We start from the raw sequence: 72,089 nt of genomic DNA on the forward strand, positions 1-72,089 counted from the left end.
GTGCGTGTGTGTGTATGTATACATATATACATTTATACGCATGAATCCGATTTTGATAATGAATTTTTTACATATTTTTACAGTTGTTTAAAAGTCAATTTCTTTACAGTATATCTCAGTAATATTTTTTCCTCGCTTCTAAAAAAAATATATTTTATCTTATTTCTCTGTTACTTTTTAGCTTTAGCGGTTAAATAACAATCTTGTTTGTTAAACTGATAATAATTGCAGCAAATCTTTTTTCAGACTTTAGTAACATTTGTTTCTTTCAGTGCAGCATCGTCACAAAATATGTTACCTTCAATATTTTTCAGTGTAAATTATGTCACGCCTTTTATGTTTTCGCATCGAACAGTTTACATCGATTCGTAACAGTGAAATTTATATGTCGCTATACCATGAAATTTGCGCCTTAAACGTGATACGGCTGTTTTTAGTGAAACTAAGACAATCTAAAACTTATTCTTCGACTACATTTAATTTTATAGGTAAATTCTAATGCCGTGTGTAGTTACAATCTTATGAACCCCCTTATGATAGAAGATCTACAATCATCTGACAGTTTATATTTTATATTCATTATTATATAAGCTTAAGTAGTCAGAGAAATTTCAATTGAGAAAACTGGAAGTAAAATTAATCAACTTTGTTAAATAAAAGTGCTTCTTCTGTGAAGTGTGTTACAGATATCGCTGCATAAAATAAAAAAAGGATCTTTAGTCATAAATTCTCCACCTAACTCCGGATTTCATTTTAATAGAAAAAAGTGCGTAAGAAAAGTTAAATTCATACGGAAATTGTAGAGGATAACTTGCTTCTTAATTAAATTATTACGTAAAAAACTTAAACATTTACATTACCGATTGGTTGTAAAACACAATCAAACGAAGGCAGGTTGTTCATAAAAAAATGCAATAAAATGAAGTGGATGGAAGTCTGAACATTTATGAAGGATATTTACATAGGTTTTTTTACTGGAATACTCCGTTTTTATTGCCGCTTTTACTCTCTAAAACGTTATGTAAAACAAGACAATATTAAACATCATAAATTACAGCTTTCGGGCTCGTTTTAGTTTTTATTGCAGAATATTTATTTTCTATTAAGAATATATATTTCCTATATCGATGTTATCTTTTACAGCTTCTTTACAATTAATTTGTTAAATACATGGCAGAGAAATCGTAGGTAAGAGATAAATTAATAAATTAAAACACTTCCTTACACTCCTACTTCGTATCCTTCAGTCAGTTTATATGTTCGAATTTTATCATTTGTGTGATTAGATTACTAGTAACATTCCTAAAGCTATATAATAAAATAAAATATGTAATAAAATAAGAAATTTGAATTTCATTTTGCTAAATAATTATACACAGAGTACCAGAAGTTTATTTGTGTTTATTCTACTTAAAACAGCATAAAAGTTTCGTTTATTTTAAAATCATCTACTTTTTTTAATCCAACTACAAAAATAGTTTTTTAACAAAGTTTTTAATTTTTATTAATGTATATCTCTGAATAGCATAAGAAATTGAAATTTTTTATTTTTCTTATAATAAATGTCACTATGTCAATTATCTTATCAAAGCCAAACCGCATCAAATATGTGGCTTGTATTTAACAATACAGTTTATAGTCGAACGTGTTGCTGATGACGCTGACAACAAATTCAGATACGGATCATTTAACATAAAAACAAAATGGTAACAAGGATCAAGGCTTCTAAAAGTGGTTTCAAAGTTTAAAAATAACTTTTAAAAATACCTTTGATATCAATGGCAACGAGCTTTCCGGTATGTGTGGTACTACTACTCGCCTTCATTATTTTTAGTTTTCAAAAGATTATAATTAATTTATAGTACATGATCAGAATAAAACAATTAATTATATGTAAATAGCACACTCTTACAGATATTTTCCACTTCTCTCTTAGGTAATTCATTTGCGCACTTCCCATTACCAAGTCGTATCCTGAGACTTCGTTAGGACTTATTTCCTTTATTTTATTGTATTAGCTTTATTATAAAAAGTATGTTAGATAATGAAAGTTAGAAAGAGCTTCTAAATATTCTGGTACTTCATTTTCTTCAGAAATTCATTCTAGAAAAATCAGAAATTCAATCTAAAAGGAAATTCATTCAGTTTAGAGGAAAAATTCAGTAAATTTTTTGAGAATATTCAGAAATTGTCCGTGGAACCGCAGTATACTTTAATAACATTAGTTAATCTTCAGTACTATAAACCTATTGCACATAGAAAACTTATAAAAATTCAAGTATTTCTTAGTCTGAAGTTCAGGCAATTGGCTAGTTTAAGTATTAAATATTGGGTAGTATTGTCTTATTGTTTCTTAAGGCTGTGCATCCGTATTCGAATGTTTAATAATTACTGTAAACTGTTTTTTAGGGTTTTATGATTTTACTATTTCGCCTATGATACTGTAATTTTTCATTGTTAATTTTATTTGTTTTATATTAGTGTTATTTAGTTTATATTTCCGTGATACTTAGAGTCTGTTGTTCAACTAGTTTATTTATTGTAAAAGCATTGCTTCTGGGTGCACCCCCTCAAAAAAATTAATTCAAAAAAAAACTTAGAAGTATTGTTTAAGACAATACACTGCTTGACTAATCATTATTATCATCATTACTTTTTATGAAAATTCTAGAGCCAAACGTTTTGTTAGTTTTTCTATTCTATTTCTTCACAAATTGAGTAAAGGAACGATCCACAAATTAATGGGACTTAAACAATCTAAGTTGTAAGAATACATTAATAATTATTACAAAATTAACTGAGAGCGTGATGGATGTACACAAACTGAACTAACTGAATGAGAGTTTTCCTTGTTTCTTAATTTTTCAAAAGAAACATCAAGAAGGATTTCAAAGTACTAGGGAGTAGAGAAAGATCGAAATTACTTTCCGTATTCTTTCAGGTTTTGGAAAGGGCTATTTATCATATTTCTCTGTTAAAAACAATCAATACTTCATTACAAGTACACTCATCTTCAGTTTTAGAGGAAAAAATTATTCAAATCTTAATGTTTTTGTGTTGTTTAACGTTTTATTTTTCATTAATTTTTTTTTGCCTTAAACTTTTGCCCATGATTTGAAGCAATTAATATTCATACCTAATTCCGTAATTTCAAAAAATTTAAACAGGCGCAACTTTTTAAAAATTTCCAAAATTCAATTATTTCTCTTTAATTCCGGTTGTATTTTTATACATCTGCTCAAAAAGGAGTGTAATGTACAGGATTATCATAAAAGAATGGTGTGGTTTCAGTAATTCATAGGAAGATTGTAGAGAAATTTCTAGATGTTATATTGCTATCCCTGAAAGCCTCCAACCCAAAAGTTTGTTTATCAGCAGTTGTAACCACAACGTCAGTTCTTGTATTGTTGTTGTGGTGAGTTTAGTGAGTTACTATGTTCTCGGATAAAGACAAAGCAAAGTGTGTTTTATTGATGGCTGAATTAAAATCGGTAATTTTAGTTCAACGTGCATTTCGACGTGAATTCGGAAGAGATCCACCACACAAAAATAACATATCACGTTGGTTCAAACGATCCGAAGAAACCGAATCGGTTAAGAAACAGAAATCAACCGGCAGACCAAGTGTACCAGACGAAACGGTTGAACTAATTAGACGATCGCCAATTAGAAGTCCTGGGAAGTCCATCCCCCGTCGAAGCGTCGAATTAGGTATTCCAAAATCAACAGTTCACAAAGTTTTACATAAAAAACTGAAATTACACGCTTATAAAATCCAGATACTGCAGGAATTGAAACCCGATGATGGTGTAAAACGTTACAATTTCGCCCTTGAAATGTTGGACAAAATAAGTGAAAACGAATCATTTTTAGACGATATAATTTTTACAGCCAAAGCTACATTCCACATGCATGGATATGTTAACAGACACAATTCACGAATATGAGGCTTTGAAAACCCTCACGCAATTCTCGAGAAACAACGCGTTTCGTCTAAAGTTAATGTTTGGTGTGGCGTGATGAAAAATCGTGTAATAGGGCCTTTCTTCTTTGCTGAAAAAACAATTAATGGAATTAGTATCTTGACATGTAAACCGATTATTGATTTCCTCAGCCGGATGAACTCGAAAACATTCATCGACTTCATTTCCAACAAGATGGTGCTCCCCTGCAGTTCAATGCGTCGGTCAAGGACGCTTAGAACGAAAAATTTGGAGATCGATGGATAGGCCGGCAAGGACCCGTACTTTGGCCTCCAAGGAGTCCAGACCTGAAACCTTGCGATTTTTTCTTGTGCAGATACATCAAAAGCGTTGTTTATACACAAAAAATTCGCGACCTAAACCACTTAAAAAACAGGATTAATGAAGCAATGACAACCGTTAACGAAGAAATGTTAACTAATGTTTGGAGAGAAGTTGAGTATTGTTTGGATATTTTCGAGCGACTAAGGGCGCATATATTGAAATTTATTAATTATGTAAAAAAATGTTTGAGACGAAAAATTTGAAAAATAAAAAACATGAACTGTAAGTAATTCTGTTTTAATTTAAACCATGTTCAAAACCGCACCATTCTTTTATGATAACCCTGTAGTTAGGGTGTATGTGTGTGTGTTCCTCCGTAGCAGCTATCGGTTAACCGACGATTTAGCTGTATGACTCCGCGTTGGAATCCTTACGTTACCGGGTGTGTCATAGGCTCTATATATATATATATATATGATTAAATAAATTTTTAAAATTTGAAAAAATTGTACTGTGTACAAAATTCTCACCCACACGCTCTTTAATTATCCTATACTAAAGAGAAATAAATATCTGTAAGTAATGCTTTTTTTCGCAGTCATGGTTTTTAATCTTTTAATATTTATTTATTTCTTTTTCTTTTTTCAGTCTATTCCTAATACAATTTTTTTTATATATTATACAATTCAAAAACAATACCGCTTTTGGTAATAGTTTTTAATACGTAGTTTAACAAAAGATTTTTCGGTAGGGAACTAATCTAGAGCCCTTTGTAGGGAGAACACAGCATTAATTATTATCGGTGAATCATTTGAAATCGAGAAACAATATTTTTAGTAAATGGTTTGTAGTTAATTCAATAACTTAACTACTAAAATAGTTGATTTCTCATAGTTAATTGCTAAATAACTATCATTTTATAACGATAAAAATGAAAACGGCAAAATTTAACACTTGGTCAAAAATGCCTAACACTTGGCGTGCTGGGAAGCTGGGACCATCCAGTTTTCCTGAAGTTCTCTACCCACTGCAGGATTACCATCCGAGAGTAAACACGGCCTTGACCTTTAAAATTTCGACAAAATAATTTACGTAACAACAGAGTCGCCATTTAAAAAAACTCCATAAAGAAAATACTGCATTAGAAGTCCCACTGCTCCACTGCAGCTGAAATGGCTAAGGCCAAATTGTTAAAGGCTACATATCCCCTCTTATTTACTCAAGCCGTACTGCTTACAAAAATTTAGATTCCATTCGGATCCTGCAGCTTCTTAAATGTTTAAATTGTCGAGTAAAGGCAGCTTGTGTTTGAAATTATTTTTTAATTTAGAATTTGAATAAAAAATATAATATCAGCATGTAGTATAAATAATCTTACTGTTAGTGAAAGTTTTTTTAGTATTACATGTAACCTTACTGGTAATGTTACTGGAATATCATCAAAGGTAAGTCATACAATGATTTTATGCGAAAATACCTTACAGAGATACCGTTTGTAATGAAAAAGTCCAATAAATAAGGTGTTTTATTTAAATCCGTGTAATAAATAACATGCAAATTTTATTAATACTAATGATGTATGTAAATCGTTTGGTATTCTTTAACAAGTTATGTTAGTTTTACATAAATTTTAATTTAAAAAAATACATAAGTCAATTTGCATATCTGCCTTGCAGAATCTTAATGAATTTGAATAAATCAAAGTTACATCCACTATTTTAGTTTCTATTTCATGAAAATCTCCATTATTTTTCAATATATACGTGTGAACATATATTATTCATAAATAAATTATTGATTTTTAAAAATATTTGTTAGTTTCTAATTAAATATAACTTGAATTAATTTTTTTTTTAAATGTGTGTTTTTGGTTGTTTCAGCCTGTTTAAGTGAAATATTTAGGACATTTCAAATTACCGAAAAAAATAATAATTTCATTGTTAATTTGAAGAAACAATATTTAGAGTAAATAAAGTTTGGGGCTCCTAGCAGGCTAAATTTTTTATGTATATAGAAAGTTCTCAGTTGATGGAATAATCCACTAAAATATTACAAATTTTAATTGTAATTAGTGTTTTGCTGATAATCAAAAAATTATTTCAGAAACATAAAAAAGAATTTTTGACGATTAGGGCACCAATTTTCTTAGGTCACAGTAATATTATCATTACTTTCTATTATCCAGTACATATAACGGAGAATTTTGTAGAGTGTTTAAATAAATGAACTGAGAACTGATTTTTATACATAGAATACAAAAATATTTTTTTTTACGGTTTATAACACATTTTATTTTCATATTTTAGTTTTTAATAATTTGGAGAATACATTTTGTATTTTCATAGAAATAAATAAATGTTTTATGACAGAAATTGTATATTTGTTTATTTACGTGTGCTAAGTAACACATGTAAGAAATCCTTCATGAAGTTAACATTTTACCCACTATTACCGTCTGCTGAAGGTAACAACCCAAAATAAAACGCTGTCGTTTTATTCTCAAACTACTCTCAAACTACTCAAACTAGGGGAATTCTCAAACTAGGGGAATTCTCAAACTACTGAAGGAGTAAAAAATTTTCAAATACCTGTACATGATAAAAGTGTTAGTACTAAGATTTTTATTGATGTAAGCTAATCATTGCTGTATCTTTATATTTTTCATTGCAGCTATATTTCTTACTAGGAAATTGGGAAAATGTTCATTGTTCAACTTGAAACCCAAATCGACTGGTTGAAATTCCATCCAAAAAAAATAAGAAAAGCTAATTAGTTTTATTAATATTCAGGGTTATTACTAACCCTAAATAATAATAAAATTAAAAATGAATAAATAAAATTAAGCCTGATTATTAATAATCAGCTTATTACATACAATCCAGCCATAATTTATTACAGTACTTTTTTCAAATTTTTAATGATATTGTTATTTTACCTGAGAGTTGTAGAGCTATTATCTGAAGAAGACCCTATTTCTCTGGGGGTGAATAAATATCTGATGAAAGATAATATCAGAAGCGATTTCAAAGTGGAAGTCTTTTTATCATTATCACGTAATTTATATAAATTACTGTTAACCTTAACGGAAAATATACTAAAGTGAATCAAATTTTTCTAAATAATGAACTAAAAGTTACATGTGTTTCTCAAAAAGATTTTTATTATTAGAAAAATTATGAGGTTGGAGTAAAGAAAACCGTGATATCTTTGTAAAAATTTACTTATTTTAAGATTTTTTGAAGTATATTCATTTTACATACAGCTAAATTTCATAATGCCTTGTGGTACGTGACGGTTAACCGCACTCAATCTATTTAAAATAATGTGATTTATTTTATTTAATTCAAGCATAACCCTGTGTTTTATATTAATTCTGTCTCCTTTATAATCTCATAACCTCTTTTCCGAAGCAATTTCTCTAAAAAACGAATCTTTGGATTGGGTGAACCCCAAGTTTCCTGGTACAGTTGGCCTAACCCACCGGGTTGGTCTAGTGGTTAACGAGTCTTCCCAAATCAGCTGATTTGGAAGTCGAGAGTTACAGCGTTCAAGTCCTAGTAAAGCCCGATATTTTTACACAGATTTGAATACTAGATCGTGGATACCGGTGTTCTTTGGTGGGTGGTTGGGTTTCAATTAACCACACATCTCAGGAATGGTCGAACTGAGAATATACAAGACTACACTTCATTTACACTCATACATATCATCCTCATTCATCCTCTGAAGAATTATCTAAACGGTAGTTACCGGAGGCTGAACAGGAAAAAGAAAGAAAGAAGGTACAGTTGGCCTGTCTAAAAATGCTATCTTTGATTTTTTAACGAAGCGCTACCTCACAAATATAATCAAAAACGGAAAACTACAAGAAAGCCGGGTACCAATAATATGAAACCAGTATTAATTAGATGAAACGGAAAATATTAGATCAATTTAATAAAATAATAAATTTTTTTCTATTTTTTAAAGGAATGTTCATCAAGCAATAGTTACACTTTTAATGTTACGGAAAATGCTTAAAGAGGTAGTGTATGAAAACCAACTACTCGTTTGCAAATTTTTCAATCAAGAAAATTAGGAGAAAAGTCTATTCCCATCTTGTAATATTTTCATTTGCCTAACGAATACATAAAATATAATAACAACAGTGTGGTTTCCTTTTGACTGTGATGAGTAGATTATTTTGTTAGCTATTACGTCCTCAAAAATTGAATATAGCAAAGGGAAAAGCATGTTAGGATTACTTAGAGCGTATACAACCTGAATTTTCATTGCCTAATTAGAAGTCTCGTGATAAAAATCAAAGACATGAATCTTCACGACGTTGTAACTTCTTAGCTCTCTTTGATAATTGTGGATTTAGTATAAAAACATAAAAATGTAAGATTTATTCTCAGCGTTAATAAACGTAAAATTTAAATTCCATGAAAGCATTTTATAGTCTTTTGTTAATAATTTCTATTGTTTAACTTTCTACTACGCGATAGATTCTTCGTGCTCAGGTAGTACAATAGAAAAAATAACAAACTTCTTAACTTCTAATCAGCTGGAGCAAAATTTGGTGGAAGAAAAAAGATAATTTAATTTAAAATGAGCTTGAAAAACAAACAAGATTCTCTCTTAGTTTGAATATTATAAACCCTAAACATTTATGATCCTATTTGAATTTCTGAAAGATATTTATTGGAAAGTTTTTAAAAAAATGTTTCACTGAAAAATAACAAAAAAGCTCATAACGTAAGACAATATGTTAAAACAAATTCAGTTAATTTAATGAATAAGTTATATTCTGCATGTAATTTGGAAAGTTTGGAGCTGTTTGTTTGTTTGCAACTGCATTACTCGAAATCCAACCAATCGATTGCTTTCAAATTTTCAGGAAACATCATTGTTATCCCAAAAAAAGATTTTAAGCTATAAATAGAAGCCAAATATTAAATGAAAAATGTAATCGAATTATTCTCAAATTTTAGTTAAATTCTTAAAAACACGGTATGATTTCGATAAAATTAAAAAAAAAAACCTGTTATTTAAGTTTCACTTAGGAAATGGTAACTAGCAAGAACCCATTTTACGTGTATCTTTGCTACAAGTGATGATATATTGTAATACCACATCCTGTAAAAGATTTCTGATGGGATAACTAATATTTTCGACAGGAGTAATATAATTACAATAACATATTCTTCAAGACATACATCGTCATAAATTGAAAAATTGGGTTTGTATATATGGATTAACAGAAAATATACTCTGATAATTCTTTTTTCAAAGAATTATGAGAGTATATTTTCTTCTATTAAAAACATATTGCAAGTAATACTCCATCAAAAGTCAGAAAACTTAGATTGTTTTTTACCTTTTCTGATGAAATAACTCACAAAAATAGTGCACTAATACTTTTAAAGTCGTTATCGACTGTCTTCATAGAAGTGAAAAAGTAAAGTCGTTATTTTTAAATAACTGGGTTGTAATCAGAAATATAATTATCTCTACATTCAAAGCATTTATTAGATACAAAACAAACCGATAATTTATAATTCTTTATCGATCAAAACCAATGTGCACTAAACCTTTTGAATAGTATTCATTCCATGAACCTCACAACAGCTTTGGAAACTAACTCAAAATTCAGGTTTTTTCAAAGTCGATAAATAAACACAAGTAATCACACGATAATACTATGCTTTATAAATGTCTCTAACATTCCCAAAAATCTGTCTTAAATAGTTTCTACACCAGCTTTCTCATCAATATTCTGAAAACCTCATATCTTGAACCTCTGCAACAACATTTAGTTATTTATCTTGCTAACATATAAACTTAATTACAAAATGTTAGCTCACAACAAAAGCAAATATAGTCTCTTGATCGACTATCTCTTCTAAAATCTACATTCCTATTATATATTACCATGAATTTAACTAGTGAGACTATGTTTGAACACTCTTCAGTGAGTTGCGTAATAGAATTTTCGCAAATAAAAATGTTTGCGGAAGTTTCAAAATCTAAAGAAGTTTCTGTCAGTGCAGTAATTCTCCCGAATAAGATTATCTCACCGAGATAAGAAAATGTATTCTTACTTTTTGCGAAGCTTCTGAAGATAAAATAGATTCTTTTGATGATTATATACAATAATTCTGAGGAAAAAGTAGTAATTTGAGAGCTGACTCTAGAGCTTGAAGTAAGAAAAATAGTTCATGCAAACACAAATCCGAAAATGCTTTGTTATCGAGTTACAACTAGTAGAACATTTCGCTCTGATTTTAGTTCCCCCGGTGAAATGAGGTCATACAGAAATTTTTAAGGGTTTATACTTAATGCCTTATTTAAGGGGTAAAGGGTTATTTAAAGGAAGTTTTTAAGGGGGTTAACCTGCTGATTTGTTATATTTTTAACCTGAAACATCGAATAAATCAGGTCCCAGACCGTATCTCCCGTACTTTCGTGATGTCCAATGTAAAAGAAAAATTCAGTGATATATATTTTTAGGTTTGAAGTACAATAACTTTGTTAAATGACTAATGGATGCATAAATTTTATTATCACAACTTGTAGAGAATATATCAATAAGGAAATTGATGTAATAAAGTCTATGAAAAACAAAAAAAAAACTGGCTTTTGTTATGAAAAACAAAACTTAATAAAAAAAAATGTTATGAATATGAAAAAAATTAAAAACAGTTATTTTTAGTATTATAAATTTAGAAATTTTAAAAATTAAAATTACTTTAAAAAAAGAAAATACTTACTGTATTTTTATCTGGACGTCAACCGGTACATGGTGATGAAAGTGAAAACATTGTTCAGGTGGTACAGCATGCACGCAAAGAATTTCTCCACGACTCAACATTCCACTGAGTACGGTGGAACATAACATGCTCACGGACTGCGTCCTTATGCTCAAAAAGTTAAACCCCTCCTGCTTGGTGATCGTGCCAACAACTGAAGTTTTGTCAGTGAGTTAACAATAATGGCCAATAATACCGTTCATACTATTTTCGGACAAAGCTAATTTTACCCGTTATGCCATAGACAACACATGCACACGGAAAACACATGCACATGGTCTGAACAAAAACTTCATTCTATAGTTGAATAAAATTTCCAGCAACGATTTTCAGTGAACGTTTGACGTGGTATGATCGTCAACCAATTTATAAGCTCTTCCATACTAGCACAACGTATCACGGGAATAAATTGTCTGGAATATTTAAATAATTAATTTCTTGCAACGCTTGAAAATTTTTCATCGGCGAAACAAACTGAAATGTACTGTCAACTTACCGACACAATTTACTAATGAAGCAAGACAAATCTTAGATGAAAAGTTTACTGTTAAATAAACTGTACTGAATTTAAAGGGCCGATGAATTGGCCACCTAGATCATCAGACCTTACTCCCTTAGTTCAGGGGCGGCCAACAAGTCGATCGCGATCGACCGATCGATCGCGAGTTCAATTTTGGTCGATCGCAATGTCTCGGATGGAATTCCGTGTACCATGGACTTTGCAGCGATTGTAGAAGACAAAACTTTCTAGGATTTGTTTAATGCATTCTGGGAATTTGCCAGTCATAAATTCCTAGAATTCTGACAGCCTGAGATCGTTTTAAGTTAGTAAAGATTATCTAGAAAAAGTGTCGGAAAATCGATTTTTTAGGTACCGCATGTACGGAATGCTCCTATCAAAAGTTAGGTCTGGAAATTTATTTTCTTCATGAGCCTATATATCGAAAACTTAATAAGTGATTTAAAAAAGAATATATTTTACTTATTTACCCATACCTCGCTGGAATTATATTGAAACACAGTGTATAAACATATAATGCATTTCACACCCCTTCTTCCCGCTTAGACTACGCCTATGACTACGAGTCAATCGCAACGCACTTTTTAAGTCGATCTTATATACAGAAAAGTTTGCCACCCCTGCCTTAGATTATTGTTTATTGGGATGGATGAAATTCGAGGTATACAAACAAAATATAGATTCTTAAGATAAACTGATATCTCGGATATTAATGCTGCTGTCCTTATTAAGGAACGCAATGTTATCAATAAGATTGGCGACAAAAATTGTAAGGAAACGATTTGAAAAATGCATCGATGTCAATGTAGGCATTTTCAAATATTTATTGTAAATTAATACAAAATCTAAATGTATTGTTTAAAAATTATTGGTTTAAATTTATTGTTCTAGAAATATCTGTTTTTAATTTTTTACAAATTCATAACAGTCGACCTCCGTGGCTAAGTAGGTAGGGTATTGCAATTTCGTTTGGAGGTCTTGGGTTTGTATCTCAGTCAGACATGACATCTTTTTATACGCTACTAATTTCCACCCGGATAATGATCCTAGCTGTAGATGCCCGCTCTGCCATAAAAAAAATCCTTTATTACAACACTTTTATCAGAATTAAATTATATACAAGTTTTGATAATAAAATTTACAAATTTATTAGTCATTTAACCAAGTTATTGTACTTCAAAGGAAAAAAAAATCTGTTTGTCCTCATCAAATTTTTCTGTTTTACGATGGCTTTCAGCAAAAACTACGGGAGGTTCAGTTCTGGGATATCTTTTGTTTTTCCTGTTTAACCTCCGGGACCACCGTTAGATATTGCTTCAGAGGATGAGACGAATGATTTGTAGCGTGTGTGAAAAACGTCATGCCATGCCTGACCGGGATTTGAACGCGGGACCTCCGAATGAAAGGCGAGACGCTACCACTCGCGCCACAGAGGCCGGGTCAGTTCTAGGATCTGTTTTATTTGATTTTTTTTAGATCAAGAAACATAAGAAACCATCAAGTTTATCCCTTAAATAACTTCTTGAGACGATCAACTTTCAGATTCAGCTGTCATTCTTACCGCAAAATAGCCAGATTAAGTGTCATCATTGGTTTTTAGAAGATCACCATAGACTAACATAAGCCTAGAATCGCCAATAGAAATCTTTTTTTTCTTTAGGAAGGACAAACAGAAAGATTGTTACATTACTATTACTCATCTCAGAGACAAGGTCATCCTTACTTGTTTGCAAATGATCATTTTTCTTTTTCACATGGACATTGGTAACCAAACATCCAACAATATCATATCCACTCTGCAACTCAAAGGTTTACTACGAGTTATAAAAATGTTAAATGGCCCACTTAGTTATTTCTTTATAACAGGATTGTAACTGCATATAAGTTTAAAAAGTTAAAATTTTAAAGTGAAAATTTAAGTTCATTTTCAAGGATATAAATTTAAATATAAGTCTAACTCTTGAAAAACTTTTAACGTTTACCAGTGGTCTGAAGATATTTAAGATGATGTAAGATTATTCAAAATATATTACCGCGATTTGTAATTAAATTAAATTTGTAGAACGGATAATATTTTATTTCATCCTAGAATATCATTGTTTTCCTAGTTTTTAATATAGTACAGGGAAATGTAATTTCACTTTAAACATATTTATATTTTCGTTATATATTTATATTCGTTTATATTTTTCAGGCGTTTTTTCAGAAATTTCCAACTTTCTGTAAAATAACTTTTATTTTTTTTGTAAACAGCAACATCTTTTCTATCTTCTATTCTTAGTAGTTTTGTAACTTGAAGACTTTTATAACATTACATACACACGAGTATTTTAATATAGGATAGAATACTCGTATTTATGTTATATAATTATTACTACATAACATACCTGAATAATGCGTAATATGTATTCTCACACACGCACACACACGCACACACACATACACACATACATACATACACACACACACACACACACTCACACATACATACATACAAATACAAACACACACACATACAAATACAAACAAAAACAGACACACAACACTTGTATACATACACTTTCAAACGGGAACTGATTTTCGTAATAAGGAAACCAAAATATGGAGATAATATACTTTCAACAAATTCGCATCACCTTCATTTTCTAGTAAGTTTTTTCAGTAGATTTACCTGATAAAACATTGGCACAGTTATTGAAGTCAAAATAATTAATATTAACTCTAAAAACCTAATCTTCAATAACAGAAGAAATAAATGAATACAAAAACCTTATTTTCAATATAGACACATAGGAAATTTCATGTTATTGTTCCTTAGCCGTATATTTGTGACTGTTTAAGGTTCGTAAAATAACTTAAGTCAATGGCAAATTGATCTAACAATATATAACTTTTTTGGGTAATATTATATAAAGTTGAAACTTTTATTGCATTACAAAACTTTTTCACTTAACTACAAATTATTTTTTTGTTGTTCTCTGAAAAATTTAACTAGCGGAAATGTTTGGAGGGGAAACGTTTTCTGATGGCTGTCTATCAGAAGATTCTAGTAATGCATAATAACGTAAATGAATGGTCATCTATCAATCTGCTTATCGTATCCAGTTCTAATGTGTGCATGAAAAAAAATGGTGTATAAAAATTTTCATTACCTGAAATTGTAAACTTTGATTAATGAAATGAAAAAATAACCTTTTTCAATTTTTTCGAAGTTAATTTCTATAAACGTATTGCATTCGTCTTATGGCTTCAGCTTCTAAACGCCGAGAGACATCTAATCATGGACTTAGTTTTTAGCCTTCAAAAATGAATAACAAAAATCAATCTAATTTAATATGTATAAATTTATTGTTCTAAAACATTAAAGTGTCGTTTTGATAATCTTTTAGTTTTACTTTCCTACAAACATAGCCTTATGCTGCATGAAGGAAAGTATGGTAATCAGTCAAAAAATGGGGTACGGTATTTTTTGGGTTTCTCGACGTTTAATGACCCAGAGACGCCAAAAACCAAAAAAAGTTGGGAAACTAATGTTCGTACGTACGCACTTATTTATGTACGTACGTTTATTGGAGTTACTGAAGATTAAAAATAACTTTTGACTGAATAACCCGATTTTGATGAAATTTAGTATAGAGACTAAATGTTTGGAGGGGACTTCAGGATATTTATCTTGTAGTTAACGAGCTTTTCATTTATTTTCTTCATACATGACCAATTTCCCTATGTGTATATGGGGCAACTTGTTGGTTATAGGTTTGAGTCAATACCACCAAGGGGTAGAGCAGATAGTTTCTTTGGAGTAAATTTTCTCATAATTCTGTAAACATAACCCCCCTCTATATTAAGCTCAGTAAATGCGTATGCACGCATTTACTGAGCTTATCTTACCATTTTTTACTGAGCTTTTTACCTTTATTTACTGAGCTTATCTGAGGTTATCTTACCATTTTTAATAAGATTTTTTCCCAAAATTCCCCCTTCCCTAAAAATTGGCAAAACGCATTTTTTTATTTATTGCATATTTTAAGTGAATTTTCTTTTGTCTTCCTAGGTATAGTAATAATAATAAAAGTGATTCAAACAAAATACTTTGGAGACAATATTGTGGGGGAAGCCGATAAAAATTAAAAAAAATATCATTTTTTTAGTTTATTTAGACTTTTGTACATTATGACAAAATTTCATCACAATTCATCTACCCCCACCAAAAAAAAGAAATCTTAGGTAACTTTTTATTAGTTGTACATCTTCCTGTGGATTTTTTTTTAGTTTTTTCCATTCAACATAGCAAACGTATATAAATCAAAAACATTTCTTTGGAGGGGACTTTGGTGGTGGGGAGCATAAAAAGTTATAACAAACTATATAAAAAATAAATAAACAGTGCCAGGAAAAGATAACATCTTTGTTGTCACATTTATTTAATTATAAAGTAGTATTTTATGAAAGTTGAAAATAGACTTTTTGATGACTCAAAAAGTCATTGTGAAATTTGGTTATTATTTTAGAGTACACAGCTTACTAGGCACATATTTTTCATTAAGCAAAATTATCCGGTTTTCAAAAACACTTTCAATTAAATTAAAAATAGAGGCTTTTGAAATGCGTTATTACAAAAATGTCGAAAAGTAGGTTGTGGTAAATTTTGAATTGAATTAGGTTTTAAGAGGAAAAAAGAGATTTTTGGTAAAATCTAATAGCTAGAAATTAGTTGGCAGAGAGTATGTATATTACTATATTCAGTGTTAGTTAATTTGATAGTAAGAGGAAGAAGAAAAAGGAGAAAAGGGTGACAGAGGAAGGTAAATTCAATTTACCGGACATTTACAGGACAAACAATTGAAAAACAAATAGTGGAATATATTAGATAATTAATAACACAGGAAGCAGGAAATGCATTAAGGTTAAAATATTAAGATAACAGAAATGGCGAATAATCAAAACTGACTGACAAAAAAAAATTTTTAGTTTTTTTTTTACTTATATACAAAATACGATGAAAATATTTATATTATATTAATCTTTCACTCTTCTACTTCCATATACTCATATGAATTATATAATATTTTATTCTTTTTACGACAAAACAATGAATTCCTAACTCTCACCTGTGCATGGTGACATCACGTTCAAAATATTACTATTACACATAACACTAAAACATAAAAGCATTTGTTATATTACTTGTTAATCATTTACTACATATATATATATATATATATATATATATATATATATATATATATATATATATGTAAAATGATATCATTTAAGTAAATGTATTTCTTTATTGATGACCTAATTAGAAAATAGTGGGATCCGTTTACTTTTAAAATAAATAACACATTAAATTAATTTGGAGCTTTACGTAATAAAAAAATGTAACCTATAAATACATTAAACATGTGTAGTAGAAATCTTGGTTTTCTCATTTTAAGTGTTATTGTATCTTTGGTTACTTTACGAAAAAAAATAATAACTTCTACTGAGAAGTATTTTAAATCTGTATTTCTTTTGTTCTAATGATCAATTTCCTTAAGTATTTTTTTAAATATTTTTTTGTAAAGGATTTACAGGATCATAAATAAATTATTATTTATTTTTTATTTTTTTTTAAACCATAAGTAATAACAATAATTTAGACTTCAGGATATTTATTTTGTAGTTAACGAGCTTTTCATACATTTTGTTTATACATGACCAACTTGCCTATTCATACCTGAACAGTAATTGTTCAGAAAACAATTGAAAATATCGTAGGTTAATAGTTTTAGTGGTTATCTCAATTCTGCTATCTCTCTTTTGTCTTAGTTTCATCCTTTTGAGGAAAGCATATAATTTCCTTGTGTCTTTTTTTTATCTCAAACTTAAAGAAATAACTGTGTCCTTTATTATACTAGAAAAAAACAAATTCAAATATTTTAGCCAAGATTTAGACTGAAAAGTCTATTTTTATCTACACATATTTTAGTTGTAAATTCTGTATATATTTTTATTTTAAATCGATAAGTATATAAAGAAGTTAATTTTCTGCTATATGAAAGAAAATTCAAGTATCTGTATGAAAAATGCATGAATTGAACAGATTTTGAATTTGGGAATGAAAAAGTAATTATTACAAATTTCAAGAGTGCTTTATCTTCTGTCAGATTGCTGGTCGATTTCAACCTCAGGTGAACAAAATTTAACCATGTAGGAATGTTATATAAACTGGGTACGTTCTGAAAATTACTAATATTGTGATTACCTTATTGCTGCTTACTGAAAGTTCGGTTTATTTTTTGATTTTATCTTTATTTATATCAATCTTAACATTATCCTTTGCGTAGGAAAAAAGTCTATAATATTTTTAAAATAGCTGAGGCTAATACAAAATACAAAATAAATATAAGTAAAAATTTTAATAATTATTTAATACTTACGTCAAAAGTATTTTTGTTATGCAACACTGATTTCCGGGAATTCACTGTCGAAAGACAACTAGTTATTGAGTGGAATATTAAAGTATATAAGTATGCAATTAAAGAATTATGTAAAAAAAAAAATTCTATTCTTTGAGTAAAATTTTGAGCTTGGTGACCGTATCTCACCATCTATTTGATCAGTTATAACCAAAATTAAATGATATCAGTGATTCAGGAGTGATTATCTAAAATCAGTTAATCCAATCTGAAGATAGTTTTTCTAGCAAAGAAAAACTGCTGCAAAAAAGCAAAAAAATAAACAAAAGACATTCGGTAAATTATCCCCACACCTGAGCCTAATGGCCCTAATAAATAACCAAAGACCACACTAATATAATGGAATCATCTAATTAGTACAAAAATATGACTTTGAATCTTTGAGAAAAGACAAAAGAATAAAAGGGAGATGCAAAAGATGCAAAAGAGCCCTAAACATTATAAAATGTTTATCGAATTTAAATTGGGGCTCAGACAAAGAGACGTTATTGAGATTGTATAAAGCATTGGTTCAATCTAAACTAGACTACGGATGTATCGTATATTCATCCGCTAGAAAGTCGCACTTAAGAAAGTTAGACGTAGTTCATAATAGCGGAATAAGATATGCAACAGGCGCTTTCCGCACAAGTCCGGCGGCTAGTCTGATGTCTGAAGCCGGAATAATGCCACTACATTATAGAAGAGAGATCCTTTTGTTAAGATATGCAGCAAATGTATGGGCTTTCCCTGCTCATATAAATAATAATTTTTTTACGAATCATCCTATGGCTGCAGTATATGAACATCGTGCTACCTATTCCAGACCAACCGGAATTAGGTACCATGAATTAAGAAGAAAATATGAAATTGCTATACCAGAAACACTAGCAATTTCTACTAGAGAAATACCGCCATGGCTCTTGCCAGCGGTAAATACAAGTTTGGATCTCTCTCAAGGAGAAATAAAAAAGAAACCAGCAGTGATCATCCAGCAGAAATTTTAGCAACCGTCAGTAGTTACGAAGAACATATTAGAATTTATACTGACGGTTCTAAAACCGAACATGGTGTTGGATGCTCGATATATGTAAATGAAGAAGCCCACTTTTGGAGACTGCCAGATGTGGCCAGTGTCTACACGGCAGAACTCACTGCAATTCAGCAAGCTCTTCGCTACACTGAACACTATTGCGAAGAGAGAATCCTAATATGTTCCGATTCATTAAGTGCACTCGTCGCAATTCGGAACAAGAACATTAAGGATGTCCTAATTGCAAACATCCTGCCATTTTATAAGTACTAAAACAACGAGGACAGCGATGCGTATTTGTATGGACTCCAGGGCATGCTGGTATTACAGGTAATGAAATCGCAGACGAAGCTGCCAGAAAGGCAACAGTCTGCGATGACTTGGATGCATTTCCTGTAAGAGTGGCAGATGTTAAAAACCGTCTAACAAACATAGTAAGAAACAAGTGGAACGCTGAATGGAGGAGTTTAAATACAAAATTAAACTCAGTTGAAACTTCTCCTTATAAATGGAAAAGCGACTTTAAGTTGACTCGCCGTGAACAAGTAGCGGTGACCAGACTTAGAATCGGTCACACGCGATTAACAAATTTATATTTGTTAACCGGCGAAGTGAGACCAATGTGCGGTATTTGTAATAAAACACTGACAATCAAGCATCTAATAGAAGAGTGTACCATATATGAGGACCTCAGAAAGAGGTTCCGTCTTACAAATAATATTAGTGCTGATCTGGATAATGGAAATGAAGAAAATATAGTTGCATTTTTACACGCCAGTGGACTTCTTAAAAGTCTATAAAATGGAAGTTTAAAGCTGTGGTAAAAGATACTCTAAGCGGTAGTTTTATATATACATATAAGGTAGTCTCGAAGCGTGGCACGTATAGTGACGGGAGGTAGCCCTCTTGCCTAGGCCATTTTGGCTCACCTGCATTCAAGAGCAGTGAGTCGGGGTGTGTCCGATGATGGCATGGGGGACCCTCAAGGGTGGATTGAGGGCGCGAGGCTATGGGTGTACGCCGTGCATGCCTATGGCCTGATATAAGAAGGATTCAACTGCCACGGCACCCTGGCACGACTGATATACTGCTCAACGGCGGTTCTGGTCGCCCCGAGGGTGCTTAAACAAACTATAAATGAGACTTCGTAGAAGAAAGAAAGAAAGAAAGATATGGTATTGATAAGTTTAATTTTAATTTTAATTTCATGGTCTTTTGAGAACCTATCTCAAATTTTAATATTGGGGACCTTTACACCCTGTAAGTGTTTGTGATTGTCCTTGTCTTTAATGTTTTAATGTTTATTGTGAAGTTCGTGTTTTTAAATAAAATGTAAGGGTCCTTTACACCCTTACATATGACGATCCTGATGGAGATAATAATTTCTTTTAAAGAATGTGACGAGGGCTAATGACCTTAGCAGTCGATGCCCGTAAAACTTCAGTTAAAAAAAAAAAAAATAAATAAAAGGGGGTTTCGCCTTCACCCCTTTAGAGTGTCTGAACTCAAATATCATCAGAAAGCATTTTAATTACCTAACGAGCATTAATTATGTGAAAAAATTTGCCTTCCGTTTGAGTAAACGTTTAACATATGAGACTCATAAAGCCTTTCTGCCTCCTTAACCAGTTGTGACCAGATTTAACTAACATCAATCCCCTTATAAAAAAAGTCAGTCCATTCACTCTGTAGATATTAATGAGGAGTTTTTCAATTCTCCTTTTACCTTTTCGTCAGAGGGTGTCATAAAACATCAAGATTTGCCAAAAAACCTCAAACATGCAAAATTTGACTCGGTTAGCATGCTTCTTCGTATATTATATGCAATATAGTTATACAAATAAACTGCGTACCCGTAAATGCAAAAACACATATTTATTATTGAATATTCTAATTTTTTTTTTTTCAGTAACGAATGATTTACAAGTAATATTTGTTTGCTTTTACACGGTTACAGAATATTACAGAGCCAACGCAATTTTTTAAACTTTTTTTAACAGGCGAAATTCCAGTTAGCGAGAATAATATGTCACTGATATTTAATAAGCCAACAAAACAGAAATGATTTCCTCACCAGCAAAAAACAAAACCATTCACTGCCATTTCAAATTTTGTTTATAATTATAAAAATTAAAATAACAATAGTGTGAGCAAGTTTGAAACTAAAAACTGATTTTATGTAATCTTTTCTGTTAAAACTTAACTATAAGTAATTCTATTTTCCACAAAAAAAAAGAAAATAATAAAAGAAGTACAATATAAACATATATATTCTTAATTACTTTAGAATTCATAAAAAAATTCACTGGTTAATAATATTCGTGGTAATAGAAGGAAACTACGTAAAAAACTTCGAATAATTTCATTATTGCAAGATAGTTTTCTTATGATGTTAAGGTATTCGGATAAAACATTCTACTGATAAATTATATCTTTTTATCTTTTTATATACTCTACAGATCCAAAACAATAATGTCTTAATGATATACCGGGTTTAAAGTACTGTAATTGTGATTCGGATAAATAAAAACTTTTTACTAACAAGACTAGATATCATTAAGTGATTATAACACACTACTACATACCATTGATAAGATACTTCTACCTCTATTAATATAGGAAATGTATTCAACTAATTGCGACAGTTCCCCAGGATAATCGCATTACAACAGTAAGGTTACTTCTGCTTAGAGTACCCGTTTATAACCTCAATATTTACCAGTTAAAGAAGATATTTAAAAGAAATGCCAATTCTATTAAAAAAATATTCTATTTAAAAATCTATTTACAGCTTAGATCCTTCCAAAAATTACGCTTAATATATGGGAATTACTCACGTAAAAGTAGACTTTGTGTTGAGAAGATTCAGACAAAAATTAACTTATGATTTAAATTTGTCTGTGATTTTATTAGTTAGTTATTTTTTTTTAATTTTCAATAAGTCTTCAATTTGTATAATGTAAGGATTTTAGGCTATGTTACTAATTGTAACTTTATTAACCTACAATGTTAAATTTAAAAACTCAACTCTTACTTTATCTATGAAGAAAATTGATAACATTTTTAAAATACTATTAAAAATTAGCTATTCTATTTAATTTTACATTATTGAATTAAATAAAAAATACAAAAATATATATATTTTTTTTAATACCTATAAATTATTGTGAGTATTACAATATTATTATTTACCTTTGGAATATCAATGAATCAACACTGTTCTTAAACATTTTTTGTTCGTCAGCTCGAAAGGCACGTGCTGCCTTGATAGTACACGTGTTAGTCACGTGTTCCATTAATACGCTATCCTCTTGCATACTAAACAGTCAGCTAACCCTTTTCAGAAAAAAATCTGACTCCAACAAAAACTGTTGTAAGGGTAGTTTACATATCCTAATAACCCTTTATCATGGTTTATTCAAACTAGGGTTGTCGTAGGATGGTTTGTTTAATAGAGAATATAATGTAGGTAATAATGAAAGGTTAGAGTTGTAAATGGTAACATGATCCTCACTTAGTAGCCTAATTGTACGTAGTAAATAAATAATAAACAACAGTAAACATTTCAACAGTACGATAAAAATGTTTTTATCCAATCAAATTTATACAACCTATGTGGGCATATTATATATATATATATATATATATATATATATATATATATCTTGCTTTAAGTGCAGAATATGTATGTGTATATATATATATATATATGTGTGTGTGTGTGTGTGTGTGTGTGCGAACACATTCTGGTTTTGAAACATATTTGAACATAAAATTTCGTTTAAAAAGTTAATTACTTTTTAGCCTTTGCGTAACAAAAACGTCTGCTAAGATTTAGCGCTTTTATTGACCAATAATATCCAACAAAATTTTTGAAAGAAAGAAATTTTTCACATCCAGCCCTATACAAGAACAGAATTACATTACAATCCATTTTTATTAATATGAGCTTCCAATTTAAGTACAATTTTTATATCAAGGTGTTTATAATTTCGCATTTCATTAAGCATAGCAACCTATATTTTTAAGCGTAAAAATTTTATGTATTTTAATGATAAAGAATGCGCATCAAATATGATACTTTTGACAAGCTGTGTATAATTCTTAAATAACCTGTCGTTTTTGATGATTAAGAATCATTTAAACTACTTTTCTATGATTCTTATGTAGGTACATCAAAATAAATCCATATATCTGCATTTACAAATTTGGTAGATCTTGATAAAATTAAAAAATTTAATTGATTAAAAGCTTGACCTATCATGAAGTTCCTCCAGCCAGTAATTCCGCTTACGAACTGATGTGAACTGCTTTACTTTGAAAAAGTAACGTTACTTAGTTATATTTTTAAAAATATTTTCTTCAGTTGTCGATTTCGTTAGTAGAGTGCCTTTCATCCAGTAGTTCTGGATTCGAATTCCGGTCATGCATTTTTAACAAATTCTTTTTTTATTTTTTATTTTCTTAATCAAATTAGGTATGAAATATTTTTAACTTTGGATAATAAAAAAAATCGTTTTTGGAAAACATAAGCTTTTAAATTCTGATTTCAAATTTTAAATACCGATTTAAAAAGATTAAATCTTTTTATTCAAATATTACCTTTAAAAAAAATAATTTATTAGTTTTTTCTTACTTAAGAATTATTATTAAATAACTGATAATTTTTTCTTTCTTAACTGCATGAAAATTGAAAAAGTAGCTCAAATTCCTCATTTCTGTTACTGATAAACAAATGTTTTAAAATACGTAGGTCCTTTTACAAAGTCTGTGCATAATTTGAAATTAAATGCACCAAAAAATTTTAAATTACTTTTACCTAGCACCAAAAGAAAAACAGAAATATTATAGGTGAAAAATAAAATTCTTTTATGGATTTAGTCGTTTTGTTTTCGTTACTTTTTGTTCAAATATTCAATACCACATGAACCCCCTCCGACCACCAGTAGAAAATTTCTGTGTTTAGACTAAATAATTTCGATAAGGTTAAAAAACTGAACTTTCTCTACTTTAGAATTTTGGCGTTCATAGGTATTTAATGTAATTTTTTTAAATATTTCAAACACACGAAGTATTGTGTTTCTCTTCGTTTAGAAATTTTCCTAAATTGACTTTCATGATTCTTTATTTTTATATTGAATATTTAAAAAAGAAAATTATGAAGATCTAATTTTACATGTTTAAAGAAATAATAATAGTTTTTGGTTCTTTAAGAACCATTATGTAACTCATTTAGTCTACGCTCGCAAAACTGTATTTTAGCTTTGATTATTTTATACTTTATTTTATTTTCATTTTATACTTTGGAACGTTTTAGAATTATCAATAATTGATCGGTAGTGGGTCCATAATCATTCAAATTATCAAATTTATAAAATACATGGGGTCAGATCGGGTAACTTTGGAAGCCACAGCAAAGAAGCTTATTCATCGGGTCCATGCTGACCGATCCAACGGTTGAGAAAATCGTTATTCAACTAATCCTGTGCAGATTTATGCCATTGACGGGGTGCACAACTTTGTCGCAAATAAAATTTTCTGGACCATTTTGTAGTCGAGGAAATATCTATCTATACAGTATATCCAAATAAGCTATTCCTGTTACGTTTGGTTCAGTTAAAAAGAACTGACCGTAAACTTACCGTCGGGATATTCCACAGAAAACAATTAATTTTTGAGAGTCCCTTTCGCATTATAAGAATTCATGAGGATTTTTTGATCCCCAGATCCGGATTTTATGTGTATTAACTTTTCCACTAAGATGAAATGTTGACTAATCACTAAACAGATTCTGATCAAAAAAGTAGTCTTCATTCTGCAACACTTCGATTGTGAATTTGGAACGCACAACGCTGTCGGTAGGTTTCAAAGCCAAACCACTGTATGCGGTACGGACCCATATGTAAGCGTTTATTTAAAATATTCCACAATGTCATCACTGGCATTGCTAGTTCGCGTCTGGCTATTCTAACACATTTTTTAGGACTACACAGGAAAGACTATCTGATACGCTCAACATTTGCTATAGATACCCTGATCGTCCTGTACTCTTCTCTTTACACAAACCTGGTAGTTTAAAATTTATTATGCCATAGAAGAATATTATTTTCATTTGAAGGACCGCATTTAAATTTTGTTGGAACGCACGTCGAAGTGTAATTACACATTCGCATTTAGCAAACTCTAAAACTCAACATATATTAGTTAGAAGATGCTATCTTTCATAGAAGCACTGTCAAGCGGAATGATAAGGAAACAATCTACGGTCATGTGTGCAATTGTCGGTTTCCAACTTACTTTGCCCTTAAATCATATCTCATCCAAAAAATATTATAACAAATTAAAAGCCCCCAATATTGTTTGTTGTATACCTGGTATTAAAATAGTGATTTCTTCTGTTTAAAGGTTTTACTTCCGGGTAATTTTTAATTTTAACGTAAACATTTTTCAACCTTATTTTAGAAAAATGATTTTAAATTGGCATTCAGAGTTCCGGTTTAATTATTGTATCCCTTTGTATTAATGTACGATACAATACATTCTCAGTTTAAAACATATTTCATGGTGAAAAAAGTTAAACGAAAAAAGTTGAGCTGAATATTCTAAATGCCGGATAATACTAAATGTTATGTCTTAAGGAAAATCTAATTTATAATTTGATTTAAATAATGATTTGAATTATTAGTTAGTTTTATGAAATAAAATATGAATACTTATTATTTATTTAGTCTGAATGATAAAAATATAATTTATGAATGACAAAATAAATTGATTAAATTTTTATATTGTTTTATTATTACATTTTAAAAATAAACATAAAATATTCTGATCACAATTCGTAGTAGTATTTAATTACTTGTTCTTCCTACGCATTTATTTGTTTATTTTTCTTTTATAGAAAACTTGCAGTAGCTAGTATATCAATATTATTGACAAGTATTGTATTTGTTTTTATTTAGAGACACTCGCAACGTAATTTATATGAATTAATAGGTTATAGATAATTATTTTAATCGTATTCATATTTCTTTAAATATGGTTAAAGGAAAATAAGGATATTTAAAATAAAACGTATTTTTGTCGGTCTCATTAGCAATACCATGATAACGTTTCTATTTATATCATTACAATAATTTTAATGAATAAATTAAACATCTAATTTCAGTAAAGTACTTGTTTTTAGTATCTAAATCAAAATCTTTCTTATAAATATAGCTTTTTCAGTAACCGATAGAACTGCAAATCATTTCCTTCATAGTGTAAACAAACCAAAAGATTTAAGATTAGCTTAGTATGCTAATAAAGTGATAAATGTACTTTCTTATCTTAATGAAGGAAATAAAGTTCCGGTGATAAAATCATAGTTGTAACCACGACTTAAAAGGTTTTTAATTGTGGTCTGTTCGTAGTTTTATTTCATTGATATAGTAATTTTAATAATTTGTATACTTACTTCTATATCTACGGTTCTATCTGATATTGCTGCGAATCGGAGTTAAAAAATAATTTAAAAAATCTAATACAGGGTAGGGAAAATTAATACATTTAAGTTACGATACGAAAATAATAATTGCATTATCTACCAATAAATTTTAGTAAGAAATAAGTTCATTTTATATCAGCTGCTGTTATATTAAACATACCTCTTTACAATTTTGAATTATGTTACATTAAATCATTGATTCCCAAAGTGGTCCAGGTGGACCCCCAGGGGTAACGGGAGACTCGACGGGGGTCTACGTTGGCGTGACAAAAAAATGGGGCTTCACAATTCTTAAGCGGAGGTCCACGAAAATTCATCTGGTTTCGATAGTGAAGAACTAAAATGTCGGCTTGACTTTGCGTATCAATATCTAGCCAGATAATGTTTTGAGAAGCTCAGCGACTGTTACTTGTAAAAATTTACATATTCCATATTCAGTACAACGAACGTGTCCAGACTTGCAAAGCTAACATTTTACAAACTTGTCACAGGTAGAATGCCTTGATGAGGATATTCAGACATACGTTCAACATTTAATCGCCCTGCATGATGACTTCAAAATCAGATTTTAAGATAGAAATACCACCATGGATCATAAATCCATTTGATGAAACGGAAGTGGAGAATGTGATATTACAAGAGGAGATACTCGAGCTTATTACTAATGAGGAGCTGAAGGTGAAATTTAAAAGAGGGTATCAAACATTTTGGCTGCAGGCAGATATACCAGAAAAATATCCTGGACTGGGGAATTGCGAGAAAGCTTTTGATACCACTTCCCTCGTCTTATCTTGTCGAAAAAAGTTTTAGTGTCGTTACAAACCTTTTATCAAAAAAAAAGGAGCAGATTCAATATCACAGAACGGGGAGATTTGCGCTTATTCCTAACAAAACTGAAGCCAAATATTGATAATTTGCTGTCAATCCATCTAGTACCCATTAAAATTGTAACTATTTTGTGATTGTCATTGTAGAAGTTACGTTACGGTATTAATGTTTAATTTCAATTATATTACGACAATTTTATTATATTACATTGCAATATGATAACAGTAATATTTAATACCGTAATGATTACATATTTGAATAAATGCAACACAAAAAAATATACTATTTTTCTTTTGCTTTTTACCACTTTGAATGGGAAGTTTTCTAAATAAAATAAGTGAGAATAGATTGCTTTCTTGTGCTGTGAGTAGATGTCAAAAATGTAAAGTTGGATGGAAGAATTTTTTTTGATCGGCCAACTTTACTTTTTTGACTTCCACTCACAGCATAGTCAATCAAAAATTAACCGATCAATTCTCACTTTTTTTTCGGAAGCTGTTAGTTCGTGGAACTCAGCCGTAACGCAAATTTTCATAGTTAGATCTAATCTTTACATTTTCCGTTGACTGGAAATATGGTAGAAATGTAGCTGCAGGGGGTCCTGCAAATTTTGAAAGTGGTCTATGAGAAAAATAAGTTTGGGAACCTCTGTATTAAATCAATTAGATAAAAGAATGTTTTGCTAAATCATAAAACTCATAGAAAATACTACAAATCAAAGAAAAAACAAAAGCAGTTAAAAAAATTGCACTCTGCTGCTAAGATGCAATTTTCTAAACTGTTTATTAATCTTTATTTGAAAATAAATTTATGATTTAGGACGACATTGTCTGTTTTGAGAGGTTTGTTTAATTAAGCAAAGGATATTCCAGAAATATTTTTGAAATTATAAGTCAAGAAAGAAAATAGTATGAAAATAAATGTTACTAAAAGAGAGAACAAACGAACTTGCAAAAAATCAAGAGTAAAACAAAGATAATGAAAAGTGAATGAAAGAAAGAGGAATAAAATATTAAGGATAAGGAAACATAGTAAACGAAGTTATTGAATTTTGTTGTTTGGTAATAAAATTGTAAAGGATGAAATATATAATGCTGACATAAAAGAGCAGATTGCACAAGCAAGGAGATGTTTTATGAGAAAAGAAACCTTCAATAAAAAATAGATCTGAGAAGGAATCTCTGAAACTATATATGTGACATGTAATGCTTGTAACACTGTAACATCAATATAAAAAACAGAAAGGAAAGAGGTTGCAACTTTTGGTGGTGTTGTATGAAGAGCTGAGAATTAATTGAGCCGATATAATTAGAGGTCTTAAGACTAATAGAAGAGGAGAAAAGTTTTTGGTACCCTTGCAGTGACGAATCGACTAGTAAGCCTTGTATTAAGACATGAGAATTTAGTTAATTTAAAAATGGAGGGTGATGTAGAAGATAAAAACTGTACAGCAAGAAAATAACTGGAATATATAAAGCAGCTAATTTTGAAGTTGGAACGTAGTTAATGCTAGGTTAAAAGTTTATTAAAAAAACGGAGAATTGAATTTAACCGCAACTGACTGATGATTCCGAAATAAAAACTAAAACTTATTTGAGGAAATTTTATTTAATTTATCATGTAGAATTTTTTTATGTAACTGAAATTATTTTATAAATCTATTAAACATTAATTTGTAGAGTTGATTTTGCCTTAGATAAAAAGAAAGATTTCTTTATTACGACAAAAATGGTTTGTCACTAAAACGATAGTTTAGTTTCTGAATTCCTTAAAACATTGTTGACTAAGTATTATTTTCACTTTATTCATCAGTACCTTTTTTTGTACATAATGGAGGCAAAAATTTAGACTGTCAACGAGATCTGCTGAAGGCCGATCATACTGCCGTTTACATTAAAATCTATTAAGATGTTTAATACATCTTTTCGCCAAGGCACCAATTATTTTGTGTCTTAAAATCATAGAATGGAATGGATAAGGCGTTAGGGTGTCCTGTGCAACTTCTGCAGATTTTAGGCTCCTACACAGCTTCGAACAGAAGCTGTACAGTTTCGTTAAAAGTACCCTGTATAGCTTATTCGAAAACGATTAGGTTATTTTGAATTAACAACCCTCTCTTATTCCACACTGCTCCAGCGAAATAAGAGAGTTCTTCTCAAAATACCACACCAGTCTTTGATTCATCATTGTTTCTATCATTTTGGTCTAAACACTTGTGAGAAACATAAGGTAACAAAAAGAGGCTCAAAACTTATCTTTACCGGGCTTTAATACGGAAATTGCAATACACCACACCTTGGGAACACTATGGTGATCAAAAATGATTTTAATCAAAATTAACAGGTATTTTAAAACAAAATTTAGAACGAAGGCAGCTTAGATGGGCGAATGCTATCACTTCCGAGGAAAGTATCACACGAAAATCATAATCGTTGTTCTTGAAACAGAAACAGAACCTTCAAAGCACTTACGAATTTTTCAACTGAAAAAATTAATTAGTTTACTAGGCAATCAGTACTGAAAGTTTACTATTATAGCTAGTGTGGAAAACTGAAAAAGTATATTGGCTAAAATACACTACTACTAAGTGAAGTCGACTATAAAAAAAGCATTTTCACCTGAGGTTCTGTAAATGATGCTGTTCACCAGCAGTCAACAGATAGAGGATGACAGAGGGTGTAAAAAAAGGGTCCTATAAATGAACACGAAATTTCTCCACGTTATAAATGACGGTGTAATTTTGTAGAAAATTACAAAGAACTATTCCAAGCAAAATATTCTGAATTAAGAAATGATCGATTTTGGATTAAACTAAATTCCGAACCATTCAGATGTTGGTTATAACTAAAATTTTGTAAAGCATTCTGACGACCGCATCCAATTTCAATCTGTTCATGAAAACAAATTAATAAAATTGATTTTAAAATAAAATTTCTCCCTCAAAGAATAAAGATTATATTTCTTATTGAATTAGATATTCCTCGTTTGATATTAAAAAAAAAAAATCAATAAATAAATATGAAGCAATATTTTTCATACGCCAATATATCTTAAAAAAGGTATGTGCATAAATTGGTTTTGTGAAGACTTGGTGAGGCAAATAGAATTCAGAGAATGCATAAAAAGGATTGGCAAATGCAAGAAAAATGATAGTTTATCCTCTTCCTTAGGAGATAATTATAAAATATTGTCTTGAATAATTCTCTACGTTAGTCAGGTTTTAGATCTTTATATTGGTTTACTAAAAGACTGTCATCTGTCATGATTTTAAATATGATTTTCACAAAGAAACCTTGTCGAGATTAGTGCGGAAACATGTTGAAAAAACACTGATTTGCTTTTACACCAAAAATCTGTAAATCCGTCTTTTGAATGATTATGAATTATGATTTGAAATTTTAATAAAACGTGGTATCAATAAACCAATTCAATAAAGTTTATTTGTTTTTATGTCAATCACAAACTATATCCATATAATTATAAAAGTAATAATTATGTAAATGCATTTATAGAATTATATTGTATATAATTATATTATTCTATTAATTATATTATAATGACTTATATTAAATGTTATAATTATATATATTTTATACACATATATACACTTTGATATACTATAAATACATTTGTAATCTGTAATAGATAAATAATACATACATATAATCCATAATTAATACAGTGATACGTTATGCTAAACTCTATATAAATATATTTAATATAGATGCAATAAAACTCCTTAGTTAGAAGCCTTTTGTTCCCTATAAATACACTACGTGGAACAGAGGTATGTAGACCTACACTTATTTTTGAACACATGAATTTTTACGTAGCATAAAGAACCTTAAATTGTTCAAATATTTATTTCCGAAAAAATACATTTAATAGTTAATAATTATTTTGCAGTTTAGTAATGAAAATTTTCATTAAATGTTTTTCTAACGTTAGTTGCAATCTGATCATTAGTAAACAATAAGCAACCCCATGGTCAAAGGAGGTAAAAGTGATAAGTATAACATAAATGAGGTGCAATCTTGAACAGACCCAGGCCAACCATTCTTGAGATGTGTGGTTTATTGAACCCCGACCATCAATGACATTGGTATCCACAGTCTAGTACTCAAATCCGTTTAAAAGTAACTTGCCTTTAGTAGGATTGAACCCAAGAACCTTCTAATTAAAAAATAAGCTGTTAAACAACTGATTTTACAACTAGACCAACCCAGTGGATCAAGTTTTAAAATTATATTTTTAACGAACGAACAGTATTGTATTCAAAATCTGTGTGTGTATGAGTAGGTGTGTGAGCATTTTTTCCTCGGATTTTGACATTGATTACGGATTCGGATTAACTACATCATGAGAGGATTACTAAACCACACAAATGGCTGCGATCGGTCGCCGGTTTCCCCATAAAATGGCAGCCATAATTAAAATTTGTAATCATCATTATGCAATAACCTTAAAGCTATCAAGTTGATTCAACACTAATGTAAACTTTACATTAGTTGAGATCCGCCAAATAGGGTAAAAATAATTTTGGAAACAATGGCGGAAAACCAAATAAAAACTGAAAAAGAATGTGATAAAATTGCCAAAACAAGTTATAAAAAATGTAGGACCCCTACAGAGATTTATTAAAATCATAACAAACTCATCTGCGCCAACTGCTGATTAAAAAAAAAAAAAAAATCTAATTTAAAATTAGGTAAATGTAAATTCTATTTACAACAGATACTGACAAAAACCGACGTCATGTAGGACTATAAATTATGATAAATATAAACGTGAATATGATTTGATCGGGCACCAAATAATGATCAAGTGACCTTAGGCAACTTTAAAGCATAAAAATAATCCCTTAAAGATTTTAATATACAATAATGACATTATTTAACTAATTATATTATAATGACAGTTAAATATTATAATTAAATATATATATATATATATACACTCAGATATACTATACACACATATAAAATCTATAAATAGCAATTATATTAAATTAAAAAATAATACTCAGATATATTATACAATTAAGTAATACGTAATAACCTAAGTTAAGCAGAAGTTATACATAATAACTTCGTTAGAAATTAGTTATTAATTGAGAAATCAGTAATAACAATAATAATAATAATAAGAAGAAGAAGAAGAAGAAGAAGAAGAAGAAGAAGTTGAAGAAGTGGAATGTTCATTTTCAAAAGTCTTACTAGGTTTTTCATTAATACTGGTTATTTCTTAAAATTCTTCTCAATATTCTTTTTTAAAAAAGGCCATTTACTCTAATTTATTAAAAGCATACAAGCAAACTGATTCTATTGAAAGAGCTTTATTTCTTGAGGTTTACTTAGGTGATTAATTTTGATGAAAATTGAAATTTTATGTCAATTTTATGTAGGTCATTTTGTTCGTTTAAATGAAAAATTTGAAATAACATTTTTTGTTTCTATAATTCTGATTTTATTCTGAAGGAGAGGAAAAACCACTATTTTCAGATTCATTTTTCTCACCGAATACTTTGACCCTAATACGCTCTCTTGGTTATCGGTGATAAATCTTTGAAAAAAGTATTACGAATATTACATTTTTTAAGGTCCATTCTTGATTTTCTTAAAATAATTACAAAAGGTCTTTACCTCCAAAATTTATTTCCAAAATCTTGATTTAAATGAAATAAATTTTCATCAGAATCAAATTTTGGAAAAAAAATTGAACTTTGAATAATATAGTAATACTTTTTTACGAATAGAATTTTATCTATTTAATTCAGATTTTTAATATTGGACAATGGTAATGCAGTTTAGAGTTAAGGATGTTTCTGTTTCTATAGCACACATGTAATGAAATAAGGTTTAAAAGATAGCAGCATTTTATTTATTCGAAGTAAAAAAATAATTTCATAAAATTATTGTATTTTTTAGAATTTTTCGGATAAAGTTATAATTTTTTACACATTTTACTTTTTGTCTGGCAGGGGAAATAGAAATTCAAAACTGAACTGGTAACTAAAAATGTAGTTTGGAAAGAAATTTATCTTCCGTTTAAAAGTTAATTGAATCTTCTTTAAAATTAAGTATCGTGGTGACAACATTAGCATTAGAGACTCCCCAAGGTAATATTTAATAATAATAATTAAGAATTTTATTGTTTTTCTGGATGAATATTAAAATTTTATTTTTTCGTGTTTAATAAAGGAATACTAAGGAATTTGAGTATTTATAATGTCAATCCAGATATTAATTTTTGAATCTTAGTGGATAAATTAAAAATTTATAGAAATTTCAGGCTGCTAAGTTTACTGTGCTGTTACGATATCAACAAATAAAACAATTAACAATACCCTATAATAGACCGGATATCACATTCACAGACAAGAATAAGAAATATACATTTTTAACAGACTTAACGACCCAAACAATAATATCGTAATCGCTTAGTATAATGAAAAAATAAAAATAGTGAAGTACTAACCTAGTCTTACAAGTAGAAATATCATGCAGCATGATGTAAAATCAATAGTACGTCTAAGACTTCATAATAATATACTTATAGTACCTATCATAATAATCTATCAAAGGTACAAAAATAAAATCATTTGTCAGCACTCATATTCTTAGACGACAAAGTTTTTGGAAACATTAGGTATTCTGTGAACATTATTTAAACTAAATATTAAACCTGAAGAATAATACTACATTCAAGAGTAAATTATTAGTATTATATATCTTAAAATAAAATCCTACTTCGTTATACCAGAAATTTATTTATTTTTGGGTATCATTTATGCCTACCCAAATAAATCTATATATTTGGGTACGTTTATGCTTAATGTTTAATGTGTTGATTTAAAGTTTTCAATTCACTTGATTCTTAGATTTGTTTTACCAAAGCAAAATGGAATTGATTTAAATATGTAAGTAATTTACAATCTTAATCTTTTAAATCAAATGAATTATTGAAAAATACATTTTTTTTACTCCTGCTTTTCTCTTTTATTTAATTTGGTGTGTGTCTGGAATTTAGCAAGGTTTTCATGATTTCCTGAAAAAATAATGATAAATTATAAAAATGTATTTTTTGACATAATTAAAATACCTACAATCTGTTCCCTTCGAACAACGAATAGACCTGTTGAATTGAACTAGAGGAGCTGTTAACTCCTCTATCTTTCCTTTTATTCTTTGCGGCACGCAGTAATCGTTGAGGATGGATGATAGAGAAATGAATTTTTTGAAGCGTTAGTTTGATAACGAAAATTATGAAAACACTTTCAGACCGATTAATTTCAGATTTCATTTTATAAGAAACAAAAGTTTCCGATCTATTAAGGCACTAATAAAGAAATCATCATACCTTAGCCGGTATGATATGCCTCATTTCTTGGTGCAGACATCAAATTCATGCTGTTTTACACAAAAAATTATCCATACTGTGTCCATACTGTAAAATATTTTACTACAAGCAATTTAAAAGTAAATATTTTTCTTATCTTTCTTAAGTTTTGAATTATCGAAATATTGTGTAAAATTCATCCATAAACAATTCTTCCTTAATTCTCCATTTCTTCTCCTTTATCCAATTTAGATTGCTTGTCAACAAATCTAATTAGTATAAAGGTTTTGCGGTTGCATTTATACAAGTAGGCAGAATGTTCAATTTGATTATTTAAGAAATCTCAGTTTACGGGTAAAATTGTAGTAACAACTTCAATTTATATTTGTCTTTCGCGAAAACTACATAAGTATGAACAATCACAGCAAATTCTCTCAACGAATCGTTTTTTAGTACGTAGATCACAATCTATAATATAAAGTGTAAGACTTCTACTTAAATAGGAAACGCCACTTGATAACCACTGCCTTTTAATATCAGATAGGAAGAAGCAATAAAAGGTTTAAAAAAAATTTGGAAAGAGTAGAAATCCTACAATAAAAAAAATAATAAAATTTTATGATTCGAGGATCGTATTACTATTTGGCTGAATGAATGTATGAGAATGAAGAAGTAATAAACTGAATAGCTTTTTTTTGAGGGGGCGGAATTCAATTTAAAAATAAACAATAGAAATAGAACCAATAGAAAAAACATAGATAATGAAATTCGTCAGAGGAAAGAAGTTTTGGGAATTAAAAACCAACGTAGAATACAATGCGACAAAACAATCACATAATTTTTAAATAGAAAAATGCCAAGTATGAAGAAAATTATAGCAAAGAAACGCAAAACAACAAAAACAAGCTTATTTAAAACAGGATAGATTTTAAATATAAAATAGATCATAGATTTAATACATCACAGGTAATATAATTTAATATTTGAAAAGATATGTTTAGAAATATTAACATCAAGCATACGATAAGGAAAAGCAAACAGAAAGAATAAAAAAGGAATGATTGTGCCTGAACTCGATACTAAAAGATACTACAAATGTTGATAACTGAATGAATTGAATATCGATTGATAGATCACGAAATAAAAAAATCTAAAACGAACTGAAAATTGAAGTTTGTATTAGATTTTAAAAAGAAGTAGAAAATCTTTACCATATATTAATATGTTAATATATTAAGCCATCCAGGGCTAGTAATTTTAATTCTAGAAATAACTGTTGTGAAGGAACTAAGATTAAAAAAATACATGAAGCAGATACCATAGAACATAAATTATGGGAAATAATTGAGGCTGATTGGCTTAATATAGATTTCTCTGTTGAAATATTCAGTTTTGAAAAATGAAGCCATACAAAAAATATATAGTTGTTTTATGTACCAAACATTATTTTACATGTATTTCTACTTGTTACGTTATCATCAGCGCAAAAGTATTAAAAAAGAAAAATCACATCAAAATAATTGAACACTTAATTCTAAGCAAATATACCATCATCAATATAGAAGATAATAATTTTAGTAATTAATAATTATAAATATGAATTAGAAAAATTTTATATTTAGAAATGTAAAAATTAACACAAATTTAAGAACCGTAGATTAGTTATTAGGGTAATGTTTTAATTAAATTGGTAACACGACTAGTACAAAATTATAATCATTCACGGTCATCTCATTATTCTGCTAACCATAAATATGATAATTATTTTTATTATTGATAATTATTATATAAAAAGATTTTTTTTTTTAATTTTGATATATTAATTTTTAATGGTTATCCGTTTGTTGATATGTTATACTGAAAAACGTTTAAGAGTAGGTTTGTTAAAATATTTATACTTTCTGTATCGCTGGTTTAATTATTCTCAAAATACTCTTATATTTATTTCTTTTGTAATTGACGATCTTTGAAACGACTAATAATATCTTACCTGATTTCACCATATGTTACCTGTGCAATTCAGATCCGTATTTTTTTTCCTACCATGTGAGTTCAGTGGTATCTTCAAGTTGTTTACCACCTCATAAACATATATTACATACATCATATTGAATGACCAATCACATTAGCGTGCTTCCGCATTTAGATAAAACTACTTTCCCACCAACCGAAGATACTGTAGGAAGCCTTGCAGTATCTCCTCCTACCAATATCTGTAGGATTAATATAAAAATGAGTTTTGGTCCGTCTTTCAGGTAATCTATCAAATTATTACTTCAAATATGAACGGAATATCGCATCGTCATCGTAAAACTTACAGTAGAATATTGCTGTAGATGTTACGTTTCATCTCAGAATTTAGACGAAATGACATCCCATTTTTTTTTTCATCCTTCGGATGTGTTTAAATAATACATACATTTATAAGTACACGCAGATTAATTTTTTAAAGACGTAATACATTTATTATTTTTTATAAATAATTACTGTAATATTTTATTTATTCGTGAATTATTGAAAATAAAGTCAATTAGCAGTGAAATAATATTATGTCTTTTCTGTTACGTAATTCAGTCACGGAACCGAATAATTACGTTTACAGTTAGTCTGATTAATATTTACGATCATAATAATTCAGTTATTCAACTGAATATTTTTGAAATGTTACCTTACAAAAATTTTAATAGTTTAACGACTAATGAAATGTAATCACAAATTATAAAAATAAATATATAAAAGTAAACATAAAACCAGTAGGGTGGGATAAAGTTAACCATCCGTAATGCATAACGGTACACGGTCTCCTATTTCCATAGTGGTCAAGTTACAACAGGCAGCTAACAGCCTCACGGCTACCATCCCCAACCCTGTACACGTTAGCTGCTGCTCTAGTAAACTGTTTCATTTCCTGGAATTATATAAATGACCTTGACATACAAGAAGTGATGCTCTTTGATATAATTATAACACAGCTGACGGTTTTATCTTGAGAAATGTGTTTTAATAAAGTATAACGTTTGTTTCTTCTTTATTTAATTATTTTTTTTTTATGCTATAATATTAACAATTAAACTATATTATTTAATTAATAAATAATTTAGATTAATATGTACCAGATAGAAATTAAACGAAACACCGGTAAAATATTTTATCCTGATTATTAATGCGTAATAATCTTAAGAAAGAACGTATTTTATGATTTATATTTAAATAAACAACTTTTCTGTTTAAAATTTTCAGATGCTTTCTTTCGTTGTAAAATTTAAATGTAATCAAAAAAAATTACGATGAATTTGTAAACCGTACGGTAAGAGTCTCGCAGAAATCATTTCTTTCGCTCAAAAAACAAAAATTTCTGTAATATAATTAAAACTGTTTTTAACAAAACGATAATGATATCAAAAAAGGTAATTTCTATTATCAAAATCTGATATTAATTTAAAATTTTCTTTAAAAAAAATATATTTTAAATATATGTAATAGACAATAGATATACAATAATAAATACTAAACAATGTTTAAGCGTCCCATATAATAAGCAAAAAAAAAGAAAAATTTGTTACAAAACTCTTACCGGCCCGATTCCAATTATTAAACAATAAATAATGATAAGAATTGTATTATTTCTGTAAATGTGATATGTATTATATACAAATAAAATTGGGCTGTTAAGAGTTTTGTATCAAATTTTTCTCTTTTTTGCTTATTATATGGAACGCTTAAACATTTTTATTATCTATTATTACATAACTCTATTGCCTATTACATATATTTAACAAGTATTTTTGTTAAAAAAAATTCTAAATTAATAACACATTTATAGAAATGTAGTGTCTTTTCTTTTTTGATGTTTTGTCAAAACAGTTTTATTAATATTACAGAAATTTTTGTTTTTTAACGGAAGAAATTATATCTGCGAGACTCTTACCGTACGGTTTACAATTCATTATAATTTTTTTTTGGATATACTGCGGTTTGTTAGATTATTTTTTTTTTTTTTTTTATGAATTACTGATTGTTAACTTATGGATTTTTTATTAAAATTTATTGCCTTTCTAGAACAAACAAATTGAATTTCACGGCCAAATTTTTTTTGTTGATAGTCATATCATTCACTTCATACCATATTTTTCCTTTTTTAATAAAACTCGTATAATGACCTTTATGAATCGAAGATCCGTGATGTAATATTGCACTTATCGATTTTTATCGTTAAATTCGATTTTACCAATCGAATTTATTTCTGTTTTATTTATTCCCCTAAAACTAGTATAATCACTTGTAAACTAATACTTTAATTTTTTGCTTTTAAAGAAGTTATGGGAATTAAAAAAATTGTTTCATCTTCAATACTTTTATTTGCATAAGAACATTTACTATTAATAAGCTGTAGTTAATTTTCTTTAAAATGTTATTATTTCAAGCACATTATCAAGTTTTTGTATGCTACCTAGTACTATCAATTACTTCTATGTAGCGGAGCGATTCGTAAAGGTACTTAAAAAATGAATAAAATGACATATTTGAGTCCCGCGGTTCATCAAATGGAAAAAAGTTGTCTAACAAAATTCGAGGTATTTTTTGAAAGTATTCTTTACAGATCTAATTGAACTGAAATATAATCTTTTCACGCTTATTTTTTCCCCCAATTTCATTTCACTGTTAGTTTAGGTCATGCTTAGAACTGTAAATGTAGTTCGTTGACTTCGTCGCCTCTTACCGACGAAGTTCTAACATGTGTACACATGTGTGTGTTTGTAAGTTGTATTTAATAATGAGGAATTACTTTATTTCCAAATCTTACTCTTTATTTAGCTGGTTCTCAGAATTTAGTGTTGGAATGTTATTAGAAGAAGATCATATATTATGACTACATGCAAAATAAAAAAAAAAATGGACATCCTTATTGCAGTTAGTTCAGTTTCCGGAAAAAAATTATTGTAATAATAAGAGTAGTCTAATCACATATTTAATTTCATTTTACGAAGCTTATTAGAAACCGTGATCATAAAAATAATTAAAAACAAATAAAAGTTTTAAAAAAATTAACTTTTAAAACTTAGATTGTTTTTTCATCAGTCAGTAGAATTCAAGATTTTGGCGTGAAATTTTACATGAAGTAAAACAACATTATTGTTTGAATAATTTAATGTGCATATATTGAAAATAATTTAAATAAAACAATTTAAAGAACTGTGGATATCTGTATTAAAAAAACACACAAAAAAAATAGCTGAGTTATACTTAAAAATTACTTCTTGTTTATCAGTTTTTATTTTTATTTTTATAATATTTTTTTAATTACCTAATAAAACCTGTTCACATATCTATTTAATTTTACCAAATTTATTTTAAGAATGATGAGAAGCATGAAAATAGAACTAGAATTAGAAATATTCGCTGACTTTGTTATCCGGAATAAATTTTTTTATGATTGCCTAGGAGATAACAGTGATATAAACATGGTTAAAAGTTTTACTAATGTAAATGGCATTCATTTTTTCTTTTGTACTATTTAGGAATTTTTATTCTATTTTGAAATAGTTACTTGCTGCTACATCATAAATTAACAGTATATATTATTTACGTAGCCAAATAATAGTAATTAATATGTTATTATAATTAAAAAGGATATATACAGAAATATTCTGAAAATTGGATTTATACAGAAAAATTGTCTATATTTCACAAAAATATCTATTTTTATAAGTATAGCTCATTAATCAATACTTGAACCGGTTTGGTTTTACTGCAGTAGTTACTCAAATGGGCAATAAGTAGCCAGAGAAAAATTTGCGTACATTACTATAAAACCAGTTCTTCCATGTCTGGGGTCATTTAATTTAATACCAGTTTACAATGTGTTTATAAAAAGCAACTATCAATTTTTATTGCATAAATTTAATTATTTTGACCTCTGCTTTAATCCTACAGGTACAAGTAAATTACATTTATGCATTATTTAGTTCAAATGTAGGAAGTTATAGTTTTATAAAGAATTAGGCTTGTGTATGATTGCTGTTTGGTATTTAAAGAGAAAAAAAAATATATATATATAAATACATAATTAATAGGCTAAATAAAAACGTGGGAGTTTCATGACAAAAACAAAATAATATAAAGTTGCGTTAAAATTACGATAAAAGTTATTTCGAATTAGCATTTTTTTTTCAAAATTAGCAAAACCTCGTAATTCTTAATATTACTATTAATATTTGGTTTAATATAGAATAAATTTACTTCAAAATATACTTTATTTTTCTCTAATATTTTAACTAAGTAAAAAAAAACCCTGTAACACTTCTTATTTTTTCTCTCCGAAATAAAATATTTACTAAGAAAAAACTGAAATAATACGAATTTTAACCAGTACTTTCATGTAATACAACTACAAAAAACACTGATATATATATATTTGTATATACTACGTAAAATTTTGTCTTATAATTTTTTATTTATTTTTTAAATGGTAACTTTTTCAATCTTCACAAATTAGTAGCTATTTTTAATAAAATTTCAGTATCATTTTTTATGCACATAAGAGAGTATAATTAATACATATATTAATGTAAAATACTCCAGCTTTTTAAACTTAAAATTAATTTTTTTTTTTGTCTTCAATCATTTGACTGGTTTGATGCAGCTCTCCAAGATTCCTTCTCTAGTGCCTGTCCTTCCAATATTAAAGCGACTATTCCAGGATGCCTTAGTATGTGGCCTATAAGTCTGTCTCTTCTTTTAACTATATTTTTCCAAATGCTTCTTTCTTCATCTATTTGCCGCAATACCTCTTCATTTGTCACTTTATCCACCCATCTGATTTTTAGCATTCTCCTATAGCATCACATTTCAAAAGCTTCTAATCTTTTCTTCTCAGATACTCCGATCGTCCAAGTTTCACTTCAATATAAAGCGACACTCCAAACATACACTTTCAAAAATCTTTTTCTGACATTTAAATTAATTTTTGATGTAAACAAATTATATTTCTTACTGAAGGCTCGTTTAGCTTGTGCTATTCGGCATTTTATATCGCCCCTGCTTCGTCCATCTTTAGTAATTCTACTTCCCAAATAACAAAATTCTTCTACCTCCATAATCTTTTCTCTCCTATTTTCACAAAAAGTTTATTTATTCTCCTTTAAATTGCTCCTATAAATTAATTTTTTTTTTTTTAATGATAAATTGAACTTTCTTTTAAAAAACTGTTTTTGAAATTAAATACTAATGCTTTGCAGTTTGAGATAAAGATTTAAAAAGTAATATTAAAATGAACTTTCTTTTTTTGAGGTAAAAACTTTATTTTTTCATATTTTCATTTGAGCAGGTTTCACTCTCCAATAGTTTGCTCATCTGGTTGGCAGCGCCAAGTCCTCTGGTGATGTCAATACATCTTTGTCTTTCCTCAGCCGTCGTACTCAAAGGTGTGACTGACTAACTGTGCCATCCAAACCGCAGTAGTCACACCCTGCATGTTCTCTTCTTCTTCTTTCCGCTACGTAAGCATTGGCGACTCCAAGGCTCGTCAGGAGGTAAGTAAGTCAGAAGTTAACCTCCCCAAGCTACGGACTACACATGACAACATGTGTCCAACGACCAGTAGTGGCATCATCTTTCTCTGCCGCCTTGAGAACGTGGACCGTAAATCTTATTCTCCTGTCTAGACATATGCCCAGATATTTGACTGCCGCTACCGGGAAAACGGCTAACTCTCCTACTTCAATAGTAATTCGGTAGAGCCTTCTCCTATACGCCAGGATGAAAGTGTCTGTTTTACCCGGGGCCAGCCTCAACCGCTTGTCCTCCAACCATGTTCTCGCGATCTCGACAGCTTGGTTGGCTTTGATCATAAGGCCATCAAGCAACTTGTCTACAACCAAGGCCGCATCATCAGCGAACCCTATCAGTTCGACGCCCTCCGGTCATTTCAACCTAAAAAGACTATCATAGGCTACGTTCCACAGGAGGGGTTCCAGCAGTGAGCCTTGCGACATACTCTTTTCCTTGTTGAACACTACAGGTCCTTCTTCCTCTGATGCAGTTATCCTTCTTTTGAAAGGATAGGTTTGCACCATTCTCCTTAAGTATGCTGAGATACCCCTCCTATCCAGCTCCTCCAAGATGGTTGACCATTTTATACTGTTGCGTTCCTGATATTCAGGAACACGACCGTAGGCCAATTCCTGGTACTCCTGGTGCCATAGATCGTCTTCTCAATCAGCCAAATCAGCGCGTCTCCTGTGGAATTTCCCTTCCTGAAGCCATATTGTGTTCTGACAGCCCGCCTCAAAAATCAATTTCTTCCTGTAATCTCCTCATAGTAAGGCTTCAAATAATTTATTATAGGGATTGCGGGGATCCCATCCGGTCCAGCACTCTTCCCTGACCTCAGTCTGTCACATGCCAAAAGCAACTCGTCAATGGTGAAGAGCGGGATCTCTTCCGCAGTAATCTCCTTTCTGCTTAAGGGCTCGCCACCGGGGATCAAAGCTCGGATAACTGTTAGCAGTTGGCAGCGAATCATTACAGGTGGCGGCTACCCATCTTCTTCATTACGATTTTATAACCGATACCCCACTAATATTCTCAATCTGGGCTCACAGATCTACCCATCTGACTCTTCTAGCATCCTTGATAGAAAGAAATACCTACCTACTTAATAACGAGCACTTTCGATCTTCTTCAGTATAAGAAGGTTATCAGAAATACGCGTAGGATGAGAGTGCTCTTATGGTGGTTTAGGAGCAAGGTAAGAAAAGGTTTGGTTTTTGAAGAGACTGTTTTTATAAAAACAAAATATGCATGGTTTGAGTCATTCTCTATTTAATTGTATGTGTAGAAAATTGTACCGTGTACTTCAATGACTAATATATTGAGATTATATACTGTATTATAGAAAGTTTTTAAATTTGTCTTTGAGTTGTATGATAAGGTGATATTAGATTTGACCTATAACACAGATTTATTCAGTGTTAATTAGTTAATGCTTATGGAATAATAAAGTAACTGTTTTTATAACGTAATTCTTGGGACAACCATTATAACTGATGTTATAAATAAAATGCTGAGGAATGTATCAATTATCACATTTTTTTCTATACCATTAAATTCTTTACAGTAATATTTGACGTAAATGTTTGTTAAATAAGTAAGAAAGTAATCATAATAATAAATTTAATACGACTTGTTATTAAAATTCTATCTTCTTCCAAAATCTTTTGAATAAAAGTGCCTGTAAAATTCTTCTCCCTCGATCCTTTGTTTCTTTAAGAGTCTACCTACGACCTTCCTCAGTTTAGGTGTTTTGTGATATGTCAGTATCTTTTCATAAATCTTTTTCTAACATGATCAAACCACTTCCTTCAACAGAGCTGAATCAGTCTGACTGAATTACAGATATAAACTTCTTTCTTGCTATAGTATGTATTTTTCTTTCTGGCCTTGAAGCAGTTTTATTTGTAATAGTCGTAAGATATTTAATGAAAAGGTGTAGTTTTTAATGGTTTTTATTTTTCTATTTAATATGTTCCTAAATATTTTTCAAATTACTATTATTAGAAAGTATTTTTTATATAATACTATTGTTATTATAACAATTTTTTTATTGATTACGTTTTCCAGAACTCAGCATCATAAAAAATTACATTATTTTGTGCATTTAAGAAAATAATTTTATTTTATTTATCCGATAGGTTTATAATTATAAAAATAATTGAAAGGATTTTCTTATAATATTTTTTTTTTGTCAAAAATATTTAAAAATTCCAGCAGTCAACGAATTTTGCTTGAAACTATACTCATTGCTTAAATATAAATTTACATATGTCGACTTTAATCCAGTTTCATGCTCCGTCACAAAAAGTTAAGGTAGCAAAAACAAAATGAACTTGCATTGAAGATAATCTAAACTAATAAAAAGCTTTATACAGTACCTATTTATATCCTTCAAAAATATATTATCTGGAGGTTGGTTACTTATCGCTAGTTACTGTCCTTCAAAGGCTAACGGTTTTTCCAAGCAAAACATTCCTTTTATAATCAGAACTTTCAATTATTTTAAAATGTGCAGTGGTACTGTTAATTTTATAACATTGAAACGATTTTATTTCTTACTGAATGGCGTTATGCTGTATACATTTTTAATTATTTATATTTTTCCTTATCCATAACTCGACAGAAATTTAAACGGTTTATATCGATTAATAATTTTTATTACGATAAAAATGTTATTATCGTATTAAACAAAGAAAAAAAATACAGTTTCTTCTGAAAACAAAACAACTTTTTTTCTAAAATATGTTTAATTTTTTGTAAATTATTAAGGAGGAAGAAAAGACGTAATATTTGTCATAAATGATGCGTAGTTTAAAATTTTATAAATATTTTCAAAAATTACTCTCTTGTCATTAGGGAGGAGAGAGTCAGCTTAAAGTGTATAGAGTTTAACAGTAACGAGAGAATTGGTTTCTCTCGCATAGCAATACTTATATTTTTTTTATTTTTTCAGTAAAGTTTTATAATATCATTTTCAAATACTTTGTTGGAATTAAAGGAGATAAAATAAAAAATATCTTTGGTTGATGTACCAAACGATTTCACTCATATTCATATTTGCTTCGTAAATAAAAAGAATAATAGAAAATTAATAAATGAATCGATAAATAAAATACATATTTTGAGAAACGACCTAGATCTTATGCTGACAAGTTTCAACGGTATTAACAGAAAACGGTCATTCTTATTTCGATAAAATTTTTGTTATCGGTGTTAATAAACAAATACGAAACAAATGGTAGCTCTATATATACATTTTTTTTCCATACTTCTTTAAGATAATCCTAATATTATTACAAGTAAGTAGTTGGTAATGTCAGTTTTATTCTGAAGAATTTGAAAAAGTGCTATTAAAAGAATTTAATAAGTATGTGGTTTACCCACCGGGTTGATCTAGTAGTGAATGCGTCTTCCCAAACCAGCTGAATTCGAAGTCGAGAGTTCCAACGTTCAAATCCTGGTAATAATGTGGATACCGGTGTTCTTTGGTGTTTGGATTTCAATTAACCACACATCTCAGAAATGGTCGACCTGAGACTATATTTCACTTACATTTATATATAACATCGCCTGAAATAATACCTGACGGTGATTCCTGGAGACTAAACAGGAAAAAATAAAAAATAAGTACGCCGTGCCTAATACGCTCTTGTAATGTACAGTAACTCACAGATTTAATCGATCTCTAATTTCCGGTCCAGTGCAAGTTCCGTGTCCTACTTAAGAGGTATACATAATTTAAGCAGTGTGAAGTTTTAAAGTTTTAGTATTAGAATACCTAAACCCACCGGGTTGGTCTAGTGGTAAACGCGTCTTCCCAAATCAGCTGATTTGGAAGTCGAGAGTTCCAGCGTTCAAGTCCTAGTAAAGCCAGTTATTTTCACACGGATTTGAATACTAGATTGTGGATACCGGTGTTCTTTGGTGATTGGGTTTCAATTAACCACACATCTCAGGAATAGTCGAACTGAGAATGTACAAGACTACACTTCATTTACACTCATACATATCATCCTCATTCATCCTCTGAAGAATTATCTAAACGGTAGTTACCGGAGGCTAAACAGGAAAAAGAGAGTATTAGAATACCTAAATGAAGATGAATGCGGATGAACATCACTCGAGGAGCAACTACAAGTATGTGTTGTATTATATTCAGATAATACAAACAGCAGTAAAAGTAATTTCTCAATAAACAACTTTTAATCTGGTATCCTAACTGATCCAGCTGTGAGCTTAACTTATCGCCTAAATGATAGGAAAAAATTTGGATATTTTATAATATATTTAGTATATATATAAATAACTTAACCTATTCGTAGAACCTTGAGGAATGCTTATATTTTAAGTATTTTTGGGTAGCGCAATTTATTCAGAGCTTATTTTTATAACAGCAACAAACGTGATAAAAGAACAAATTTGTGTAACAACTCATTTATGGATTTAATGACTTAGGTATAGAAAGATAAATTATGTGAGAATTTTCATTCAAAAAAATAATGGATCTGGTATAAAAATATTTAAACATTGTTTTACACAACAGTTTTAACGTCCAAAAAGCAAATGATATTTTACGGAATATTTATTTACGTCAGTAATAAGATAGTATTTATTTGAATGCGAAGCAGTAATTTTTATTATCAACCTGCTTGAATCAATCCATTTTTTTTTTTTTTTTTTTTTTAAAGACGCAAATGATTTGCAGTACTTTTATGCTTGCGCATGGCTGTCTGCATACATCCATTTACATACATTACGTACTTATGCAGCCATGGATTACACACGTAATTATCCTTGTATATAATTATAAAGAAGCTACATAAAACATAAAACTGTTTATTATGTAAGAAGTAACAAAACAATTTAGTTTTCCTTCGATTATTTATTTATTTTAACTGACAGTCTTTTATAACAAAATAAAACAATAAATTAAATATGTGTTTCATATTCAAATATGAAAAAATGTATAGAATTAAAAATTTCTAGAACAAAATAGAAGTAAAAATATAATAACATTTAACGATGGACCGCGCTACAGACGAACCTTGTTCCGCATTCTTTCAACCCTCTGAAACATAATACTTATCCCTTCTTCTCTTCGGCAACCCTTATATGAATGTGTTACAGGTAGATCCTTTAGAATATTTATAAATAAACAGATTCAAAGCAACCCTTTTTTACTTTACATCTTCTAATAAATTATTATGTAGTATTATAGGTAAGTGATGGCTAGGTTTTGTATATAAATTATGTTTTAGACATTTTATTCTCTCACTATTACGTTACAACATTAATAGAAAAATGTAATTGTAAAATTTTAAATTTACGAATTATTACAGACCGTTCTTTATAGCCTGGATAAATCTAATTTAATCTCATTGAAGAAGAATCTAATTTTGCAGTAAGAAAAATAAAATTCATTTTAACAAATTAATATTCACGTTAATAATTATATAATAAAATAATAATAAATGATTATTGAATTATAATAAACTATTATAATTCATGTCTATTTCATTAAATAGTACTTTGTAGGGTTAATTATTCTTATATCAGTTGTTGTTTTGAGACATATACGTAATGTTGTATGACATTACGTATATGTCTCAGTTGTGTAAAAACAACTGACATGTCTTACCTAATATTTCGTTGAAAAGATGTTTATATTACCATTGAATAAGATAATATCATCGGCTTTAAGTAACTATGAAAGTAAATTGTAATTCTTTTTTACATATAATGAAATCGGCTTCGTCTGGTAAAGGAAATAAATTCTTAATAACTACAGTAATACCAGCAAGGACGAAGATGATAACTGTTAAAAGAAAAATTAAAAGATGATTGGAGGGGAAACTATTCTCTCCTTTCAGTTTGCACGTAATACCCAACCCGTTATTACTATTGTATTACGTAATCCGTCTGAAATTTTAAAACAGTAAAAGCGTTGATTTATACATATAGTAGCTATTTTAACTTTTTTCTCGCGAATTTTTTTATGTGTATTTGAATATAAAACCCAAGTATTTTAATCGATACAGTCTCTTTGATTACCGTAAATAAAATAGTGTTATAAAATATCTTATAAAATGACGACCATATTCGATAAAAAAATCTGCTAAGATGTCTTTGTCAGTGATAAAGCTGTAAGAGATCGAGCTAGGTGGTAAAACTTAAGCGCGTATTTTAAGTACTAATTCTTATTTTTACTGCTTAGTGAACAGTGAGATTCCCTTCAATTTTACCCGGTTGGAAAACGGTTAATTTGGAATTATGAAATTGGATGGAAACGTGAGTGGTAAAAAATTTGATAAGCGTCATGTGTTTGAAAGTAATATAAAGCTGAAATTTATGCGTTTTGAAAAATTTCACTGTCTAACCTTCTAAGAAATTCGACGGTATTAAACCAGACAAAATGGGTAACAACTACTTCACGACCTTATTTGTCCTGAAGAGGTGTAAAAACAATAACGTAAAACGGTGTTGTAGTTTAAAAAAATAAACTGGTCTTTAAGTCTTATTACGAACTAGCTAAAGAACACGGTACACGGTAGATATAGACATAAATAAATATGTTATTCAGATTGTAAATCTTAATAAATTATATAGATCACGTCAGGAACGGATAGGTATACTCGTTAACAAATAACAAACAAGAACTGTAAACAAGTTGTGTATAATGGGAAATTTCTGGGGTTTTATTAGATGACAAATTTTCGTAGGAATACCAAACAGATTCGCAACATAAAAAATCGTACTGATATGCTTTGAAGCTTCTTAACGTAACGATAAGTTTGTCAGTAATATAAATACTAGTTATGGCAACTTATATTCTCTCTGATATATAATACCATCACTAACGGCTATCTTAAAAATTAAGAAATCTCTTGGTCAGTTCAGTATTTTCAAAGAAGTCAATAGCATTATTTCGAAACCTGTGAGTCTTAATAGCCTTGAAACAGGAAGCCTTTTTTACAACTTAATAAAAACTTCGCACGTGAGGAAAACCACGAATGTCTTTCCTGTATCACGCTGGAAAGAATGGATGCATCGTCTAGCAGAAAAGTTTTTTTGAAATATTGACAATTCTGCAATTTATTATAAACATAAGCGTATTGATAATAAAACAAATATTCGAATGCGATTCGGTTGGGTTGATATTTTTTTAAAGGGTTCATCAGACTCCATATCAATGACTGACAAAGAGTTTTACACAAGAAAAAACTTTGATAATTCAGTTGAAGAATTGTAAACGAAATGTTTCTCATGTTGTGCTACAAATGTGAAGTCATATTTCTTCCATTTGTGAAGGTAATCTAAAGCTGTAACCGACTTAGTTAGATTTTTGAATTTTTTTTAAAACACTGATTTCACATACCAGTGCTTTGATAATGTCTAGTACGGTTTCATCACTAATTTTCCTTGCTTTTATTGAATGCCATTTAAATTAATATGGTTGCTCCTCTTTTACTTTCAAGAGATGAATCTATTCTTTAGATAATTTTTCTGATCTTTTCGAAATTTCCTGCTGATTTCTCGTAAATTTCATCCAATTTTCAGATTTCTTTCTCTCATTTTGATGCAATTTTCATTCTTTCAATTTTCTACTAATGAATTCTGTACCGACCGTTATCGGTTCTCTAAAAGTATTGACATGAACAAACTCAGGTAACTTATTTCTTTCCTTTAGACTATGTTTTCAATTTTTTACATGAGTTATACAATCATGTCACAAAATTGTCTTTAAGGACACTTAAAAATGTTAGCACATTCCATTCTGTTAACCTACCAAATTGCCAAACAATTTTATGGGACTGTGTGTCTTTCATACACATAATATTGCATTACACTTATTTTAATTTGCTGTGAAACGTTTTTGGAACGCCATTTTTGATAGTTTACATAATGAATAAGTGATGAAATGCAAAATGTGGTATGTGTATGAATGAATTCTACACCAAGTTTGTCTAATACAGTGGTATATGTGCTATAATTTTAAATTGCCGTCCACCTTCATCCGTGGATTTTACTTTTAGGACCGCCCAACTTGGTTCAAACTTAATCAGAAAATATTATTATAATCCTAAAATACTCTAAGTTTTTTTTTTAAGTTTCCATCTTGTTAATTAAAAATCAATGTCTTTATAGAAAAAAGTGCTTCGCACAAAAGTTGTTTTGTTTCAATGAGTAAAGAAAACGGCAATATTATTATACAATTTAGTAGGCGGTTTCAAGGTTGTTTCAAGGTCTCTCAGTTTTTTTAAATATAGAAATTAGTATATTTCGGATTCGTATTAAATAAAAAGAAAACAACAATTTTTCCAAACTTTTTTTATTTAGCTTGAAATTTAAAAGAAATTTAAGGAAGTCGTAGTATTGTTAGAATGCAACCTAATATTTAAAAAAATCTTTTTTGTTACTTTCTTAAAATATGAAATTTTTAGGAATTTAATTTAGAGAAAATATTTCTGATAAATTTAAAACGTGTTAAGTTAACAAAAGCTTACTGAAATATTTTTATTCATCTAATAAGGAAGATTATAAATAAATTAATATCGAATAATTAAAACTAAACATGCTCTAAACAACTCTTATTGTTTGGATTCATATTATGCAGCTGCCATTATTACCGTTAAATTTTTAAAATAATGTATCGAAACAGCTTCAAAATCACTGATATTTAAACTAAACAAAAATTATTCATGACAAACGTTGTTCTTCTTGAGAAGATTTCATTTCCGGTTAAAAAAATTTGTCAAACTTTTTTTCTAAACATATAACTTACTTGTACTTTAAAGTAGAACCCGAAAAAAAGAAACACTTCATGTATTAACATAAATAGTATTAATATTTTTGTTTACTATTAATATTTTAAATCTGTATGATATGTTTTTTTTTTTTTAATATCATTATTATGTTTTATATGATGAATAATATTTAAAATTATTTTTCACGCGTAATTTTAGCTTGCCTTAAAATAAAAAAAGCAATTAACTTTTAAAGTAAGGCAAAAAAATTACATTCCTGTCACAACCTTTTTGTTTACAATACATTACAAGAAATAAAGAGCAACTATTGAGAAAATTAATTTATATTAACAAAGAGATACATAAATTAAAATGGAAGTATCGAAATCTAACTTTTCCACTTGCTCAGATATATGCCGTTTTGTATAAATGGAATATATATATGACTGTTCATACTTACGTTTGGTAGTGAAAATGCAAGTATGCACTTACACATGTTACATGATGGATGTGATCTCAGACATGCATACGCGGGCGCGTACTTTTCTAAATTTTGGCGCGTGAACTAATTGTTATTCATATATATAATTTACACGTATGTGTATGTACGACAAATAGAATCTCTTCAACAGGGAGAATAGTGAGTCAAACGTTTTTAAAAGTTCTTCTTGGTTATCTAGCCAATATCTAGTTAAAATTTTTGCTTATTTCAAAACTTTTGATTTAAAGATTATTTTAAAAATGCACCGAGTGTCAGTGCTTAAAATTAACCAGAAAAGAAATTTAAGCAAACAGTTAAATACTGATTAAAAAGTATCTGGAATATTTTATTAAGATAATGCTGGAAAAGTATTGTTTATCAAAGGTGAAAAAGAATTGTTTCGTACAAAAAATGTGAAAAATTTGACTTTTTAAAAAAGATTTAAAAAATATATTTAATAAAATAAACAAACATTTAAGAGAATAAAATATATTTAAGAAAATAGGTCTTATTAAATAATTATTTAATAAATTTTATTAAATAATAATAAGGATAGTGAATTATAATACACTAACCTTTTTTTAAGAGGTAGAGAAACACCATATACGGGTGCCTAAGCAGTGTCGGGCTCGCTAACAAGTTCCGCAAGATGTTATTAAGTATGTATGTGTTCCTGCGCACTACCGACTAAACCTCCACCCTTGGCGATCCGCCCCTCCTGGGAACAGCTGGCAAAGCATTATATCAACAGGGGGGTAAGCACCTACACACACAATCGGCTATCACAATCAACCTCAAGCAGTTAACAACCACACATATTATATATTATTACCAACTCAATCCAACACCGTACGCACTTAAACAACACACACACCGCTCACGCATAGTCACACGCACGCCCAACAACATGCACAATACACATACATATCCGTGTACGTACTTACATAGTCATCAGTATTTAGCTCGGAAGTGAGGGAACCAATAGGGACCCCAGCCGATGGAGTGACCGCGGATTCATTGCATCCAGCCGACCCCCACAAGATCGGAGTGCCCTCTAGACCCTCGCCCGCGGCCCTTTCCCCCGCACCGGGACTCCACAGCCTCTATTTAACCTACGGATTTCTTCAGTAGAACGTAATTTCACCATAACTGCTTTAGCATATCGGGCAACAGCAGCCTAGTGATTCTCACTGGTTAACAAAATTTCCTGGAGGTCTCAGGTTCAAACATTTCCTCTCTGCCAATAACATCCACAATCTCCTCACGCTCCAAGTTAAATCTAGAACAGCGAAAAAATACATGAAAAGGCATCTCTTCAACCCCGCAGGCAGGGCAGCTATCTGAATGGTCCAATCCAAATCTATAAAGATACGCCTTAAATCTCCCATAGCACGCCAGTATCTAAGTAGAATTAAAATCCAGCGAGCCATAGGTTCTCCTAGACCATATCTCAACATCGCGTTGCCTCTTCAATTAAGCGCCTCCAACATAGCCTCTTCCTATTCAATATCGGCCGTGCCAACTCTCTCTTCTTCTCCTTATATAAGTCCAAATATTCTGTCTTAGCCGAATAGAAATACGACCTCGTCGCCACACGCCTGGCAAGTAAGCACTCCCTTTGCTTATGTGCTAGTATACCTGCACCAGTATACCGGCGGACGACCTCTCCTACTGTATTTTCTAGGGAATTCAAGTTTTGAACATCTAGTCAAACTTGTCAAAATCGCTTTTGTGATACAATTTAATGTATTTCCGGCTATTTGATCATAATTATATTGTGTACATATTATCAAAATCACGACGAATCGACTTGTAAAAGTTTCATATATTACCAACCGCGAGATATAGTGATTATCAACTGTGACATAGGTAGAGAAAATCCACTGAATAGGGAAACTGCACGAAAATAGAAGAAGAGCAATAATGTGCGGAAACACAGTATTGGAGAAGCAGAACTATTCATCATGGTTTCAAAAAAAAAGAAAGAAAAATAAGAAAACTGAAATCAAACAGGATAGAAAGAGGAATGTTGGCAATCTAGTGTTTAACTAATAGATTAAACTAGGGTTAAACATTCTTTTCCAACCAATTTTATTCGTTTACAGTAGGACGGTATTGAAAAATAGTCGGAAAAGAAACCTGTTCATAAGAAAGAGCAGAATAGTTTCAAAACAGGAAGACTCTGTGTCGATAATTTATATTTCATTAAGCAGTTGATAAAAAAAATTGATCTTAGGCAAAGGTCTATTGTAGTGTGCCTACCAATAAACTTGTGGGACGTATACAGAAACATTCAAATAAATCCCCAGTGAGTAATTGTCAAGATACTTTAAAATTGGTAAAGGCTCACGTCAAGAATGGCGTTTATTTCAGTTCTATTTAATGTTAAATGCTGAGTCTTGAAGTGGTGAGTTACAATTTATTCTTGTGGAGGTTTGAGCTTGGATGATAAATAATGGTTGTATTTACAATTATTTTTTCTGACCATCAGTTTTGGTATTAAAATCTTATGATGATAGGCGTACGTGTTTACATATGTGGTTAATATAGAAACATAGTTCTCTCACAGGTCAGCATTTTCCACCACCATGAGCGGATTGGAAACTGATGCGATTGAATCGTTTTCATAAGGATGAAGATAAACGTTAACGCGAAATAGCCAAGATGGTTGAAAAGAAAAGAAACAACTAAAATTGTATTTCAGTTTCACGAGATTAGTAAGAATAGACTGCCACAGAAGGTGTAATGTTTGAGAGGCACGAGAATGCTAGTAGTGAGAGAGGCCACAGACAGTAACAGAAGATATTCTCAGAATTAAAAAGAAGGGAAATTGATGAAAACTCATGAAAAATTCCAAAAGATGGTATGTAGAATGTAAGAAAATCTGAAATTTTAAATACATGCAGAAGGTTATTGTATAAATACAAGCAGTAATATTCGACGAAGAGAATTGTTATAAATTTTATATAAATTTACTTGTACGGTTTGTTAGAGGAAAATATTGAGACTGGAGCGGACTGATAAATGAATTCCATTAAAGACAAATTGATAAAAACGAATAAAATAAAAAGAAAAAGATGCCTATAGAAAAGATATATGGAAAAAATATTATGCAATTATAATAAATTCTGTGTCGCATTGAAATTCGGAACGTAAAATTTGTAGATATCGTGAAAATTATTAGATAATTTTAAGCTGGCGGATTTGAGAATAAAAAAAATTAATGCTTCAAAATTAAATCAGCCCAGTATAAAAAGAACCGAAAAGAGAACCAACTGTATTTGAAACTTTCATAAAACTAATAAAGGGAACGATTTAAACATTTTCTCTTTCGAAGAAAAATAAACACATAAGTCGAGAATTTGAATAAATTATTTTATAATAATAGATTTTATAAGTAATGTTTTATTTGCTCAGATTTATAACTAATGAAAAATAGTAGTTAAGTAGGCTACAAATAATTTTCCACATACCATCATTACAACAATTCAACATGTAAATATACCTAGGTTAAATAAAATTTGTTCTATTGAACACGAATACGTTGTTATTTGAGGAATACTCATAGCTTTAGGGGAAATATTGAATGAAACTTTCACCTATTTTTACTGATATTTTGTTTTCAAACCTTATTTGATGTCACTGTAGTAATATTTTATTTCTTTGAGAAATACTATTTAGTAGTTAATTCTATTTATTTTTCTCACTAAACTAAATTAGGCTTTAGTTATTATACCAAATAAAGAAAATATGTTAATTATATTATTGTATAACAAGTAATAAGGATAGATTAACCTAAATATTCTATTTTAAAAATACATTTCTGTAAAACTAGGATAAGAACGGAAATTTCAAGGACAAATTTTTCAATAATATTTAATTTGGAATGAGGGAAAATAAAATTAAAAACAAAAATGGCACCGGAAATAGAATATGCTTGACAAAATTCTTATTAGTAGTTTGTCAAATAGGTAATAAATACATAATTAATTCTGAGTAATATTTTCCGTAAAAAATATTTTAATATTTATTTTCAAAAATATATTTTGAATATCAAAATATCATATCTTTTATCTATATCTGGCTAAAAAAAAAAAAAATTAATCTTCATTAAGTACAGATTAAATAATATGATGACGTTTCAGAGATTTCATGCTGGCATTTGTTGCAATCGAAAAATTAAAGTTGAATTCTAAAAGTATCTTGATCGAAAATATTTTATGATGCCATATTCTTTTAGAAAATCTTTTGTGTATATTTAGTTTATTAACGGTTTGACCTTAATTGTTTAAAATTATTACAAAATGTTTGCTAATACGGTAAAAATTATTATTTTTTATTTATTTAGATTATCATCAAAGTACATCGTATACCCATTATGATAGCTCTAATCAGAAATATATTTTTCTAAATATATGATAAAACATAGAATATAAAATAAACATGTCATTAAATATTGCTTTTTAAACGATATATAGGCACATAAGAATAATTAGCCCACCATATTCTTATATAATATATGTACAATTTTTTTTTCCTTTTTAACCTTCGTTAGGTATTGCTTCAGAGGATTGTAGATACGAATTTATTAGTATTATTATTTAATTAAAGTTAATAAAAAATGAGGTACCACAATAAGACTAAATGATTTACAGGTTGAAAGAAAAATTAACAATTAGTCCTAAAAGTATAAAACAATCTTTATAGGAAGTAAACGGGTTCCTTTAACTTATCATTCAAAATTCTATTAGCAAAACAATTATTAATAATTGATGATGAACAAAAAAATAACACTCTTATTAATTAATGAGGAGGTCCATGCCATCGTCCAAACTTATATTCGTACTTATCCAATTTTATTTAGCAATTGGAATAATTTTATTGTAGAATTTGTTATATAGTTGTAATTATTTAATTGTATATTCCCCCCCAAAAAAATAAAAATATGAACCAAATTCTTAGTAAATATATTATAGTCATAAATAAATACAATTATATAACAAATTTCATTCAAACATGAAAAGAGCACTACTAGAATAATAAAATCCAGTAAATACGTGTTCGTGCGTGCGTGTGTGAGTGAGTGAGTGATAATTTTATAATTATGCTTATTGCATTAATTTGTTTGCCAAGTATCATCGGCCCATGACTTTTTTTGTAATAAATAAATGCATTCATACCTTGGTTACGTAAGAAGAAAAGAGCATCATTAACTATTTCATAACGGGTTTAATTCTATTTACGTGGTGTTTAAAGCTAATAAAAAATTGTAAAAAATAAAGTGCATGTAATAGATACCTTATGCAGCTGATTTACTGAGGTGTTTTATATGTTGATGATGTTTCTATTTAAATATGTTTTTCAAGAAAAAAAAATTGATATATTCAAAATAAACAGTTTATTAATTTGCACGCGCACGCCGCACACACACACACACACACACACACACACACACACACACACAGACACAATATATATATATATATATATATATACACATATAAATAATGTTTTCTACATAAGGCATATGAATTATTATCAAAAACTTACGTTTTGATGACAAATATTGGAAAATCTTTTTTACCCATAACAGAAAAAACTTTTCTGAGCCATGTCTTGATAAACTTTATACTTTAATCTGTCTAATTTATTTCCAATACATTTATGCTTTCTAACAGGACATACGAATTTTTAATTTCCTAACATTTGTCTTTTGTATTTTTTATGTACATAAGCAGATAGAAAACGATTTTAATGATTTAGAGCAGAGGTTCCCAAACTTATTTTTCTCATAGACCACTTTCAAAATTTTGCTGGTTCCAGCGGACCCCCTGCAGCTACATTTCTACCATATTTCCAGTCGACGGAAAATGTGAAGATTAGATCTAACTATGAAAATTTGCGTTACGGCTGAGTTCCACGAACTAACAGCTTCCGAAAAAAAAGTGAGAATCGATCGATTAATTTTTGATCGACTGTGCTGTGAGTGGATGTCAAAAAAGTAAAGTTGGCCGATCAAAAAAAATACTTCCATCCAACTTTACATTTTTGACATCTACTCACAGCACAAGAAAGCAATCGATTCTCACTTAATTTATTTAGAAAACTTCCCATTCAGAGTGGTAAAAAACAAAAGAAAAATAGTATATTTTTTTGTGTTGCATTTATTCAAATTTGTAATCATTACACTATTAATTATTATTGTTATCGTATTGCAATGTAATATAATAAAATTGTCGTAATATAATTAAAATTAATCATTAATAACGTAATGTAACTTCAACAATGACAATCACAAAATAGTTACAATTTTAATGGGAGGGATGTACTTGATGGATTGACAGCAAATTATCAATATTTGGCTTCAGTTTTGTTAGGAATAAGCGCAAATCTCCCCGTTCTGTGATATTGAATCTGCTCCTTTTTTTTGATAAAAGGTTTGTAACGACACTAAAACTTTTTTCGACAAGATATGACGAGGGAAATGCTATCAAAAGCTTTCTCGCAATTCCCCAGTCCAGGATATTTTTCTGGTATTTCTGCCTGCAGCCAAAATGTTTGATACCCTCTTTTAAATTTCACCTTCAGCTCCTCAATAGTGCTAAGCTCGAGTATCTCCTCTTGTAATATCACATTCTCCACTTCCGTTTCATCAAATGGATTTATGATCCATGGTGGTATTTCTATCTTCAAATCTGATTTTGAAGTCATCATGCAGGGCAATTAAATGTTGAACCTATGTCTGAATATCCTCATCAAGGCATTCTACCTGTGACAAGTTTGAAAACTGCTAGCTTTGCAAGTCTCGACACGTTCGTTGTACTGAATATGGAATATACAAGTTTTTACAAGTAACAGTCTTTGAGCTTCTCAAAACATTATCTGCCTAGATTGATACGCAAAGTCAAGCCGACATTTAAGTTCTTCACTATAGAAACCAGATGAATTTTCGTGGACCCCCGCTTACGAATTTTGAACCCCCATTTTTTTTCACGCCAACGTCGACCCCTGTCGAGTCTCCCGTGGACCCCTGGGGGTCCACCTGGACCACTTAGGGAATCAATGATTTAAAGAGTAGCTTAACATATGTAATAAAATAGGATTGATACTTATTATTATATCAAAACCCTTAAAAGAAATAGAAATAAAAACTTTTACAAATAAACACAATGAAGAAATTGACTTAAGAAACGTAAAACAATAGAATCAACCTAACGTCTATGTACATAAATTGCATTATTTTTATGAATTAATGCCGCAAAAATTTTGTTTTAAAATAAGACTAAATCTGCATATTTAATTTGTTTAAGTAACACTTTTAAGCTAATTTGTTGATAGTTTTATAATTATTTATTCTAAAGTAAATTGAAATAGCTAAATGGCATTAAAAATTTAATATCATATTTAAAATGAAATTTTCTAAAGTGACAGTTTATTGTAATATTATTACTTCTAGTATTATTGTTATAACTGTTACTTCATTAAGCACCGTTGCCATTTTTTCTGACGATAATAACAGTGACGATAATTGTTGTGATTGTAGCTATTATAAATGCGTTATGCATAATATATTTCCATTCTTCACACCGTTATTGGTAATTGTTGTTTATTGACATTCTATCACGAAATAATTACAATAAACTTATTACATAGAATGTTATGGCTAAATCCAGGTTGTTTGAAGTAATACATAAAAACCAGTACTGTGAACGTTGTATCTGTACTGCTGATTTTTATATATGTGGAGTCAGGAGGGCATAATTATCGAGTGCATCCTTCTTTATAATTCTTAGGTAGATAAGAAATCTGCCTTAATAAATGATTATTAGGTATAATTATTGTGTGATTAGATTTATCCAAACAAAAAAACTGTTATTAGAATACTCAACCAACAATTAAATCACTTTCATAATTGTTTAACACTATATAAACTAACCCCTCATTACTTGTGAGATACATATATATATATATATAAATGTTAAGATCGTTTGTGTACGGCTTCAAAAGCTCAAAATGTTCTGCACCGATTGAGCTCAAATTTTAGCACGATATATAACCCGCATCAAAGATTGTTTTTATCTATTTTTAATAAATCTATCTATCTATTTTTAATTTGTACAGTTTTTTAATAAATAAGAGGCTAATAAATCAGATGGAAATGTAAACAAAGGAAAACCAATCAGATCAATGCAAGATGGCCGATATCAAACACAACGACCAATCACAAAGAGCCCGTATGGCCGGTGCCAATGTAAACAAAATCACAACTGATTTAGTAACAAATATCTTTGACTTATATTTAACAGCTAAAACATCTGTATTTTATTAAAAAAAAAAAAAAAACACCAAAACAAAAAGAAAAGCCACCAAGGATGACTTACAGTAAATAAATTAAAACACCCAACTTTGTTATAGCCCAGAAAGACTTTTAAGACTATGCAAACAAAAAAAGTCGAAATAACCAAATACACAGAAAATAATATCCCAACATAATGACCAAAAAATCCTTTGTTAGGTTATTTTTTTACATATATATAACCAAACAATCGTTTTTTGGTCATTTAGCGTTCTTTGCTATGTAAAAGCAAAGAACAAAATTCACAAATAGTAACACTGAAACCACACAACTAAGTATTCCTTTTTTTTTCATTTTTCTTACCTCCGAAACCTCCGTTATGCATTGCTTCAGATGATGATATGAATGATTTATAGCGTATGAAAATGCCATGCCTGACCGGGATTCCAACTCGGAACCACCGGATTAAAGTCCGAGACGTTACCACTCGCCCCACGGAGGCCGGCAAATATATTCGTTAGGAGCCGAATAAAAACACGACTTACCAATATGGCGTTGTGTGTCAAACCAATTTTATACGGACTATAATTACTTTTAATATGCGAAACCCTTTGCAATGATTGAACATTAACTTAAACATCTTCAAAAATTATTCCTTTTGAACTAAGCCGCATTTTGATATCATTGTTTTTCTATAACACGGCTGGAATTCTTTTCGTTTAATGATAAGAAGCTTTGTCGAAGACAATAACCGAATTCTCTTCCAAAGGAGATAATACACCGCTAAACTATTTCTAAATAATTCAAATTCGTGTAATTCTTTTACGAATCGCGTTTTTATCAAAATCTCACCTTTTTTTCAATTGACCTGCGGGGTTTTGTTTTCTTTGGAGACCGTAATTCATTAGTAGATTCATACTCGAGAATCGCGTTGTACACTGAAGCAGCACAACTTCTACTTACGTTAGCTGTTTATTAACATCTGAAATCAATGCCGTTTGATTATTCTGTAATTTGTAAGCATTACTCTGCTTTTGTAAGCATTTAAAATGATGTGTTTTTTGCACGACTTAAGGGCTTTTTTTCGAGCCCACAAATCTTTATATATAAAAATGTTAAGTTCGTTTATGTACGCTTCAAAAACTCAAAATGTTCTGCACCGATTGAGCTCAAATTTTAGCACGATATATAACCCGCATCAAAGATTGTTTTTATATATTTTTCGCATCAGTCACATACCCGCGACCGCGAGAAAACAGTTTTTTTAACGGTCAGCTGTGGATGGCCAGTGACCGCGCCATCTGCCAGAAGCGAGGGGAACACTCGCCATACTAGCTAACGACAACCGCAGTCACATGTGAAACAATACCTGTTCCCAATTACATTGTTTATTAACAAAAAAAAAAAAAAACGTATCCGCTTGCATCTGATTCAGATTATTATACAATCTGAATTAAATATTCACTTTAATCTAGGTACTTTTGTGTGATCGTGTCGTGATTGAGCTGCGCCTTTCACCAAGCAATGAATTTATTAGAAAACGACCAACATGGGATATATGTATTAATCACGCGTGCAACACTGCACATCCAAACCAAATTCGCGCATTATTCGCAATTATATTGACCGCTTGCTTCCCTTCATCTCCCATAGAGTTATGGGAAAGATATCGATCGCATATGGCTGAGGATATTTTGCATAGAGTACGCCTAGAATATACCAATATGACCATGGAATTTACAGAAGGCATTTACAACTAAGCATAGATAAATATTGAAGACAAGTGCTTAGCTATTGCAAATAAAGTTCTTAGTCAATTGGGAATGCCAGCACCCACCCGCGCTGCGATTGCTTCATTTGATGTGGATTTACGCCGTGAACAGTTACAACATCGGTGATCTTCAGTCATATGTCCAATCAAACATTCCCAAATTAACGCGTGATCAGAAAGGCATTTATGATCGCATAATGCAAATGATAAATGACGGAGTTAGGGGGAACTTCTTCTTGGATGCGCCAGGAGGAACTGGGAAAACATTCCTCATTATATTGATTCAAGCAACGGTTCGATCAAAAAATGACAATTATCCTGTTGCGGAATATTAATCAGCCAAAACTCTGCAACGGCACGCGACTTGCAGTTAAGAAATTGATGAATAACGTAGTGGAAGCAACGATTTTAACGGGGCCATTCAAAGGTGAAGATGTCCTCATTCCTCGAATGTGATTGCAATTCCCAATACGATTGGCATTTGCAATCACAATCGATAAAGCTCAAGGTCAATCTTTAGAATTGTGTGGTTTAGATTTAGATGCGGATTGCTACTAACATGGACAACTGTATGTGCGTGTTCCCGAGTCGGCAAACCAGATAGCCTTTATATCTACGCAGACAGTGGAAAAACAAAAAATATTGTATATCCACAAGTATTGTAAAATTAAACTTCTATGAAACGTATGCTTTGTTTTGTTTCTCATTTCACATCCATGCAACCACAATGTGCCACAGCGAAGCGTGGCGGGTACAGCTAGTTTTTTATATTTTTACGAAGAGAGGTTTTTATTATCATTGTGTATAAAAGCAGTCATTTACGTATATTTACGATTATAAAGTTCCACAAAAATTGAAATTTAAAAAAATATCAGTTTTTTAATTTTTTGTTGTTTGTTTTTTTAAATTATGTTTTTCCCCTAAATTCTCGTGGAACCAATTTGCATTCCCGATTTATTCATTTTAAATTTATGAAAATAAATAAGATAAATAAATATGCGACAGCTTATTTATTTATATGAAAAAATTGTTTTTATTTAATTTGGTTAATAAAACGTTGTTTTTTTCGCCATAATTCAATTATTCGCTTCATAAGTATGTACAACTCCTCGTTTAATTTTTCATTAGATGGATCTACAAATTCCATTAGTGTATTTTATTTCATTTTTTTATATACTAGTTACAAATATATTTCCTTTCCTTTTTATGATTTCTCCACTATTTTGAAAAACCATATAAATTATGTGTTCGCCTGTTAAAACCCACTATAATATAGAGTTTGGTAGTAAACTGAATAATAGAGGGTTATCAGAGATAATTTCCAATACTAAAAGATCCATTCTACGAAAAGGTTTACTGCGTCAAGATCCACATTTCGAAATGGTCCTATCACAAAGGAGGATATCCACATAAAAAGTATGGATATCCAAGAAAGCCTAATATCATAAAAAAGGCTAAATCCTTTAAATACAAACAAGCTAAATCCAATAAAGCCAAATATAAAAAATATAAAATGTCCAAGATGGCATTTAATAATGTCGGTAACCATTTCATGCAAAATGAAAGAGCTCAAAAGCTGACATTGAAAATGATGGATTTAATACAAGTTATTGACCGTATCGTAATTAATCAGTTCTCGATATATTGAAGCGTTTGTTGTTTCAGTTTGCCGAACTGTGGGGTAATAAACAAACGGTAAAACATAATTTGTGACTAAAACCATGCATCTTAAACCGTTGAACGAACTGATTAAAAACTGTTTTAAAGGTTCCATTCCTGAAAATTTTATCGTCCCCAGAAAGAGGTTATATATTTCTTAGAATCAAAAACATCAGAATTCTATTATTGTCGTGTAAACCAGAATCAAAATAAGAAAATTTTCTTCTCGTAATGTATTATTATATGTTTCTTCAATTGTTACTTGGCCTAAACTTAGTGGTAATTGAGGACGGACCCGATGATTTTGTTGGGAGGACAAGGCGAATGAGAGCATTTTGTAATACTAAAACCTCTTCGTTATTGATTTGTGATACTTCATTTCTTACCACTGTAGCATTTTTTTAGTAAAATTTGCGTTCACACCCCTTCTTTTTCTGTTTAAAACTTTTTGAACACTTATTTCTGTGACTTCGGGTAGGTTTATAAATTGATTTTCAAATCCATCTCTGATTAATCGATATATTGTCCAAGTCCTTTATTGTTCATCAGATTTGCACGCCTTCCGTCAAATCAGCACCAGTGTATAGATTTAACATGGAAATTTTTTGAATAGTAAAGAAAGAGAGAGATTGCCCTTACATAATAGCACTAATCTAATTTTTCGTGTTAAAATAATTGAAGCCGCTGATCTGAATCTATACGAATGTATCATAAAAGTTTCTAAAATTATTGACATAATCATGACAACATTAAATACATAGTTAATAGTTGGAAATACAATTATTTACACTATATTGGCATAACAGCGTTAATAATTCGTAAGTAATAAAGGAAATACAATGATTTACTTTACACTCGACTTTGTACACAGAGAACTGCATATATAGGATAAATATTGGACATTTTTGCTGAATCGACTTATTAAACACTGAACTTATAAAAATTTAGGAAAATATTTTGTTTGATCTTTCTAAAAACTGGATTTTTTTCTTTCTGGACCAAATCGAAAGGACAATAATGTGTTCGGACATTTTGGAATGGATTTTTACTGTACATGGACTATTTCTATTGGACCAGATCTCTAGGAAATTAATGGGAACCTAAGTACTCTTATAGAACAAGCGGTGATTTTTAGGATGAGTGAAAAATAAAGTTATCAGATATATACACTAATTCTAATATCAGGACTTGCCATAGCATAACTTACTATTATTTATTTAGTTTTTTGATATCATTTATGTATTGTTATTATCGTTCCAAATTCCACACGACATGCTCAAATTAGACTATTTACCAACAAGTAATTCGTATGCTGAGGAGTTGCATTAACATCTGTACAAAATGGTCATAAATATTTAAAATTTTTGAAAATTATCATTTAGTCATATTAGAAAAATTATTGAAATATATGCTTCGTATATTCATTCAAAGAGCAGCCTTTTGGTAGTTGAAAAACGTATTTGTTCCTCCAAATAATAAACTCTAATAATCAGTAGATAAAAGGTATAAAGGTAATAAAGAATAGAGGACAGAGTGCAGACAGATGTTACCTTTGATAGTAAAAATTATTCAGAGGATCAATTCTAACTAGATAATCTCTTTGGAAAAGCCATTAAGCATTTTACTATAAAAAAATGAACATATCTGAATAAAAAATTAAAATATATGTGACACTTGCTCAAATAATTGCAAATGTATAAATTAATAAAATTTTGTTATGCTAATACATAATCTATCAATATATGTGACGATAAAGAAGCGGAATGAAATGACTTTATATTACCGCCTATGTTAAATTACAGCTCATCATAGCAGGAATATTTGGTTTTTTAATTAATGAATTATTGAAACTACATGGTTTAATTTTTTTTAAATTTTGTCCTTATATTATTTCTATAGAACATAGAAAGGAAACCTCAAAAGACAATATTCCACACTGTAAAGAGCCAAACCTTAGTTCCAGATATCAAAATTATATTTAGACAAGAACAGGGGTGCAGCGGTGCCGGAACGCTAATCAAGTACTACCTTTTGAACCCACCGGGTTGGTCTAGTGGTTAACGCGTCTTCCCAAATCAGCTGATTTGGAAGTCGAGAGTTACAGCGTTCGACTCCTAGTAAAGCCAGTTATTTTTACACGGATTTGAATACTAGATCGTGGATACCGGTGTTCTTTAGTGGTTGGGTTTCAATTAACCACACATCTCAGGAATGGTCGAACTGAGAATGTACAAGATTACACTTCATTTACACTCATACATATCATCCTCATTCATCCTCTGAAGAATTATCTAAACGGTAGTTACCGGAGGCTAAACAGGAAAAAGAAAGAAAAGTACTACCTTTTGAGAGAAATAAAAAATTACCCTTTCGCATAAAATATATAACCTATAATACATTCTTTTAGATATCCATAGGAAAACGGTGACAAAATAAGTCAATAAAAATATAATTCACAAAAAAGTAATATTTGACATGAAAAAGATAAGATTTGCTTCTTATCAATGTAAACATCGAAATGAATATGCAGTTTTCATACCATTTTCAATAAGCTAGCCGCCTGTGGTTGTGGACCATATTCGTGCGAACTGCTATAATAAAAATATCAAACGTTTCTGTAATGAAAAATTTATGAGTACTCTTGGACACGAAAAGTTTTGGACACGTAATTGTTTTTCCTTCAATATTTTTTTAAATAATAAACGATAAATAACCGTTAATAACGAATAGGGGGGATATACCCTACCTACTTTGTACTTTTAAATATATCTATGAAAATTATACAGCCCGCACCTCTTCTGATATGAGACTTAACGTATGAAAGTTTCGTTGAAGTTAGTGTTTGGTAAGGTATAATGTAACAGACAGATAAAAAATTTCAAATTATTGAAAATAAGCTGTATTATAATAATGTTAAAAAGCTAGTTTTAAGCTTCAACCGCTGCATTTTAACTAATTTTAAAAGAAGAGAAAAAAAATTATCTTTCTATTTTTGCACACTATTACTTTTTCTTATTGTTCATTTCATTTTACTTTAGTACATCAACATTCCCACCGGGCCTAGTAGTGAACGCGTCTTCCCAAATCAGCTGATTTGGAAGTCGAGAGTTCCAGCGTTCAAGTCCTAGTAAAGCCAGCTATTTTTACGCGGACTTGATAATACTAGATCGTGAATACCGGTGTTCTTTGGTGGTTGGGTTTTTCAATTAACCATACATCTCAGGTATGGTCGAACTGAGAATGTACAAGACTACACTTCATTCACACTCATACATATCATCCTCATTCATCCTCTAAAGTATTATCTAAATGGTAGTTTCCGGAGGCTAAACAGGAAAAAGAAAGAAGTACATCAACTTAGTTTTAAATTTCAGTGTTATCTGTACAGGGTAATATTATGTTTACGCCATTAATAACAACCATTAATAGCAACAGTTAACAACTATTATTAAGTCCTTTATCGTTCCTTTACCTTTTTTAGAGAACAAATTTAAAACCCGGTAATCATTTCTCACACAATAAAAAGGCAAGAAAATTAATCTTTAACCCATTTTTCAGCAGTCTTGAAAAATTTACAAATTTACCCAAAAGATCTTTACTTATAACCGAAAAAATTTGATCCTGATTAACTAGTTTCAAATTAGTGAGAAAAAAATCTTTTATACTAAAATTATTCGTTTTAAATAAAAGCAATCTTAAGAACTTTAATCTCATCTAAGAAACTGTGTTGAGAGTAACAGTTTACATTATATGCATATATTTAAATGCACTGACATACTATATATACCTCTCTGTTTTGCGTAAAGCGATAAAACATAAACGCTGGCTGGTAACATACTCGTAAATAAAAGCTGGTAGCAAGAAACGTTATTTATAATCCATCTGCCTTTAATTACGTTATTTATAGTTCTTATAAAAGTTATTTATAGGTACTTTTTTATCGAAAGAACCTCATAATACTTTATCAATCTAGGTAGTGAGGACGTTTTACTACCAAATACATTTAATGTAGGAAAAGACTAATCTTACAAGTAGCTTAAAGGCAAATTGATTATAAATAACTTTCCTTGATTGGTTTTTATAACAAATAATGGGTTATATTAAAACTTGTTTCATGTAAAATTTCCTTATTCAAATAGGTAAAAGAATTATTGGAAACGATGTTAAGAAAATACTTCAAAAACTGTTTTTAAAATCAAAAAATGCAAACTTATACAACGCTATTCATTTTAGTAAACAAAAAAAACATAGAAAAATAAAAATATTTCTTCAAGAACTTGGCCACATGATCCTGTGTTTCTCTGTATAACTTGGACTTAAATCCTGAAATTAAAAGAAATTATCTAAATTGAGATTTTAGTTTCGATTTCAGAATGTTTTTAATGTTGAACCGTAAAGAGATTAAATTGAAAAAATGTCTAATATTTATAAATTGAAGGAAAATTTTTCTGTAAATTATGTTTTTTCTTGTTTTTTTTATGAAGAACGATATCACCATACATCCCGAGGTGTTCCCATTGTAGCAATCAGGACGTTTAACAACACTTTACATTTAATAATGCTCTTATATGCAACTGGTTTCATTCGAAAGCTGATACTCGCTTTACTGCAGCGTGTCTACAGACACTATCATTGTACTGATTATTATATTAACTTTTTCTACGACTTTTTTTCTTGTTACAATTCGTACTTCATCTAAAATTATAATATTAATGTAGTATTATTATCTAACAGTACATTAACATTAATTTTTTATTAATGAGGGAAAGGTTATGAATATGACTGATTTGGATATTAGCAGGATTGGGGTCCTCTTTGTTAATTTGACGAAATCTAAAAGGGTTTCTTTAAAAAAAAAAAAAAATGTAAAATCTTCTTTTTTCCATATTATCCTTAGTTCAGTTGTATTATAAGAAGTAATTACACATAATTTTTAAGATTCGAACAGTTTTGAAAAAGAACGAATGTTATTTCCTCCATCAAATGTGAAGGTTCATGAGCCGTTAGCAGGTGTTTTCATACGATAACAACAGCTAGGCTTAAGTCTATTAAATTATCTTACATTGTTCACAAGTAGAAATCATTTTTTTTTCACTAAATTGGTAGTAGAAAATGATACATTTAATACCACGTTTTTTTATGTAATTACTCGGAAGGAAACAAGTAATTGTATAAAGAAATAAAAAATAATCTTGATGGTTAAAAAAACCATCAAGATTATCGGGAAAGATTTATTGTAAAGTTAAAAAGGATCTTCATGTACGACAGGACTTTTCTTAGAAATTACTTAAAACCCTATGTAATGAAATTCGTGACGCTGTCAGATTAAACGTCATTGGGAAGAAGAAGTGGATGGTGAATTATAAAAAACTGTGGTTTACCGAAGGGATTTGCGAGGAAGAATTACCTGATAAGAACACAAGGGGCTTGGATGGTATTATAATTGTGGAAGTGAACGAAGCGGTAAAGACTTTGAAGAATAGGAAAGCTATCTATAGGCATAGATGTATCCAACGTGGACGGTTTGAAATATAGCTGTATTCTACAACACCTACAATTGCTTCGTCTTTATAATATATGTTGGGGTAAAGTCCCTTACAGTTGGAGAAGAGTGACGGTTATCACATTGTTTAAAAATGCGACAGAGAGGAGTTTGAGAATTACAGGGGCATTAGTTTGTTGAATGGTACGTATAGAATTTATTTGTAAGATCTTAAGTGGTAGGCTTAAAGCTGCAGCTAAGCATGTTATCGGAAAGAAGCAGATGAGGTTCAGAAAAGCTTGCTCGACAACGGATGTCATTTTCATTCTAGATCAGATTTTAGGGAAGAGAAGGGAACTCAATTTGGTAACTCACTTACGGTTTACTGATCTTGAAAAAGTCTGATAGTTTAGACAGGAAGAAATTATGGATATATTAATTAAAAGGGGATTCCCTTTCCATCTTGTTCGAACCATAGATAATTTATATAAGAACACTACAATAAACATTTACCTACATATTTGACTAATAAAAGAGGTTAAGACAAACAAAGGAATTAAGCAAGGCTGTTGTATCTTTTTGACCCTCTTCAACATATATTTGGAAAATGCCATCCGTAAGTGGTGACAAAGTTTTAAATCAAGAATACAGTTAAGTACAGACGAAAGTATGAATATTTTAGCTTATGCATATGATGTTATGATTCAGGAAACGGAAGATGATAAGCTGCAAAGAGGAATATTCACGCTGCAGAATGTATGCAGTGTGTAAAAGTTAAAAATGACCATACTAAAGACGAAAGTTTTGGCTTTTTTAGCGAAGGATCTGATAAGATCGAAAATTAAACTCAACGATACAATTCTTCAGCAAGTATCCCGCATTAAATTTTTAAGTTTTGATGTATCTTTTTCGAAAACAAAGACATGACGAACAAGAACATTAGATCTGGACATAACTGTGGAACAATACGGAAAAATCTTAAAAGTAACTCCAAAAGATACAAGGCCTACATTTTATAAAACTATTCGAACCTAAAATATTGTACGGTAGAAAAATGTGGGTGCTTTTTAGAAGAAATAATTAGTGACAGCCCGCAGTAGAAATGAGGTTTCTCAGAGCAGTGAAGAAGTGCAGATTGCAAGATAGATTACCGAATGAGGCGTAGAATGAAATTGAATATAATTAATATTGAAGAAAACAATTTATATGTAAAAGAAACTGCTGGGATCATTCAGAACATATGCATGAAAAACCTTTTCACTGCGGGTGAGAAAGTACATATCCGAAGGACGTAGGTGTGGAACCATCTCCGATAAGGAGATGGTTCCCTGAACAGGCATTGTTGCCTAATCCATGAAATGGAGAAGAAGAAGAAGAAGAAAACGGTGCATTTTCTTTTTCTTTAGAAATTTGTACATAAAATGCAACTACAATTTTAATGATAAATCCGATAATATATCTGAAATAAAATTCGTAATAACTGTATTTTAAAATGCAATCTTTCATTGATAAGTAGTGAATGCTTAAATCACTTTTACTAAAATAAAAACCATATTTACATGGCTTTTATGTTAGTAAAACTAAGTTAATATTGCTTCAAAGTAATAAAAAAGATAAAAGAAATGTAAAATAAAATAGGATGTACAGTACGCAAATATAAAAATATTAACAATACAAAAATATAACAAAATAAATTAACAAAATTTTGTTAGTTTATACGACTGTAATAGTTATATCACTCATTCGTAATGATCGGCTACTTGGCTAGACATTAGCTTTTATCGCGCTTTGTAAAGGTACGAGTAGGAAAGAATGATCAAAGTATAGAAATAATTCAGTTTAATTTATTTGAAAGCTCATACCAAAATATTTTTGCCATCGATTCTTTTTAAAAGGCTAGCTTTGAGATTAGTTGCCCAAAGGCTGAATAAAAGGAAGTATACGATATTTTAAAATTCAAGTTTTAAAAGATCAGTATAGAACGATTTCTCTTCACAGGTTTTAATAAGTAGCATTAAAAAGTTGTTATTTAGCATAATAGTTTCACTTTGCATGAATAATTGTAAACAATGATTTCACGTATTTATAATACTGTTTATTATGTATACTTTTATGAAATGATTATTTTCATTGAATATAAATAATGAGAGAACGTGGAATATGTTTTGTAGAAATCTTCAAGTCAATATTTTATCCCATGCTAATAGAATCCCAAGATAGAAGAAATTAACATAACAGGCTATTTACGTGGATTAAATTAAAATTTAATCATGCTTGCATGATAGAACACAAGTTTTCCTAGCAACATAGTTGCTAGATACAATAACTGTCACATGTAATTATTATCTGATTTTTCTAATTATTACTACCACTTAAGGATAGTAATATATATTTTTTTTTATAAATAAATATTATTATCATTATTTTTTAACATATTTACTTAAAACATTTTTGTTTTCTTCTTTTTTTAAATGAAATGTTAATATTACAATTTATTTGAAAGAAGTGGCGGTTAAAGGTCATACAGTGGTACTGACGTTTTCATAATCCACATTTATTGCCATATTAGCAAGACGTATGTTTCACTGTACAAGTAGTAGTAAAGTTTTTTGTATAAGTGTAAAATTTGTATAACAGATCCATTTAACTTTAAAACAAAATTCAGTTTTATTATACACATCGCAATTTCTGTCTTGAAATTATTAAAAGAATTATAACGTTCATAAAAATCGTATCTTTACACAATATTTATAATAAAAAATCGGGTTTATTTTATTTATATATTTGTGTTTAAATTTTATATTTTTTTCATTCTCCCAAGCAAATAAAGGCTGTCCAACTACAGTTTTAATCTCGGAAATTGTTTTATTGTATTTATTTTTTGGTATCGGCACTGGCTATGGTATATAAAGCTGTTGTCAAAAAATACATCAAGTTGTTATTCTTCATGCATATTATTTCGCGCAACAGACAAAATAACAGTATCACCCGTCGTTTACTAATTGTCGTTATCCTATAAAATTAAATAATAAATTATGATAAATTAAACTCGTTCCTTCTACTTCCTACGTCCCTGACCTACGGCAGAGTTTAAATATCATAATAGAAGAATATACACGGAAAAATCCAGCTGATAGTGCAAGGTATCAGATAGATTATTTCATAGTTTATAAAAAATTTAGAAATCAACTCGTCGACTGTAAAGCTTACCTTGGAGCAGACATTGATAGCGACCATAATTTAGTGATAATGAAATGTAGATTGAGATTTAAAAACCTGAAGAAAATGTGTCAGATGAATCGGTGGAATATAGAGAAGCTTGAGGAAAAGGAGGCAAAGAAGATTTTTGAGGAGAACATCGTAAGAGGTCTGAATAAAAAAGATAAGGTAGAAAATGTAGAAAAAGAATGGGAGATTGT

General features: G+C 29.7%; 1 long non-coding RNA gene across 1 annotated transcript; it reads right to left on the reverse strand.

The window, feature by feature from the left end:
• Positions 1 to 17,204: 17,204 nt before the first annotated feature.
• Positions 17,205 to 56,771, reverse strand: LOC142318060 (uncharacterized). Its single transcript, XR_012754802.1, has 4 exons — positions 56,643 to 56,771; positions 52,038 to 52,225; positions 33,823 to 33,998; positions 17,205 to 17,457 (listed from the first exon to the last, which is right to left on the reverse strand). It is a non-coding gene; the product is annotated as an uncharacterized LOC142318060 (long non-coding RNA).
• Between the last annotated feature and the right edge of the window lie 15,318 nt (positions 56,772 to 72,089).

The sequence above is a fragment of the Lycorma delicatula genome, chromosome 1 (assembly GCF_047948215.1).
Source record: "Lycorma delicatula isolate Av1 chromosome 1, ASM4794821v1, whole genome shotgun sequence".
NCBI lineage: Eukaryota > Metazoa > Arthropoda > Insecta > Hemiptera > Fulgoridae > Lycorma > Lycorma delicatula.